The following is a 65,731-nucleotide window of genomic DNA, read 5'->3' on the forward strand; positions in this document are numbered from 1 at the left end:
TTTTTTAAAAAATTCTTTAATTCTTTAATTTTCTTTGTTTTATTTTATTCATTAATTTCTTTTATAATTTATTTTGTTTTATATTTCTTTTCATTTTAATCTTTTCTTTTACTTAGTTTCTATTTTTTTCTTTCTATTATTTCTATTTCTTTTCTAGCTTCATTAGACTTTTAAAAATATTCACTTGCATTTTTAATGACACTTAATTAATTTTAATTAATTATTTACTCAAATATATACTTAATTATTAAATAATGTCTTGGACATTACATCCCTCCCTCCTTATAAAAATTTCGTCCTCGAAATTTGTACATCAAATCGCTTTACACACATACGAGCATGTATTCTATATTAGAAACACTCATGCAAGTATGTGTTTTACTTGAGATATTTTCGTGGATGTGGTATGACATAACAATCATACCCTAATTTATTCGCTAAAATGAGGAATCGCTCCCACATTAACGATTATACATCCATGTGGCTTCCTCAACATCGTGATTTCACCATAGAATTCTCACTAACATAATGATTTTAGTGTTTACTTACAAACCATCACTTGCATTGCATCTTCATAGGTCAATTTCTATTGAATACAAAGAAGCGCATCACAAGTAAAGGGTCGCAAACACGTTCGCAACGGAGAAACACGGGAAATGTCATGGATGCCAGCTAAAATTAGAAGACATCATGACCAATTACACAACGGACTCATGTTTAACACTAGGGACGACTCAATATATCCTATATTGAGCATATCCATATTGCCAAAACGTTACATATTTCGCATTAGCGACACCTTGCAATACACAATATCACCAATACAAACCCAAATTTGCAGCGATGTTTATCCACATAGCTTTCCATCACTATGTAGTGAATATCCACTTTGAACGAGTGCAATATTCCCTAGAATCATGCACCACTTCAAAGCTCGATGATCGTTTCACACCAACTTCATATCAAATGAAGTGGCGTTCATTGTTCGCGTCCATATGACGCTACGTGCGATACAGCGTCAATAGTTGTAAACTACCATAACTAGTAGTCACAATCAATGGCGGGTATCATAACCAACTCCATGGATTCCCACATGCATAACTTAGGCGTATCCTCAAGTTTCTAAATAGATCTCTTGGATAAGCCGTCCACTTGCGGAGGGTAAGCTGCGCTAACATTCCGAATACACTTTGAGTAAATCTCGCCATCACGAGATTTCAAGCATAGTGCTTTAGCTGTGACAGTGGCCTAAGTTGCATGTCAGGACATCTTGCCATCAAGATCTCCTAGCATAACAAGCCATCAACGTTACCTCATGTCTCAGTCCCTCAACACCGGAGTGCATTAAGACTTGGGTGTTAAGTGTGTATTCCACACATACTTCACCATAGAGGCATTGCCCACAAAATAGTAGGGCATAGGCAATGGTTACCAACTCTAAGTCATGAGGAGAATAACAATACTCATGTTCCACAGTTGACAAGTAGCATAGGCTACATTCCTGTGATACACAAGGGTGCATCCCCACCCAATTGCAATGTATCTGTGCAAGCCACATACCCAATAATTTTTTTCCTGGGTAGTTTAAGCACAGGTGCAACTGTGTTTTCTTGTTCTAATGTGTTGACTACAAGTCCATTCTTGTTCATTACATAAACCAAGAATAACACCTCCTCAACCAAAGCTCACCTTTCACGAGCTTGGCGAAGAATCCCTTTTACTAAGCACTTCCAACACTTATACCAAGTGTGACGACCCGATTTATTTTTTTTTTTTTTGAAAACGTAAAATGAGTCATCACAGTGAGACAACTACGTGTCGCTCAGCCAACATACGGTACACATTCCATAACATGTACTTGATAATCAGAGTTACATCTACGCAGCGAATAACATATAATAACATTATTAACATAGCGGAAGGTACATCTATAGATGACAGTTAAATACAACAAAGAGCCATTAATATGTCTATCTATTTAAGACTTCTATATAGCTATTAAATATGTACTAAAACTTTGGCTCATAAATACAATTGTCACATGCGACACGAGCCATAAACAAAATCTACTAAAAGGCAGACAACCCATGATCCAACCATTATAATTGTCGCGTCGGGCTTCAGTCATAACATCCCAAGTACTATGCTACGACGTCTTTAATTAGATCCATTGAACCTGCAGTCAAAACATCAGAGTCTGTACGGTTGTGGGGTTAACCACATCCGTACAGGTGAAAGTATGAGTTCACCACCTCAGTAGTATAAGACTCACTGAGTATACAACATACACCAACATAAATGCATGTAGGGTTCAACAGCGTTATTCACAAATTATTAAGTTCACATAACAACACATTATCAAATATAAGTCACGCTGTTCATCACACATATATTATCACGGTTTTCACTAACAATATTCCACGCATCTCACTAGTGCTAGCATTTCAATGCTTGACTTGCCATCACCACCGCCCGTAAAGCTACGATCCGTAGGGCACACATCTCACGTGAGCTAGCACTTCAATGCTAGGCTTACCACATATCTCACTAGTACTAGCACTTCAATGCTAGGCTTACCATCAACACCGCCCGTAAAGCTACGACCCGCAGGGCACACATCTCACGTGAACTAGCACTCCAATGCTAGGCTTACCACATATCTCACTAGTACTAGCACTTCAATGCTAGGCTTACCGTCAACACCGCCCGTAAAGCTACGACCCGCAGGGCACACATCTCACCTGAACTAGCACTCCAATGCTAGGCTTACCACATATCTCACTAGTATTAGCACTTCAATGCTAGGCTTACCATCAACATCGCCCGTAAAGCTACGACCCGCAGCGTGAACTAGCACTTCAATGTTAGGCTTACCACATATCTCACTAGTGCTAGCACTTCAATACTAGGCTTACCACACATCTCAGCCAAGAGCTGCTACACTATGGCCTACCACTGTGCCAGATACTACAACACTGGACTTACCATCTATCAACTACCGGGTTCTCATAATACCAAAGTATCCACACTATATACATACCATCACATGTGTATTCCCAAACATCTTTCTTTCAACACATACCACCTTCATTTTTATCAACAATTTCATAACCATCAATACATTCCAATTTCAACAACATCCATTTATCATCACAATTCTCAATCCAAATATATCATAACTCATTCACATATATTTTTATCAACGATTCCATAACCATCAATACATTCCAATTTCAACAATATCCATTTATCATCACAATTCTCAATCCAAATATATCATAACTCATTCACATATATTTTTTACAAACAATTCCATAACCATCAATACATTCCAATTTCAACGATATCCATTTATCAACACAATTCTCAATCCAAATATATCATAACTCATTCACATATATTTTTTACAAACAATTCCATAACCATCAATACATTCCAATTTCAACAACATCCATTTATTATCACAATTCTTAATCCAAATATATCACAACCCATTCACATATATTTTTACTAACACTTCCATAACTATAAATACATTCAAATTTCAACTACATCTATTTATCATCACAATTCTCAATCCAAATATGTCATAACCCATTCATATATATTTTTACCAACACTTTCATAACTATAAATACATTACAATTTCAACATCCATTTATCATCACAACTCATTCACATATATTTTCACCAACAAATTCCATAACAATAAATACAACCAAATATTGTCAAAATGTAAATCTAAATTCCTAGGATTCCTCAGTGAGTAGAATACTCACCTGGTTGCGCGGATATCAAGCTTAGGTCTCCTAGACGCCACCTTGCAATGTATCACTGTGGAATAACACATTGCACTATTTAACACTTTAAATAATTAATAACATAATTAGCACTTGAATCGCTCAAGGTTAAACCGTTAGAAAACCCCTAATATTTTTAAGGGTCCCAATTACACATCCGTAAACCTTATTACTAATTTTAATCACAACACCTCTAACCCAAAACACTTGTTTAAGATTAGACACTAAAATTATATACAAACACTAATTAAACCTAAATAACACTAACCCAAAAATATTTATTAAGGGTTAGATATTAAAATTATTATTTAATTATTTACTTATAATATTAATTACTAACTCACAATTATTTTCACTAACATTTTTATGCTAACATAAACTCTAAAATTACATTCACTAATCTTTTTAGAATAATTACTAATTAATTTACTTAAATCATTAACACATTTAAAATAACATTAACCCATAAGAAAATCTTAGGTTAATTTCACAAATACTATTTAAACAAAATACCCATAATTATTTATTTTTACTAATATTAGAACATATTGCCATAAATACCTATTTTTAGAAAACCCATAACTAATTTGGGAGTAATCATCACAATAACTATAATTAATCCACAAATTAATAATCTAGGTTTTAAACACTAAAAACCCCAAATCAATTTAACCCATCAAATTAGGTTTTTCCAAAATTAACCCATAATTTATAAAACACTACCCCCACCACAATATTATTAACCCATAAGCATTTTATTAAGGGTTAATCACATAAAAACTCAATTAAAATTAAATACCCAAAAGTTAGGGTTCGAGGAAACTCACCAAAAATTCCACCAAATGTAAATCTAACACTTGGAGAGTGTTTAGTAAGCTCCTCACAATAAATCCTAAGAACACATAAAATCAAACTCATATATTCTTAGATTTTATCTAAAATTTCAAAGACTAAGAATTTATGAAAATACTTCAAAACAATCGGTAGAAACGTAGATCGGACTTCGTAGATCACGTTACCGAAGTCGGATTTAAATTTAGACGGTTGGATCTTCGTAGATCATGATTTTTGTATGAAAAATCATAAGAGAAAAACCCTCCCCTTCCTATTTCTTTTCTCTCGGGTCAGATGACCCTTTCCCCATTTATTTTTAATTTTTTTCTTTCTTTTAAACAGCAAAGGCCGTGTGCCTCTGCTTTTGGAAAGGCCATTTGGCCTTACCTTTAATTGAGAAGGGAGGTGCACGTGCACCTCTCTTCTTTTTCTTTTTTCTTTTTTATTTTCTTTTACTTTTTGACTTTTCTTTTGACTTTTTTTTTTCTCTCTCTCTTTCTGATTGCTCTTTTCTATTTCATTTTTTTTTTTCTAATTTCATTTTCTATTTTATTTATATTATTTCTATCGTCTTTTATTTATTTGCATTTCCCTATTTCCTTTCTCTTCTATTTCTTTTCTATGGACTTTAAAATTATTCTCTTGCATTTTAATAGCACTAAATTTCTTTAATCAATTAATTACTCAAATTTTATATTTTAATTATTAAATAATGTCCCGAACATTACACCAAGTGTCTTCCATGCTTGACACAATTAGTCACATAGACTAACCTGTCTATGTCACACTCAACCAATCACCTATCAAGGTATTCATGGAACACTTGACCATCAAGTCCATAAATATCAATGGTGTACACGACAATCCGAATGGTATCCCCAAAAAAACTCATAATGGTCATACCATATATGGATCGCTGACTTTGGCACATTTTCTCACTCACCAAAAGTCAATGGTATCTCGGAAGAAAGTCAATCTTCGAGAATACCGAAGCTCCCTAGAGTTGACTGAACAAGTTGTCAGTTTTCTTTATGGAATACACATCCTAGATCGTCGCTAGGTTTAGCACACGGTAATCTATGCGCGACTACATAGACTCGTGACTATAGCGAAAACATCTGCACTATCCGGATGTTCCCAACTCGGACTCAATATGAGCTTGGCTTAGGCATAAGCCAAACACAAGTATACACTCTTGGACGTTCATCATTGTTGAACGCCAGAGAGGAATTGCGGTGTAATCTCGGAAACGAGACCCCCAAGGTTCGGACTCTCTATACAATGGGGTAGGAACACAACTACCCACTCGTGATTATCTACGTTCACTTCTACTCTTTGATCGTCAATCCCTTCCAAATTGACACCAAAGCCTTAACAGGTTAATATTGTAGCTTAACATGGTAAGCTTTATTGTATAGTATGTTGAACATTGAAATCCTATATGCATGACATTAAAACTCAACACATTACATGTTGAAGCTAAATATGCCAACATTAGAACTCTACACGCATAACACTGCTAGCTTTACTTGCAGAGTCTTTTCTCTAATACCGATGGCACACTTGTCCACATGCTTCCTATAAGTGAAGGTGTCATCAATATGAGTGGCCATGCATAAGTCCTAATCTAAGGGTTCAATGCTCAATTTGCATAGCTTACAAGTGCAATTGAGACAAGGGCGGACAACTTAACATATCAAACTAAATAGGTTAGACACTGTAGCTCATCATGTCAAATACTAGAGCTAACAATGTTACCACCCATATAGTGCTAAGGCAATGACCTCCATGTTAAGTGTGGACAAATGCATCATCAATAGAAATGGTCACGCACACTAATTTTAAAGGTTTGGTGCCCATTATGCATGTAACAATGCATAGTAAGACATACGAATGGATAAAACTCAAATAAGCCAAATGCACACAATGCTACAACATATAGGTATAATACCTACGGCAGCATCGACATCATTTGCGGTGGTTGGACGAACTTCAGCATTGCTCAGTGTGAGTGGGCACACCATACTTGAGCAAACTGTCTCAGTTGGTAGTTGCCCGCTAAAGGTACTTGACTTTGGCGGCAACAAGTTGGCGATCACTTGTGGAATGGTTTCCTCGACCATATTTACAACGTGCCCTAGATCTATGACATACATCCGAGTGTAGCACTCCACACACTACACTTGGCAACGCTACAGCTGCTTTGAGTCAAAGCGGCCAACGAGGGACATAGCTTTACAAGGTGGCCAAGTCTACCACATCGAAAGCATACCCGTGATTCAACACGACACATACACCAAAGTGTGGCTTCCCACAATTGGTGCACTGCGTGACATCGAAGCGGCTCACAAAGGCATCTTCTTCTCCAAGGAACTTAGAGCCACAACCAATAAGTTGCTTCTTCGGCGGTGAGGAAGCATGAGCTCCCAATGACATTGACTATTTTCTATTCAAATGATTTGTGGTCGAAGGTCCATCAATGAGGAATGCCTAAAACCACTACTAACGAATAATTTCCTCGACAAAGGGGAAGGAGGTAAAGGCGCCTAAAATCACTTCCACCTCAATCACCCATTGAGGAATCCTCTTCCTCATTGAGTATCGACATTACTTGTCTAGGCAGCATGACTTGTCTGTACAATGAAATGCCATATAAAAAATACCGCGTAAAGAAGATTACATGCGTTACAATACCCATGCAATGCACTTAAGAAGCTTATTCTAAACAGTTCCCCGTCTAAGCGATATACTCTACACAATCACATTGAAGTTAACCTACAATGTGAAAGTGAGAGATAAGTTAACTACACGTAAATCAAATGATATGTATCATAAAATCCATGTAATGCATATAGAGTATTACATTTTAATTTCCTATCTTTGTTGAAGCTTTTAAGATTTCCTATCGCTCTTTTGTTATTCTTAGATTCTGACACAACCCTAAGTTTCGCTTTCCGCTTTTCCTAACCAACTCTAGAGCTAACTGCTCTGATTCCATCTGCTGTGATGACCAATTTTTTATTTTTTTTTAAAAAAACCATACATAAATGGATCTTCACAGTGACACGACTACTTGTCGCTCAGCCAACATAACGTACACATTCCATAACATGTACCTGATATTCAGAGTTACATCTAACACAGCAGAACATAAATATCAATGTGCAACGGAACACATATCATAAACGGAAATACATCTAATACATAACAGTTAATTACAACAACAAGAGCCATTTACAAGTCTATCTATTTAAGGCTTATAAAACATATTACACTAATTACATACTAAAATACAGATTCAATAAATATATAAGTCACATAGGACATAAGCCATAAATAAAATACCCAAAATGCGGACTACCCATGAGTCCGTGACTTATGACTGTGGTGATGTGCTCCAATCATAGCATCCCATACACTAGGTGGACGAGTCAATATCTATATCCCCAGAACCTGCAACCAAAGTATCAATATTTGCACGGTTGCGGGGTTTGCCGCATCCGTACATGTGAGATTATGAGCACAGGTCGCCCCACATGTGTATTTTTTTTTTTTTTTTTACTTTCTTTGACTTTTCTTTTCATTTTTTTTTATTTTATTCATTAATTTGTTTTATAATTTATTTTGTTTTATATTTCTTTTCCTTTTAATCTTATCTTTTACTTAGTTTCTATTTTTTTTTTCTATTATTTCTATTTCTTTTCTAGCTTCTTTGGACTTTTAAAAATATTCACTTGCATTTTTAATGACACTTAATTAATTTTAATTAATTATTTACTCAAATATATACTTAATTATTAAATAATGTCTTGGACATTACAAGCATGCTTATGAAAGGAAGCCAAGGAAGAAGACCTCTCCAATTTGGAAGGACTTTAAGGAAGTACTGCAACCTGGTGTGAAGAAAGCTCAGTGCATTAATTGTAAATCCATCCTTGGCATTCCTGTTTCGGGCGCCACAACTCAGTTTCACAAGCACTTGAATAGCTGTATTCCATGCATAGCAGCTAGAAAGAAGTAGAAGGTGATTACATTTGACTTTGATAGTAGCAGTGTGGGCTCCGGATCATGTTTTTCTTATGATCATAAGAAGGTACGAGAGCTTGCTTCTCATATGATACTTTACCATGAGTATCATTTTATGGTAGTGGAACATGTTTTGTTTAACAAGTTTATAAGGGCTAACACTCCTTATTGGCAAAAGATATCTCGTGCAACTGCTAAAAGTGATTGTATGTCTACCTATGAAATAGAGAATAAGAAGCTGAAAAATTTGTCGAGAAATGTTAACACAGTAAACATAACTACTGACATGTGGTCCTCAGGTCAGAGAGTGTCTTATATGGTAGTTACATGTTATTTTGTTGATTCTTAGTGGCATTTACAAAAACGTGTCTTGAACTTTTTTAATGTCCCACCCCTCATAGTGGTGTTATAATTGTTGATGTGCTTCAAAAGAGTTTCGTTGAGTGGGGAATTGAGAATAAGGTGTCTACAATAGCAATAGACAATGCAAGAAACAATGACGTGGCCATTCGAATTTTAAAAGATGATTTTGCTTTGAAAAAAACATTATCTGTTAAGGGACAACTCTTTCATGTACGTTGTTGTGCTCATATCACTAATCTATTGGTGTAAGATGGGATTAGTCAAATTGGAAATATTGTGGATTGTATTAGGGATGGTATAAAGTTTATAGTTGCATTGGAGGGTAGGTTGAAGCAATTTGCTGAAATTGCAAAGCAGTTACAATTGCCCTCTAAGAAACAAATTTTAGATGTTTCTACTATATGGAATATCACTTATATGATGTTGTCTGCTGCATTAGAGTTTAGGAAGGTGTTCCCTAGGTATGAAGATAGGAATCAAAGTTTTCGTTGGGTGCCAAGTGTTGATGATTGGGTTCAAGTTGAGAATGTTTGTCATGTTTTAGAGGTTTTTAATGAGGTGATAAAGATAGTATTAGGGAGTAATTATCCAACTGCAAATTTTTTCTTCCTGAGGTTTGGAGAATAAGAGATGTGTTGGGTAAAAAATCTAAGGATGACAATATTTATGTAAGAACAATGGCAGAAAAAATGTATTTGAAATTTGAGAAGTATTGGGGGGACTGCAATCTGCTCATGGCTGTTGGTGCTATTTTGGATCCAAGGTTTAAGATGAAACTTGTACAATTTTGTTTCCTTGAAATTTACCAAGAGCATGAAGCCACTAGAAATGTTGAAAAGGTACGTAGTGTTTTAAATGAATTGTATGGTGAGTATGTTGATGCCCACAACTTAACTGCTGTCCCAAACCGTGGGCATCAAAGTTTTTTTGATTCTGCTTCAGCTTCAAGTGATGGTTCATCTGGTGGTGTTCGAAGTAGCACTAAAAGTGGAATGGCTATGTTTAACTCTTTTGTAAGAAGTGTTAGTACCTTTCAACCTGTGAGGTTGGATCTAGAAATATATTTGGAAGAAGATGTTTATATTTGCGATGAGGGTGCTGATTTGAAGTTTGATGCTTTGGAGTGGTGGAAATCCAATCAACTTAAGTACAACATTTTATCTAAGATGGCACGGGCATCCTTGCAATTTCTATCACTACAGTGAGTTCGGAATCAACATTTAGTGCTGGTAGAAGGGTCATTGATCCCTATCATGCATCTTTAGCTACTAAAACTGTTAAGATTCTACTGTGTGGAGCTGATTGGGTTCGAGCACTATATGGACTTAGTAAATCTTCTAATGCGAATATTATAATTTGTAGGTGTGTTGCTAAATGAGTTTTAGCTTTTCCTTTAAATAAATAGTAACCAATGATCTTTTTTTTTTTTTTTTTTTTTTTTTTTTTTTTTTTTGTAGTTGGACGAACCTTCTTTGGTGGAGATTGAATTGCCTTAGTGCTAGATTGTAGAGCATTTTTTTTGTTATAGTTAATGAGATCAAATTCTAATATACTTTTGATTTATTTTGCTATTCTGTATTTTGCCTTGAAAAAAATAACTCATCTACTTTTTTTGTTTGATTATTTTAAGTAGATACTTCGTATGGAAGTGGACTGGAACTAGTCTGCAAGTGTTGTATTTGGGGGACGTTTTTGATAGTATTTTGTAGGCTCATGGTAAGTTGATTATGAAGTATTTAATGGTCATTTATACACTGGTTATACATTGATTATGTTCTGTTTGCATGCTTACTCATCTTCTAACATATTAATTTCTTCAAATTTAGAAACCAACATTTGAAGTTTGGCAAATTTTACAAGTTTTGTGCCTTCATATGTTGTTTCTAGAATTTGCCATGCATCTTTAGAAATTTCACAATTTGAAATTCTTGCTAATTCAGATGGTGAAAGTGCTTGACATAGTGCATGGAGGGCTTTATCATTGGACAGCCTTGCGCATGCTTGAACAACAGTAATTTTGTCTGTTTCTTCTGGTTTAATCCAACCAGTTTCAACAATTTTCCAGACGTCAATAGATTTTAAAAAGAAGCGCATTCGGGCTTTCCAATAGCCATAGTTTGTTCCATCAAAGGACGGAACATAATTAAGATTTTGAGACATAATAATAATAATAATAAAAAGTCAAAAGGATACACTCAAGAAATAAATCTAAAAACAGAGTGTACCAAGCTCTGATACCAATTGAAAATAATTTATTGACTTCTAATTTGAACCAAGTGTGTGTTTGTGTGTAAACAAATATCTTAAATGCGGAATTTAAATGAGGCAAGATATTTGTTACGAAATGGAACTCTTTGAAGAGAAAAAAACTACTCCAGGGCAGCCAAACCCAGGAAATCCACTATCCAAAAACAAAGCTAGTTACAAGACACTCGTACTCATATAACCCTATGCATCAGTCATACCTTTAACTCTGACGTGTAGCCCAACACGAACGTTTCCCAATTAGATCTTCCACCTGAAGGGGTTTTTGATGGATTCCTTTACCTTAGGGCTGACCCCTAAGATAGACTTCACACGAACACTTGAGCACACATTGGCACCAGCTTGAGAGCTAGCAGATCTTCGATTCTCCCAAAACACCCTCTCAAAGCACTATGGAATTCACCACCGAATTCTGTACAAAACACAGACCTAGAGCCCCCTATTTATAGGCTTTAAGAGACCTTAAAAATTGCTGAAAATCGGACTCTGTCTGTCGAGCGTCCGGACGGAAGTTAGCCTCGTCTGGACGGTTTTCTGCGATATCCTTTCAGAACCCGCATAACTCAATCTTTATCAGGTTTACGTCCAGATAGCTTGACCGAGTGTCCGGACGGTCTTCACTGAAATCCTTTCTGCGTTCGAACAGAATTCTGGAGTTATCTGAATTACAGGATATCGTCCGGATGTATTGCCGAGTCGTCCGGACGGATTGCAGAGACTGGACATCGTCTGGACGTGTTGCCTTGTCATCCGGACGTATTTCAGAAACTTTCCAAACAGTGTCGACTTCTGAGAACAGACTCTTTGTGGAATACTGATTGACCGAGCGTCCGGACGGTGTTGCTCTGACTTCCTGACGTCTTCAATGTTTATCTGTAAGACACTGCGGGGCGTCCAGAAGCTTTCAAAGGCCCGTCCGGACGGTGGCAGAGGAACCGGCTCATTTGTCTTGGTTTTTGCAATGGACACTTCATGGGTATCTTCTAGAAGCTTGTGAGCAGTAGATGTCTCTATGTATGAAGATTCCAGTTTGAAAACTGACTGTCAAATATCTGAAGATTGTAAAAACTGACTGTCCTGCAACCATTACATAAAGTGTTTTTGTTTTAACCAGAATGAAGCCAATAAAAAAACTAACAAACTCCCCCTTTGGCCATTCTGGGACAAAAACACTTGAACGGTTTAGAAATACATTTCCGGTCTAGCCACCAAAAACAATAAAAAAATACTCCCCCTTTTTGTCACACAATGACAAAGGGTAAACAGAGTGTGAAATTAAAACCGTAAGTGTTTAAGCAATACACAAAGCGGCAACAATAAAGTTAAAATTGTTCGAAAAATAAGACAAGAACAACAAAAAAATAAACACTCAATCATCATCATCATTCAGCTTGGGATGATGATATTTCAAGCCCTCTTTTATGTCTATCAGGCTCTGCTCGACACGCTCCCCGATAAGATTGACTTCCCACTGAAGAGCTGACATGGAAGTCATGAGTTGTCCAAAAGCAGCCTCAATGTCAAAAGAGGGAGGCACAGCCTGAGATGATGATGATGCGGCTATTGTGGAGAGATCTGGTGGAGGCTAAGGAACAATGCCTTGAGCCTCGTGCCGCAACTGGGCATTAGACTTCATGAGAGTCTGTATGCCAAGAGGATCTGGAATTTGTGAGCGGGGCTCTGACTCTGAAATGTTTGGCACGACCCGAAGGCAGATTTGAGTGATCAAACACCCAAAAGAGAGACTAGTGTTCTTCTCATCTCGAACCTCAAGCATAGTGTGTAAGATGTGCTTGCATAGGCAAAATGGAGTCCGCATCACTATGGCATATAGAAGGGTGGCCTTCTTGAGAGTCAGCTCACTCTGTCGAGCTTGAGGCGAAAGATCTGTCACCACAACTTTTGCTAAAAAGTGGTGCATAGGAGCGAAAGCACTGATGTTGATCTGGGAGTGGGACTTGTCTTCACGCTGTGGTCTTGTCCCAAAGAAGTCATGGAGAAAATCAATGCTGGGAGCTTCATCAAGAAACGGAGCTTCGGAGACTGGCAGAACAGGGACCCCAATCACAGAACTGATAAGCTGGGGGTCTATCAGAATAGTCTGGCCTCTGACCATAGTCTGCATGATCAGTCCACGATCATCATCCTGAGTGACGATCATATGGCCATAAAATTCCCGCACCAATCTGGGAAAGGCCTGGCAGGCACAATTGTAAAGGTACTCCTAGTTGTTCTCCAGTAGCATCTGAGCAATAGGTAGCAGGATGGGGTCTCTCAGATCTGCGCTGAGAAGATTCTGCTCAGATAGGACCTGTCGTGATTGCATACGATGCAATCAGTTAGCAACTGATTCCTCAATTCTTTGTCTGAATCGGGGAGGAGAGTTGTCGAAAGACATAATTTCTGGACACAAAATAAAATAAAAAAATCACAGACACAAATCCTTGAAAACATTAATTTCAGTTAGTCCAAAAAAAATTTGGGTATTATAACGGCTGTAAAATGGATTATCCCATAATTTAAAACATCAAGAAATACAACCTAAACAACACATAGATAACAAATATGCAAAATCTCACCTCAAATAATGACTTTTTGAGCAATAAAATATATTAAACTAAAAAAAAAACGAAAACTCAAAAACAAACTTATTTTAAGCATGAAAACTTAAAAAAATAGTAGAATAGTATAAATACCTACCTGAAGTGGAGATGAAATCCAAAGATGACACATGCACGTGAGAATTATGCATGAAAAGTACTAGAAAAACGCACAAAACGACAAAACAACACAAAAGAGGTGAAAAAGTGGGCTGTGGCACAGGGAGAAAGCTATTTAACCCTACAGGGTTCACCGTCCGGACAGAACATAAGTAACGTCCGGACGTTGTGCCATGTTAACGGTTGCGAAAACACGGTCGTTCGGACGAGAACCATAAACGTCCGGACGAAGAAACAGTATCGTCCGGACAACCAATCCGTCCAGACGTTCAGGATAACCGTCCGGACATCCCCAACCATACCGTCCGGACGCTTCACACAAAAAAAAAATATGAAAATAGAGGAAAAAGAGCAAAAAAAATATTTTCAAAATAATTTCCAGAACACGCATGTGTATAACACTGATATCTTAGTTCAATTAGCATTAAAAAAAAATCCAAGATATAATTGAGAGTTATGTTTTAATTACCACAATAATTTCCCTGCGGAAGAACATTTTTCAATAGAAAACTTAACTCAAGCAATGCGTGTTTGTGTGAAGGCTTTCTTGATAAGGTATGAAATTCACTAATATGACTTAAAACACTTGGATTTTCTAAGAGAGAAAATCATTGTTAGATCAGTCAAAAGTCAAACCTTATAATGCTAGGGCCTAGCAACCCTCATCTGATACACTCCCCCTAAGCTCCAGCACTTTTTCTTTTACTTTGTCCTTTAGTGATCGTCTATTTTCGCAATGAAATGATCACTGACTGTTTCTATAGGGACAAGTTCAAGAACAGATTTAGCATAAGCAGTGGATCTTTTTATTTATCCATGTTTATTCATTTTTGAATGCCTTTTATCACTTGGTGCTGCAACCTAGAAAGAATGCCAGAGTTTATGGGATCTAGGTTCAACTAGCAAGTTGGTCAATTTGACCATCTTGGCAAAAAAAATCTCTCCCATTAAAAAAAATCCAGAAGGTACAAGTCAGAGGAAAGACACAATTACCTTAGGGGAGCCTTGGATAGTACACATTTTTCATAGCAAGAGAAAAGCAACTATCTAGAATGGATGCCACTGGAAAACTTCGCAGATAAAAAAAAACTCTCAGTTATATAAAGGCAATTTAAAAAAATCATCAGAAATTTAGACATCAGTTAAACATACATACAATATCTGGAAGTTATAAAACAAGACAAACTCTGCATCCTTTTAACCCCTCATTTTTTTTATTAAAAAAAAAAAACAAACATACTTTCAAAAAAAATCGAGTTGACCTAGCATGTATGGTAAACAAACCTGACCTCAGGGAGAGAGGTTTGAAAGAAACAAGATAGAAAAGCAGCCACTTGACATGCTTTTACTATCATCCCTATTTAATACCTGCAGAATTTCCTCAAGACAACTCAAGAGGGAATATAGGGATAGAAAAGATGGTTCCAAAACAACATGCAAAGTATTTTAAAAGATGACAAAATAAAGAAACCTTTGCAAGTGTACCTGTCATGCTCTAGGATTTAAGAACCAAAATCGTAGGCATGTGTGACCTTTACCTACTAGGTAGGTCTGCTCCCTCTCGGGGAGTGGGTGTCCTCGTCCTTATCCTGTCCTTCGTTTTTTAGCTGTAGTGCCAGAAATCTGACCAGATCTTGCATGAAGGAACTGGCAGAAAGTGTTCCTTCACCGGATTCCCTTTTTGTAGTCTTCTTGGGGACACAAGTCTTTTTCGCTTGAGTAGGCTTCTACAGTTGCTGATGCTTTGGGACTTGATTTCTGGGCGGTGATTTAGGATGCTTGGAAGGCTTTAGTGGAGGACACCTTGGTCTGACATGACTGCTAACTCCACATTGCTGACACATGGGAGTTTTAGGAGCCTGCCATTTTTTCTTCCTTTGATCTTGCCGATGTGGGCAGTTAGGTCTGATGTGCCCTGGCTCATCACAATGATGGCATGTGAGAAGCTTTCTTCTTGGCATGAGGAAGCTTGGCAGGAGGCTGAGGGATGAAACGAACTCTCGTTTCCATTACAGTTTTTCCCTTATCCACTCTTGGGGGTGGAGAGTCGGGAATAACTGGCTTCACAAAAATGGTCTTAGAGGTAGAAGGAGTATCAGAAGTAGGAACATACCCGAGTCCGATCTTGTCAGTTGGGCACTTCTGAATGGAGAGCATGTGAGTGAGCTTCTGGTCTGAGACTCTCTCCAATTGTAGCTGTGTCTCTAATAGCCTTTCTTCCAACTCATTGATCTTTATGAGCATAGAGGTCTTTTCAGTTCTGAGGTTGTTCAGCTCTAGTACCTGCTGCTTGTATTTCTCCCTTAGCTTAAGAAACTCTACATATTGAAGTTGATAGGCTGACTGCATATCTTCTTCTTCACTATTCTTAGAGTAGTAGGACTGAGAACCCTCCTTATCTTCATATGAGGCAACGAATGCCAAGAATTTTTCTTCCTTAGGAACTTCTTCTTCTTTCTCAAACTCATCGCTGAGAGTTGTTGATGAGTGCCAAATATTGTGTATTTGGACCCCTTGATTTACATTAATTAGACCTTTAGCCTTGTTATTTTCTGATGCTTTGGTTAGTTTTTGTGTTTTTATGTTTTGTAGGTCAATAAGTGAGGAATGGCAAAAATTCATGAGGAATTGCTTGGAAAATTCGGAAGTTCTGAAGAACTCGATCGATCAAACTTAAATTCGATTGATCGAATTTTGCCTGAAGTCGATCGATCGAAATTTTCCAGAACTTACTTTTGCAGAAGCGCGCCAGAACACCCAATCAGGAGCTTCTCCACGACAAAAAGCAGTTCTCCCTCTGATTTTCGCAGCAGAACACGCTGGTTTCGTGACCTTGGTTGTCTCGAGCAAGAGAGGAACCCTAGAGGGGGTTAGAGGAGTCATTTTACATGGGTTTCTAGCCCTAATTTCCTTCTATAAAAGTCATAACCATGCCTCCTTGTTGGAGAGTTCAGAGAACAGTAGCTAGGTTTAATTTCGTTCATTTCATAGTGTATTTCAGTAGCTTTTGTTCTTAGACACTTTTTCTTTGTAAAGCTTTTCTTTTATTTCCATGTTTGTTCTTCATTTTCTTGTGGTGTTCTTAGTCATGGAAGGCTAGTAACCTCAACTAAAGTTGAGGATGAAACCTTTCCATTGATGACACTCACACTCTTGTTATACTACTTGCACATTTGATGATATATCATATTTTTTGTTCAAGTCCCATTCATTTAAATGCTTTATCTTTTGCAATGAATGTGGTTGTTAGTAGATATAGGACATTTAATGTGTTTCAACCGATGGATACATTGTTTTATCGATTTGAATGATGATATCCATTGTGATTTGTTCATTGAATTGATACATTGGATGATTTGATTTCAAATGGGTACTCTTTGTGATTTATCTTTGAGTTGGATTCATTTAATGGTTCTAAAGTTTGTGGTTAAGACACTTGAATGACATCCAAAGTTTATGTTCTTTGGGTGTTCAAGTGGAAACCAAGAGTGTGAGTTGTTGGATTTGGTTTGGTAGATTCCTTAGCCTTAGTTCCTTTTAATTTGCATATTTAGTTTCATCTCTTTTATTTAGTCTTTTACTCTTGAATCAATCCTCAAACTTTTGGAACTAGGTTAAAATGAGGTTGATTAAACAAGACACCAACATTTGACCATTTCCCTGTGGATTCGACCTCGCACTTGCACACATTATATTGCAAACGATTCGTGCGCTTGCGAGTACTCATTAAAACACACATCAAGTTTTTGGCGCCGTTGCCGGGGAAATCTGTTCAAAAATTGGTTTTTGTTTGATTGATTTTGTTTTTCTACTAGTTAGATAGATTTTTGTTTCATTTTTCTGTTGTTTAGCTTCTGTTTTGCATTCTAAGTTCTTTCTTTGTTTCTCTCGGATCTGTTCTACAGCTTCTGTAACTTACTGGGTGCCTTGAAGAATCGATCAATCGAGTTAGCATCTGCCTAATATAAAGTCGATTGATCGAAAATATATTCGATCGATCGAGTTTAGATCGATCGAAATATACTTCGATCGAACGAACTTTCTGCACAGCAACAGCTTGGAACAAGGTGAGTATCTCTGTTCCAGTACTTCTTTTAGTCCATTTTGTTCATAATTTGTTTCTGTTTAATAGTATTTTGCTGTTTGTTTAATTTTCTTTTAGTTCATTATAATTTAGTTCAAATTCGGTGTAGTTTGTGTTTCATATTACCTTCAATTTGTTTTATTTTATTCTAACAAAAAAAAAAAAAAAGAGTTTCTGTTCTGTTTTTATTCCTGTTTCTGTTCCTGCACAATTTCAAAGATTCGATCGATCTACTAAAATTTTGATCGATCGAATTTTTGATCGATCGAGTTTATATTCGATCGATCGACCTCAACTCAGAAGGCAGCTCCTGGATAAGATCATTAGCAGAAATTTTTACAAAAAATTCTTTTTGGTCCCAATTTGTAAGTATTCTTATTTTTACTTTTGCTGCTACCTTTGTGTAAATTGTATGCATTTTTGTTAGTCTTTACCTTTTTATCTTAGTTGTGTGATTTTTCTTTTGATTTAAAAAAAGAAAAAAAAGAAAAAACATTTTTGCTAGTGTGGGTCTACTTAGCTATCTAAGGGCAATGACAAGGCGAATTCTGGCAAGGACAGGTCTTGGGATTTAAGTGTGTCCAATGTGACCCCGCTCACCTGCCTGGGAACTAGCTTAGATTGTACTTTGGAGAACTTTGTTCCCCATTAGCAAATTCTTTTCTTTATTTTTGTTTGTCTTTTGGTTAAACATTTGTGTATGCTTGGTGCATGCTTGGTAGAAGATCATTGAACCTAGACTTGACATCTTTAGATCCCGAAATTGAAAGAACTCTTAGGAGAAGTCTTAGAAATTCTGTTGAGATGGGAGAGAACATGCATGTGAATGAGAATGAGAGGAATCGGGGAGAAAACGTCGATCATACTAAGACACTTAGGGATTTGTTTGCACCCGTTGCAACAAATTCTCCTTCATGTATAGTGTTACCCCCAACCAATGCCACTCACTTTGACCTCAAGCCTCATGTCATCCAACTCCTACCCGCATTCCATGGCTTGGACCTCGAAAATCCTTACGGCCATGTGAAGAAATTCAAAGACATCTGTGCCACCTTCAAATTTCAAAATTTTTCTGAAGAGTCTGTGCATCTTAGGCTTTTTCCTTTCTCACTCCATGATAGAGCCAAGGCATGGTTGGATTCAAACATGCCTGGTTCCATCACTTCTTGGGAGAACTTGCTAAACAAGTTTTACAACAAATTCTTCCCCATGTCCAAAGTCAATGAGTGTAGGAAGGAGATAAGCTCATTTACTCAAGAAGAAGATGAGAAATTTTCTGAGAGTTGGGAGAGATTTCAAGATATGCTGATTAAGTGCCCTCCACATGGATACGAGAAGTGGAGACTCGTGCAATTTTTCTATCAAGGATTAACTCAATCCAACCGTAGCATGATTGAGTCGATGAACGGAGGCGCATTTCTGAGTTTGACGGGAGATGAGGCGTATAGGACCTTAGATCAGTTATCCGACAATTCCCAACAGTGGGATTTTTCAAGCTGTCGAGATAAAGCTGCTCGCATTCAAAAGAAGGGAGGCATCTACGAGGTTAAGGAGGATATAGAATTAAAAATGAAGATAGATGCCTTTACCAAAAGGTCGAAGCCCTAGTTGTTAGCAAATCCATGAATGCTGCCAATCCATTCCATGTTGACTGCTGTTCCATCTGTGCTAGTCCCATGCACTTAGCACAAACTTGCCCATCTTTACCAGCTTTTGTCGAGTCACCAATGGAGCAAGTGACTCGACAAAAGCTAGTCCCATTCCAGGGCAGCCAAACCCAGGAAATCCACTATCCAAAAACAAAGCTAGTTACAAGACACTCGTTCTCACATAACCCTATGCAGTAGTCATACCTTTAACTTTGACGTGTAGCCCAACACGAACGCTTCTCAATCAGATCTTTCACCTGAAGGATTTTTTGATGGATTCCTTTACCTTAGGGCCGACCCCTTAGATAGACTTCACACGAACACTTGAGCACACACTGGCACCGGCTTGAGAGCTAGCAAATCTTTGATTCTCCCTAAATACCCTCTCAAAGCACTATGGAATTCACCACCGAATTCTGTACAAAACACAGACCTAGAGCCCCCTATTTATAGGCTTTAAGAGACCTTAAAAACTCCTGAAAATCAGACTCTGTCTGTCGAGCGTCCGGAAGGAAGTTAGCCTCATCTGGACGGTTTTCTGCGATATCCTTTCAGAACCCGCGTAACTCAATCTTTATCAGGTTTACGTCCAGACAGCTTGACTGAGCGTCCGGACGGTCTTCACTGAAATCCTTTCCGCATTCGAACAGAATTCTGGAGTTATCTGAATTACAAGATATCGTCCGTACGTATAGCCGAGTCGTCCGGACGGATTGCAGAGACTGGACATCGTCCGGACGTGTTGCCTTGTCGTCCAGACGTATTTCAGAAACTTTCCAAACAGTGTCGACTTCTGAGAACAAACTCTTTGTGGAATACTGATCGACCGAGCGTCCGGACGGTGTTGCTCTGACTTCCGAACGTCTTCAATGTTTATCTGTAAGACACTGCGGGGCGTCCGGATGCTTTCAGAGGCCCGTCCGGACGGTGGCAGAGGAACCGGCTCATTTGTCTTGGTTTTTGCAATGGACACTTCATGGGTATCTTCTAGAAGTTTGTGAGCAGTAGATGTCTCTATGTATGAAGATTCCAGTTTGAAAACCGACTGTCAAATATCTGAAGATTGTAAAAAATGATTGTCTTGCAACCATTACATAAAGTGTTTTTGTTTCAACTAGAATGAAGCCAATAAAAAAACTAACAGGATGTTTTGAAAATTTGGAATTCTTGAGAATCTTGTTAGCTTGAAGCTTGGATAGATCATAGATGGATACTTGGATGTGTTTGGAAAATTGAAATACTTGGAATTCTTGTATATTGCTTCTTCTTCTTTTTTCTCTTTTTATTTTTATTTTTTATTTTTTTTTTATGTTGGAATTCTTGAGAATGTGTAATCTGGAATTTGTTGTTCAATGTTGGCTTTATGAAGTGAGTTGTAACTTGCAACTTATAAGTTTTAATTCGTTATTGTAGTTTGTAGTTTTTTGTTTGTAATTTTTAATTTTTAATTTGTATTTTGTAAGTTGTAAGTTGTAATATGTAATTTGTAATTTGGAAGTTGTTGTAATTTGTAAGTTTTAAGTTGTAAGTTGTAAATTGTAAATTGTAAGTTTTAAGTTTTAAGTTTAAATATTAAGTTGTAAGTTTGAAAGCTTGTATTTTGTAACATTATGTGAAAATTATTGGACTTCTAATTAATTGTGTGTGTGAACAGTGTGCAACAAAATATTAAATGCGGAATTTAAACGAGACAAATATTTTGTTAACGAAGTGGAAACTCAACTAAGAGAAAAACCACTCCGGGGCAGCCAAACCTAGGATATCCATTATTTAGAAGACAAAGCTAGTTACAAAGCAGTAGTACTCACATATCCCTGATGCAGTGGTTGTACCTTGAACTTTGACGTGTAACCCAACACAAACGGCTCCTAACCAGGTCTCCTACCTGAAGGGGTCTTCAATGGAATCCTTTACCTTATGGCAAACTCCTAAGATAGACTTTGCAGCTGATCAAATCACACACTGGCAAAAGCTAGAAAGCTAGCAGATCTTCAATATCTCCATAAACACCATCTCTAAGTTATAAGGAATTCACTACCGAATTCTATACATAATGCATGCCTAGAGACTCTTATTTATAGGCTTTAGAAGACCTAATTCTAGTCAGAATTGGAGTCTCTGGCACGCGCGTCCGGACGGCAGACTTGGGAGTTCGGACGATCAACTGTTTCCGTGTCTGAAAAGCAATTTTGAAAACATCTCGAATTTTGGCTGGCCGTTTGGATGCTACTATCTTTCCGTCCGGATGGTGGGCCGTCCGGACGTTTTTATTGGCTATTCAGATCATTATGTTGTATCATTTTTCGTTAGCTTTCCAATGACGTCGATTTTGTCCCAATCCTATATTTGAGTAGAAAGTTATGACCAAAATACCGGAGGGTGTCCGGACGGTGTTGCCCTATCATCCGGACGGTGTTGCCCTATCGTCCGGACGGTTGCACTTCTGCTGCACACAATTTCTATAATAAGGTCTAAGTGTCCGGACCATGGAGTCTGACATCCGGATGGTTGAACTTCTTCTGCACGACTTGCCTTATCAAGGATAGCGTCCGAACGGGAATACCACATCGTCTAGACTATTGCAACTGTCTTCCCGTATCTGTGTCTCAGACAGAAACCCTATTACTTTGTCAAACACTGAATGGCGTCCGGATGGTATTGTCACGTCGTCCAGACAGATGCACTTGAACACTGGATTCTTCTCAAACTTTGAATAGTGTCTGGACGATTTGCCATTACGTTCGGACAAATGCAACCTTGAACAGTTCGAAGGTTCTAGACACTGATGGGTGTCCGAACGGAAAATTCTTGTCATCCAAACGGATGATGCTTTGATATATGAGCGTCCGGACGGAATACCACGTCGTCCGATGGATGCAAGGGAACTGAACTGACTGATTTGAATTCTGCACAGAGTCTTCTTGAAGCTCATAACTGAAGTGTAGACTTTGAATAAAACAGCATCCATGTGAAAGCAGCAACATTACATAGAAGTGATTTTGTCCAATAGTATGCTACCAGCACAAAAACTAACAAACTCCCCCTTTGACCATTCTAGGAGAAAAATCACTTGACGGGTTGAAAATACATTTCCGGTCCAAAACTAACATATACTCCCCCTTTTTGTCTCAAATGGACAAAAGGGTAAACAAAGTATAGAAAGACCACAGATATAAAATACTCCCCCTTGATGTATCAACAGGACAAGTGTAAACAGAGTATACAAAATCCACAGACAAAAATGTTTTAAAATCCAAAACAATAGGAAAATAGAGAAGAGTCTGCAAGTGGCCCAAAAGAGAGGAACAAAAATCCTCCAAGTACCAAATCTTGCTGATCCACTAAAGTCAAGTAACGGAGAGAAATCCGTATAAAAAGATGGATTTGTACTACTTCAGCTTCTAGCTCAAGAAGCCGGGAACCATGGACTGAAAAACTTTCAATCTCTTGATTTTACAGAGCCTGAAACTAGTTATCTGCAGATTGACATCGTCTAAGCAACTGGTCTGTAGGATAAATTAGGAGATTCACCACTGAACCTCTAACTGATACAGATATGAGGGAATGCTACGGAAGGCTCTGCATGAGCTAGGGGAAAAGGCTCATCTTAAACGTGAGACCTTTGAAATTTGAACATCCAACTTTAACAACAGTTAGTTTTCCAAAGGATCCATCTATCAGGTATTGTGCTGGGAGCTGCTGGATGACATATTCCTGAAAAGATTTAAATATAAATATTTTCAAAAATAACACCACAAAGAAATATTAGATCTTGTTAGTCCCAAAAAGAAAGTGGTATTAAGACAGTTATCAATTGGATGTCCAAGTATTACAAAAGCAAAGATCGCAATCCAAATGACCCAGATATATCAATATCAACCCAACACACAGACAGAATAGGATTTTTATGCACAATATCTCAAAAAAATTCCAATCACCAAATATTCCAATATTCTAAAAAGCACAAAAACTTAAAAGAACAAAGGAAGATACAACAAATACCATGGAATGAGTAGAAATGTGCAGAGAATGCCAAAATCTCGAGAGAAATCCGTGAGAAAAACACACAACATGACATGATAAAAATGTAGAGATGTGTGTATGATAGAGAAAGAGACGCAAGTCTTAAACTTGTAGAGATCCCGTCTGGACGTGTCACTTAACCGTTCGGACGGCTACTGCTAGGTCAGCGTATGGTAAGACTGCGCTCATCTAGACATAAGAATATGTCCGTCCGGATGCTTCACACTAAAAAACTGAAACTTGAGGAAAATTTGCAGAAAAATATTTTTCCCTAAAGTTAGCTTCAGAACACGCATATATAATCAACTGATAAAGCAGTCAAATAGCATTGCAAAAATATGCAAAGATATAAATGAGAGTTAAGTATTCAATAAGCACAAATTTCCCTGTAGATAGAAATTTTAAATAGATTACTCAACTCATGCAATGCGTGTGTGTGTGAAAGCTTTCTCAATAAGGTATGAAATTCACTGATATGACTTAAAGCAACCAGATTTTCTAAACAAGAGAGAAAATCAATGATAGATTAGTCAAAAGTCAAACCTTATTGTTTACAAGGACCTAGCAACCCTCATCTGATACACTCCCCCTAAGATGTAGCACCTAATTGTTTTACTTGTACCATGAAGGACAAGGCATAAAGCTAATTCAGCACAGAAGCAGTGAATATAAGCATATAGCACAGAAAACTAAAGAATTACTGCTTGATTTTTGTTAGTGCTGCAACCTAGGGAGAATGCTAGAATTTTTAGGCTCTAGGTTCAACTAGCATTTTGGTCAATTTGACCATCTTATCAAAAACATCTCTCTCATTAGAATTTCCAGAAGTAAGAAGTCAGAGAGGAAAATGATGTACCTTAGGGGAGCCTTGGATAGTGCACATTTTTATCGCATGAGGAAAGTAACTATCTATCATTAAGATGCAACAGGAAAATTTAGCAGATATTAGACATAAACTCTCAATTGTATATAAGCATATTCAATTAATGCATAATGAACTGAGATATCAGACAAAAACATATACAATATCTGAAATACTATCAAAAGAAAAAATAAAAATTTCGCATTTTCTCCCCAATTTATTTATTTATTTTTTTTTTGTTGAAAACCAATAAACAGAAAAACAACAAAGACATGCTTATGGAAAAGGAAATGACATCCAGTCCCAGCATCTGTCCTCAGGGAGAGAGATTTAGAATTACTAAGACAAAAAAGCAGCCACCTAACGTGCTTTTAATTGTCATCCCAAAAAAAAAATACCTGCAGATGTTTCGCAAGACAACAAGAGAAAATATGGGGATAGAATAAATGGTTCCTCAAACAGAATGCAAGGCATGAATAAGATACAGCATGATAAACAATGCAATGCACACATATCTGACATGCATTAGGATTTAGGAACCAAAATCCTAGGCATGGGAGACTTCACCTTTACTAGGTGAGTCCACTCCCCCTTAAAGGGTGAATGGTCTCATCATTCTTGACCCATACCTGCTTGACCCGTGGAGATAGTTTGCGGGTCATGTCCATGTTGGCCATTCTTCTTAGTATACCTTCCATCAGGCTCAACAACCCTTCATAGCCATGGTTGCTAATGGGCTTCTGCAGCTTTCTCTTGTAGCGCCTTGATTTGTTCTTCTTTGATTTGCCACTCTGATAGGCAGGAACAAACTGCTGCTGATGCCATGGAGCCTGAAGTGCCATAAGAGGTAGAGTGCCTGATGTAGCTCTTGTTGGCAGCTCCTTCCGAACCTTCGACTTCTGAGCCTAGAGCTGTGGACATTTGGGTCGGATGTGACCGGTCATGCTATAGTGATGACAGGTGAGCAAGCTTCTTTTGTTTGAATGCTTCTTGACATTCTTTGCAGAATTATAGTTAGCATTCTTACAAATAACTTTGCCCTTACCTTTTATATGTCTCCTATGCGGAGGGAAATATTTTATGAGGAAGAATCTTCAACTTCACTTTTCCTCAGAGCATCCCGCTTAATCCAAGGCCTGTGGGATTTCAACAAATAACAATTTGGCCTAATATGACCAATTTTCCCACAATTATGACAAGTAGGAACAAACTTACCTCGTATTCCTGATTCTTTGGACTTTGGCATCACATGATTATTTAAGCAAGAATTTTCTAAACAAGCTGTATCTACTATCACAGTCTTAATATCAATAGAATCTAATTCAAAATCAGAAGCATGTGAAGTAGAAGTACTCATATCATCAATAATTAAAGCAGGCTTGTTAGAAATATATGAATGAATACAAAGCATGCTTTTCAAATTATCACTTGAGAATTTTTTCAAGAGATCTTTAGATTCTTTTAATTTTTTCTCAAGTGTATCAATAATGTCAAATAGCATGGTATTCTCAGATCTCAAAGAGTCAATCAAAACATGTGATTCAGATAACTGAACAATCAAAAACTCTTTTTCTTGCTTCACCTTTTTGAGCTCTTTTGGAGAAACAATTTTATCCAATTTAGCAAAAATTTTAGTGAGCTCAATAACATAATTTACTTCAAATAATTGAGAGAAATCCATGATAAAAGGTGTAATAAAAAAAAAAGTCACAAAAGAGATAAGGATCACACTCAGGAATTAAATCCTTTAAACGGAATGTACCCGCTTTGATACCAATTGAAAATTATTGGACTTCTAATTAACTGTGTGTGTGAACAATGTGTAACAAAATATTAAATGCTGAATTTAAAGAAAACAAATATTTTGTTAACGAAGTGAAAACTCAATTAAGAGAAAAACCACTCTGGGGCAGCTAAACCTAGGATATCCACTATTCAGAAGACAAAGCTAGTTACAAAGCAGTAGCACTCACATACCCCTGATGCAGTGGTCATACCTTGAACTCTGACGTGTAACCCAACACGAATGCCTCTTAACCAGGTCCCCTACCTGAAGGGGTCTTCAATGGAATCCTTTACCTCAGGGCCAACCCCTAAGATAGACTTCACAGCTGATCAAATCACACACTGGCAAAAGCTAGAGAGCTAGCAGATCTTCAATATCTCCCTAGACACCCTCTCCAAGCTATAAGGAATTCACTATCGAATTCTGTACATAATGCATGCCTAGAGCCTCTTATTTATAAGATTTAAAAGACCTAATTCTAGTCAGAATCAGAGTCTTTGGCACGCACGTTCGGATGGTAGACTTGGGCGTCCGGACGGTCAACTGTTTCCATGTCTGAAAAGCAATTCTGAAAACTTCTCGAATTTTGGCTGGATGTCCAGACGCTACTATCTTTCCATCCAGACGGTGGGCCATCCAAACTTTTATATTGGCTGTCTGGACCATCAAGTTGCAGCATTTTTTGTTAGCTTTCAAATTACGATGATTTCGTCTCAATCCGATATTTGAGTAGGAAGTTATGATCAAAATACCGGAGGGTGTCTGGATTGTGTTGCCCTAGCTTTCGGACGGGTGCACTTCTGCTGCACACAATTTCCATAATAAGGTCTAAGCGTCCGAACCATGGAATCTGACGTCCGGACGGTTGAACTTCTTCTGTATGATTTGCCTTATCAAGGATAGCGTTCGGACGGGAATACCACATCGTCCGAGCAATTGCAGCTGTCTTCCCATATCTTTTTCTGAGACAGAAACGCTATTACTTTGTCGAACACTGAATGGCGTCGGGACGGTATTGTCACGTCGTCCGGACGGATGCACTTGAACGCTGAATTCTTCTCGAATTCTGAATAGCATTCAAATGATTTGCCATTACATCTAGACGAATGCAACATTGAACATCTCAAAGCTTCTAGACACTGACGGGCGTCCGGACGGATGATGCTTTGACGGATGAGCATCCAGACGGAATACCACGTCGTCTGGATGGATGCAAGGGAACTAAACTGACTGATTTGAATTCTGCACAGAGTCTTCTTGAAGCTCATAACTAAAGTGTAGACTCTGAATAAAACAGCATTCCTGTGAAAGCAGCAACATTACATAGAAGTGATTTTGTCCAACAGAATGTAGCCAACACAAAAACTAACATTATGAATCCTGAGAATCAATGTTTCAACTTTCAATGTTTCTGTCATGCTATATTTACATAAATTACATCTTCTACGTTGCCTTGAATGTTTAAAACTTAAAATGCTTGTTATAATGGCTTGAAAGTGCCCCCAAAAAAAAAGACCAGGCTCGAGCTTGGGCTTGGCTTGAGCTCGTTCATTTCAGAAATTGGTAATGAGTTTGAACCTTAAAAACCCTTAATGAGCCGAGCCTCGAACAGAATTTTCAGAAATTCTCGAGCTTCCGAGCCGAGTTTGAACACACTAAAAAATAATTCGAGTAGGTCCAAAAAAGCTTGAACTCGGCTCGACTCGGTTCATTTACAGCCCTATCTGTGTGATAATCTCATTACTCACACCTTAGTCAAATACAATGTAACTTAGGGTGTTTACATGTAAATCAAATGAAATACTCAACCAATACATGTAAAGCAATAATATATATATATATATATATGTGTGTGTGTGTGTGTGTGTGTGTGTGTGTGTGTGTGTGTGTGTCTAATGTTCAATATTATACAATTTACAGAAAAGCAACTTATTGCAATTGAAGTTTTGGACATCAGTTCCAACATTCTTCCACTTGTCCTTAATTCCAATTGGACACTTATTTGTAATCTTTATTCACGAAATGAAACATCTTGTGTTTCACCAAAGCAAGTAACTTGTGAACAAGATATAACAGAATTTGGTTACAATAGAATCATGCCACGTCTTTACCTTCTTGAGAGACTCTCCCTAAGAGACATCTTCTCACTTGAGATAACTTTTACGTCTCTATGAGTTGCAAAACATTCTTGGTCCAGTCTGCAGTTAACAACCCTTTTGTTACTATACCTCTCCAACTAACTGTCTTACCGACAAAAGTAACAACCTTTACTTTTTAGGCAAACCTCTATGAGCATGTCAATAATCCATTCATCTTATATATGGATTTTGACTGCTGATAATACTCATACATCATCAATGATTAGGGTCTAATCAATTCTATGTATTACCATTTTATTTCATATCTTACATACTCGTGGCTATATCCAAGTCTTTGATCTAACCTTCGACTTCTTAAATCAAAACTTGATATTCCAATTCTTGAATGCATGCATAAGTTCAACAAAGCACTTTTGCACCTAACAAGTACATGCTTCTAGATCCTTGCTAAAACATTTGTCTGAGGGTATCATTCAGATACATCTGTCATGGTGATTAAAATAAAATAATCAACCTTAGACTTAATCTTGAATAGAAGTCAAGCATGGCTTCAGGTGAAGAATTTTCTCATAGTAGATCCCTTTCTATCTGAGAAACATTCTTTACCACCATTGCTTCGAAGGTTATCATTCCTTTCTATTCAACCTTTACATATAAACTCAATTACAATATCTGAGTTTTAATGTCGTTAGGCGCCTCTGCAAGTAGTCAGACTTGGTTGGAACACCAACCAGATTTTACATAGCCTTGATTTATTTATCGACATCCAATAACCGTCAATTGTATTCTTTGGAATATGATTCATCTAATGAATCTCAACTCCCACTACAGTATGGTCAGTACTTCATATATGTAAATAGAAAAATACATAGAGTATCTGAAACATCCGTAATGTCGTCAAATAACCATTAAATTATCCCTTTTAATATCTTAGCAATATTTTAGAATCTCTATACTCTTTCTTTGGATTTACTTATATAGTCTTAATTTTTAGGAACTTGGTGTGAACCAACATTGTAACGCCCAGACCCAAAAGAGCCTAGCCTGTTAGCCCTAAAGCTTAAGAGGTGCAAGGTTACATATTTGGACGCCAGAGCACTTGTAAACTACTACCATGCATGCCATGAGAAAATAATATTTTTGGGGAAGCATAAGTTCTTAACATAAAGAGTACATAACAACACGACTTAACAAGTTAAGTGATCCATTTTTTTTTGTCTGTGCGCGATGCACTTACTAACATAACACATAGTTTGATAGAATATAAATGCAATAAAGTAACATAGTGGATCATATGATGACCCCCAAAAGCCTAAGCATTCCGGCCACCTACCCATCTGCCTCAAAACCTGAAAAGGGGTAGAAGGGGTGAGCGAAAGGCTCAGTAAGTAATATTTCCAACCGAGTTAAAACGGTTGATGTTAGGACTTTTTGAAATAAAGTAACATTAAAATTTGAAGGTGAGACTTAAGCATATAACATAAAGTAATTACTTGAGTTAAACTTCATTTTTCTGTCCTCAAAACATCTTTCTTTTCACTTGTCATTTATGGCCTTGCATACTATTACGCCCCTATGCGTGAGGTTATGCGATCCAACCTTTGAGGATCAGGCATCACCCGTGGCCTCGAGGTGCCCTGATCAACTGATTAACTTTTGGGTGCACTTAGTATGACATTAGTGATGGCCACACCTTTCCGAAACCATACTTCATTGTGGTGCACTCCATCTAGCCTGATACCGTGCTTCTTTTCTTAAGGTCAAGTGTCTTAAAACCTTCATTTACATAATTTGGTTTCACCTTACACATGCTCATTCTTTACTTAAACTTTTAATAATCATTTAACTTAGCACGTGAAAATGGTACCACTTCTTCCTGTAAAACTTTCCTTATTGGAAAAGTTTCCTAAAATAGAAACTTTCCTTAATTAGAAACTTTCCATAAATGGAAACTTTTCTTCCTTTGGAAAAATCACTAAAATAGAAGCATCCCTCATTTGAAATCATCCTTTTGATGCGGAGCGATTACACCCACTTTTGAGTGACAACTTAGTTATAAATCATTCTGATGTAATGAGCTTTTTAAATCATATGATGACATAAAAAAATAAAAAAATAAAACATATATGAAGCACTAACAAATTAAGATAAATGTCATAACAAATATATGTCATTAAAATATTTAAGGCAATAATAAAGCATTACTTTGCAGGGTAATTTAACTTTCAAAATAATCCATCATAACATGTATAGTAAAAAAAAAAAAAAGAGTTGAGAATCCTTGGAATTGAAATACATTTGGAAGGGGTAAAGAGTACCACTTACCTCGCTACTATGGTAAGGTATGCAAGGATTTGCTAAGACCTGAACAATAAAATTCATCTGGGTTAGCCTAGAGCTAGCTACTCAAATACCCTAATTAGGACTATGTCGTCTCTTACACAACCTTCTTGACCCTTCTCCCTATTAAAAGATTTTTTTTTTTAAATAATAAATTAATTAACCTTTTTTTTTTTTTTTTTTTTAAGAATCTCAAAATTATTTTTATGAGGGCTTGGGTCAAGAATGACCCATTTGGACATCCGCCTAACTTGGTTAAGAATTAAGGCCCAAAACTCACTAAATGGGTCTAAACTAGTGCTCTTCACTTAGCCTACTTGGCCCATTGGCCCAAAACATATCTAAAGCTATTCACTTAATAAATTTTGGATCAACACCCACTTAAACAAGCCATGGAAATAAATTTTTCAGATTTAATTCAAAACTTTTTTTTTTTATGTCGTATATGAGAAATATCATATTTTCTGAAAATAGTTTTAACATGACTTTGAGTGTTAATGTTTAGAAATAATTTATCACTTAAAAGAACCATACTATAAGACTTTTTGGTTATAAAAGATCATGACCCAATCTAAAATCCAAACTCATTACTCATTTTTAAAACCATTTTTCACATCATTTTACAATTATGGATATTTGGTATGAATCCTATGCCATTTCCATGAAGAATATTACTAAAGGGTCATTATGAAGTCTTCTTTATAGCAAGGTGGTGTTCATGAACTCATACATTTGGTCATTTACAAAACTCTTGGTCATCTAAGATAAGGTAGATGTGATTTAAAAAAATAAAACATAAGGTACATAGGTTTGGGTACAACACATGCTTTTATGATGTCTTTTTAACATGTGTTTTCATGATATAAAAGAAATTTGACAATATATGGGTTAAGTTACCTAATAAAAAAGTATAGTCTCATTTTCATGGTTTAAACAAATATTTATACAACATAGGCAAACTATCTCATCTAGGTTGAAGTATGATAATGCATGGTTTTAAATACCCAAATAAAATATAAATACAAGTTAAAGCATAACATAAATGGTAGCTTGAAAGAGGAGAGGATGAATTACTTATAAGGTTAAGGGAAAAATCACACTAGAGCTCAAAGGTTTCTCTAATGAAGGAGTGGAATGAGCTCTTGGAGAAGTTGAGAGGTGAGAAAAATGAAAGAATGGATGGAGTGAAATAGGAGGGGGATGGACGTGTAGATGGAGAATTGAGGGTAAGAAACAATCTTCCTTATATTGTGGAAGTCAAAAGCAGTCTTTTTCTTCGAAATGAAGAAATTTTTTTCCTATTGACTAGTCCATTCCATGTAAAGGTCACTTTTCCTTTTTTACCTAAATGGTCGTATGCATGGAGTGGTTTGTGGTTTCAATACCACTTAATTAATAAGGATCACCAATAATTAAACATAATTTGAAGATAGTTAATGCACATAATTAAAAGAAGTCATGTTACATTAAAATCACAAGGTTTTATTTCATATTGTTCTATATGGCATATGTTATAAATTAATCATTAATTTATGAAATCAAGTATTTTTCATGATCTCCTTTAGAGGGCTTGATCCAATCTTTATTAAGCTTACTAAGCCTAATGACATGGTTCCTAAGTTTAGGCTCAAAACCTTGATCAAATTCCTAAGTACAAACATGAGGGTGTTACAAACATCTTTCTAACAAATAGCACTATATAGTTTCCATAACCTTTGTTTCTTTAAAGAAATTAAGTAAAGTATCTCCTTAGAAATTAAGTAGAGTATCTCCTTTTATTACTAAAACATTTATTCTTTATTACCTACATTGTCTTTGGTGTGAACCAAAAGGTAATCAACTAGGATAGAATTCATATTTTGATGATTTATCCTAAGAGATACTTTGATTAAATCAAAAGTCCTTTATGTATCTTGAAACTCAGAGAATTTTATACATAAACTTCTCTTCTTATAACAAATCAGAATATCCAATTGGCCTTAAGAGCCCATTCCAAACTAGTCTTTAGATCCTTGATGGATGAACAAGTACGATACAACTTTGGCAATACTTATGTTTTGTTAGCTCAAAAATAAACATCAAAGTAAGATTCGATTCTAAAATACATCAAAGTAAGATTTGATTCTAAAATTAAATGTCATTCATATAAATCATAAATAATCTAAATATGACAACTTTGAATTTTTCATTCCAACTTCAAACTTTCAAGGTCTGTATTTTCTTCTTGGTTTTCTAGTTTCCTGGAACCCTTGCAATCCAATTGTAGGCATGTATTAGTACCAATTCCACACACCAGGAATTCCGGTGGATTCTTACTAAACATGTATCTCAAAACCAAAAGAAAATGTTTACCTGAATATTTGAGTGCCAGATACTTAGGACAATTTCTCATCCATTGTCCATCCTCCTTGTAATAAAAGCATATCTCTTTGGCCTTGCCTTTGGACTTGCTCTTAGCTTTATTGACACCTATGACAACAACTTTGTCATTTTCTTTGGTCTCCTTCTTCTATTCCTTACCTTTCAGTTATGAGAAAGAAGTTTCACCAACATCATACTAGACTTAGGTTTCATTATGCTATCTGCTGTTACACTCACTAATTCAGACGAAGAGCAAACATCTTTGCCTTTATGCTTACATTTGAATTCCTTAAAAGAGTGCATCATGGATCTGAGGGTTTCATCAATCATAGATTGATCATTAACCTCAACATCTAATAAACCAAGTTGTTTCAATTTGACAATCTCATTGTGTATTGAAACAACTTCGGCCATTTTGGTATTTGTGTCCTGTTAGAGAATAAAATATTATTCTCCAAACCTTACTTCCAGATATTCCAACATATCTGAAGCAACAATAAAGTTTTGCAACTTTACTGTAACGCCCCGCTTTTACAAAAAGCGTAAGTGAAAATTTTCAAATTTTCACGTGACATTACTAACTTATCAGAGGTAAATGTTGGCAACGGAATATATGTAAATGTAATATAGATTTGGGAATATATTGACACCTCAGAGCTACTACTGAAATACCTCACAATATATATATTAAGTGAGTAAGTATAATTATACAAATAGTAATAACAGTCATGCCTCACAGGGCAAGATAGTCATACAAGCCAAATATATACATATAACTGAAGGATCATAAGTAATGTCTTGAGCTAAGTAAGGTGAACTACAATAGGGTAGTCCCAAAAAGAAAGGCTATCCAGCCTTACAAAAAACTGAACCAGGAACCATCTATAAGTCGGGATAGTCCTGATATTCTTCTTCTTCATAACCTTAATCATTACATAGTATAGAGAGAAGACAACAACATAGCATACTAAAGTGAGTCCATTGTTTCCAATAATAATACGAGTGTTGATTTATTTAATTAATGCAACACAATGCAATGGCCATATAATCACATGTATATACAAAATATAATCTATGACCGCGAATCATAGACATAAGATGAACATAAACGTAATCATAAAGCAATGACAGTTTCAAGTGTAGAATTTTAGGTATTTCCCTTTTTCTACTACTCTGTTGGCCTTGACACGGTTAGCATGTTATTTGAAACCTTGGTTTTCTCACTTAACTTTTAATTATAATGTTAGGAGCCTTGGCTCCTGGAAACCTTGGTTTCCCTGGTGACATTGGTACACCAGTTTTTGTATTTATTATTCTTTTCAGGTACCTCCTCATTCACTGAGAACCTTGGAACTCATGTGAAGCCTCGCGTACCCACTGTGGATCTTGATCCAACAGCTTGTTATTAGACAGGTTATTAAAATAATAAAATATGCAAAACCACATGCGCAAACAAATAAATAAAACAGTAAACATAATATTATAGGAAAGTCAACCAGCTTCGTCCTCAGTAAGTATAGAGATACTTACTAGTTTCTGCTCCAAAAGTCTTTCTCTACAACTGTATAATTTCAATCATGTAGTAATACTAAATTAGTGAAAAGGTGCTACAAATATGTTTACTACATTTATCCTTAAAGTATTATTTTAACGATCGTTCTAACACTTCCACTTTCGGTTTTCTTAATCAAGATATTGAATGACATCTTAGATTATTGAATAATGAAACTAAAACATCCTCTTTTATTAGCCATTAATTCCAACTAGTATATTGATATATGACTCCCACTCATACCCATATATATATATTATGTACACCTTGTAGCCAAAATAATCTTTTCTACACACACACACACACATTAGCCATATACCCATATACACTCACTCACTAATTTTAATATTCTCATTCATGCAGGGAATTCCAGCATACATCTCACACACAATTCACTTCACACCTTCATTTTTATTAATCAACACACATACATTTCAGTAGCTCATTTACACACAAAATATTAAGGCAAAGTTACTATCTTGTTTATTTAAAACTTCATAGGTGTAATTCTCTCATTAGAAGAGGAGAAACAACCCATGATCCTAGGGAACAAATACTGAATTTCAGAGAGTGAAAGGGAAGATTTACTTACCGAAATTCGTACCCAACAGATTGGATAAAAGGAGGGGATTTGATTCCAAAACAGAGTGCTTAAAATGAGTTGGAAGTTGCTGGTTTTTGAGCTAGAATCAGAGAGGAATTTCAGATGTTGGTTTCTGGTATTTTGTTGGGAAACAAGAGGAGATTTAAGGCTTCATTTCTGGCTCACAAGTGCTGGTTTTCATAGGAGAGTGAGAGAGTCTTTCCCATGGAAGATTCAGCACTAAAACAGTGAAGGGAAGGGAAGCTTACGTGAGTGGTATGAGGGGGAGCTTTGGTTGATTTTTGATGTCCCATGCATGCTATATATAATAACTTTGAATGGTTGAGATCAAGCCAGCACAATTTCTTCCAATGGTCGAATCTTTGACAGCAAGAGAGAGAGATATCCATGCAAGATCATGCAATATCCAATATTAGATTTTTTTTTCCATATCTAGTGTCATAATTAGATTGTACTACCATATCTAGTTCAATTTCAACCAAACTAAGCTAACTTAGGCTAACTGGATGGGTTTCAATCATTTGGAGCCGTCCACAAGTAATGGGTTCAAAATCAAAGGTAGAAAATCACTCTCTGCTATTCACCCGTAAGCTTCGTTGCACTGGATAAAATTGCTCGATCTAAAATTAGTCAATTGATCGACATCGACCCACAATCGCTCGATCGATCAGAAAGTCGCTCGATCGATTTTACATTACTACCAAAGTCGCACGATCGACTTTAACTTTACTGATCCATTTCTCTACATGCATAAATATATAATTTTATTAGACTAATAGTAATTTTTAAGCCTTATACTTATGCAGGCACATATTTAATAACCTAAGTATGGCGTTTTTCCCGGGCATTACATTTACATAAAGCTCAGGTGCTAATGACGTCAAGATCAAATCTTTTATTACGTCATTAATGTGCAACTACTGATTGTAATTATTTACTTCACCATCAGTGGCTTTAATGCAAGATAGACATGATGAGTTTGCACTATAATGTGCTCTTCTAGTCTTATAAAGTCATAGTTTTATTATAATCATGTTTCCAATCTTTATAGGTGGATTCATAAATTATAATAACATGGCCAACAAGCATTACATAAGGATCAAATGTTGTAAAATAAAAAAAAATATCAGGACATATATTAATTTAGCAAATAAATATAATATGAAAACCCAAAGCAAAACATATAATATTCATAATGCAACACCAACCTAATTTTATAATTAAAAGAACACCCTCTGAAGGGAGCAGGGCCCACTGCCAAGGCGAGATGTCTTTAAGTACCTGATTAGGTGAGACAACTTACTCATTATCTATATCCATTGATTTGACATCTTGTCACTCACCTTTAGTCTTTAACTTTAAGATAACATAGCTATGAAGGGAGATTAATATCCTAAATTAGTCAAGTGTATACCATCAAGTTGATTTGATGTGATTGTCAAGTAACTCCACAGAAGCGTGGTCGTTCTTAATACATAACCACATCTCCTCTATTCCTAAAGAAAATCTAATCTTGTAATCCGCAAAGTAAAGACACATTTTGAAGGGAGCAAGGCCCATGGCTAAGGCAAGGCGCCCTTACTTCATCATTACATATAGATTTACGATAGAAATTGTAAGAATTAACAGTTTGATTCTTTCTCCCACTTGATATTTTAAACTTATTGGATTTCTTTAAAACAATTGTAATCATATTACATTTGCAACTTGCTTTTCTTATTGGATTACCTTCCAAATCCTATAAGCAATCCTAACTACGTTAGGTTCCTTATCTCATTAGGTAATATGCATTCTAATTTAATAGAATCTTTAATCCAATTATTTTCCAAAATAGAAGCCCTAATTTATATGACATGGTTGACCTAATCAAATTAGGAACCCTTCTTCCATAAGGAGCTTTGTCATCTCTTAGGTTCTTAAAGTTTTATCTCACATTTTCATTACGGAAAATGTTGTCAATCTTAAACCTTTCATCCAAAATGGTAACCCTAATCAAATTAGGTTACATTTTTCAAATCCTTGTTCATAACTTTCCTAAATTGTGAATATTAAAACATCTCATTCCAACTAAGTTGGGATTCTCATGTTTTAAGTCTTGTGAAAAATCACAACTTATTCGTTAGGAAATTAGCATAGCCTGAAATAACTTCAGGAAAATTAGATCCCAAAATTATTAGGTTAAGGATTTTTGGATGCATACTTTTAGGATTTATGGATTAAGATTAGGATTTGAGAAAACCCTAAATAATCCATTGGCTTGCCACCCCTTAAGGTGAAACCTTAGGTATTGCACTCTAAGAGTGGCGGCTGGCCTTCACAACTAAACGATGCCATAGTTATGAATAAGACCCATTAAACAACCTCTTTGCATGTGAAATCAAATGTCACTTTAATTTTTAAGTAATCATCATTCATGCTTAAAAATTCAAAATCAAATAGTTGTTTCTGGAATTCAAAATATTCCAGATTCATTAACGAATGAAGAATGGATCATATCTTTTTCGCTTTTCATTGAAACTTGAATCCGTTTACAAAAAACAATCCCAAAACAATTTTAGGACTCGTTTAAAACTTCCTAAAAAAATCAAAAATTACAGCAGCTGCTACTAGAATTCAGAAAGTTCCAGTTTTGTCGATGAATGAAGAACGGATCATATCTTTTTCGATTGTCATTGAAACTTAAATCCGTTTGAACCATTGCGTTGATCACAATTTTTACATGCAGTAAACACTCCAAAAATAATTTTCGGATTTGTCTAAAGCATCTTTAAAAATTTGTAATTCCACCAATCATTATTGTAAAATTACAGCAACACAATTTGGTACATAATAAGTAATAAACAAACAACAAAGTTGCTCCTATTGAGTTGAAACGTTCCAAATCAGATTCTTATAGGTTTAAAAACATGTTTTAGGATCGAGAACGATCAATCAAAAATTCTCGGAGCAGTTGAATCAAGATTTAACACAAGCAATATATAAATAAAGCCGATAAACACAAAACATGTATAAATTCTAAACTAGGTTTTCTTGAAGTTGGCGCTGATACCACTTGTTAGGGATCATGCGTTAATCAAATTAGTTGTAGTGGAATACCGATCCCATAATTTTTTCTTCAAGATAAACAAGGATAGATAATTTAAACAAACATGTTTAGAGTACCTACTTGAACATGTTTAATAATAAACTGCCATTCCTTGGCTATATGTACCAGTTGACTTTGAAGCTTTCATGTTGAATGATGAAGAACTTGTTCTTGGTATTCTTGACTCAACCTTTAGATCTTCTCTTTGATGATTGAATATAATCGTGAGTGTGGACTCACAACTTGAAGCATTAAATTGTTGTGTAACAATTGTGTTTAATACTTCATTATAGCCCTTTGTTTATAAACTTGGATTTACTTCTTCTGATAGGATTAGGAGATAAACCTTAGATGTAGTTTAGATAGCATAGGAGTCATCGGAGGAGTAGAAATCCTCCTTCTAGCTTCCAGGATTCACAGTCGTAGGGAGATAAATATCTCCCCATGCATCTAGGGATAGGTTTTTTTAACCCTATCCCATTACTACATATTTTTGAGCATGAACTTGAGTTTTATCTTTAAGGCATAATGCTCATTTCTCTATACTTAAGCATTTTGAATTAATTCCAAGAGCCCATAGCTCTTAACTGCTTAAGCTTATAGAAATTAATTCCTAAGCCCATAGCAATTAATTACTTAAGCCCTTAGAAATTAATTACTAAGCCCAATCATCTTTAAGTAATGAGCCACTTAGAAATCCTATTCCTCTGGCCATGTTTTATTAAATAAAACAATCCAACATAAATAAATATATAACCAAGGCTAATAGTATTTGGTCAATTTGCATTAGCTCAAAGAGGGACCTAAAGAGAAAAATACAATTAGCTTTAAACAAGTGTGTGAGTATTTCACTTGACCTTATTTAATCATAATTGATTCCACTAAACAAATGTGATTGCACTCTAATATGTATTTTCAAATTAATGAATCAATCCTTGCGACGTACTTATTTATTACATATTACCCCCTCCATGGAATCATTCCGTAGTCAAACCAAAGTTAATACACTGTTACTCAGTTTACTATTTCTTTTCCTTGATACTCCTGATTTAATTACATGGTATATCATTTTTGTACCTTGTGAGTTTTTCGTCTCACCTTGCACAAATTAAAAGTTTCAGTAAATTCCACCGAAACACTCAGGCTCGAGCTTTCGAATAATCAACCTCATTAAATCTACATTAAGGGAAATATTCCTTATCGCTTTGTTCTTTCTGAAAAAAGGATTTGGATTCCTTTTTGAAGAAGGTGTTCCCACAATGCTACATGCGATTACCCAATGCACAAAAGTTTTGACTAGTGATTTGATCGCATTCTTGTACATCAAAGTGACCTACACTTTACATCTGAATTCGCAATCTTCTCAGGATTTAGAGTAACTGTTATAAGTTGTCATTTAGGTACATCATTCTTAATCACAGTGTTGAAAGAATGATGACTCACGTGGTCCCGTTTCGTGCATGGCACTATCTTGCACTTACACCAACATATCAACCAGAAGCTCTTTGTACTTCTTCTAATCAAGATAGATCGTTAAAGTTGACATGTTATAGTCTAGATGGATTTCCCAGTTCCATTTATGACTACGAACAATATTTTATAAATTACAAGGACCTATGACTATGATCTTCTGTGTGAAAATCTCATTACTCACACCTTAGTCAAATACAATGTAACTTAAGGTGCTTACATATATATCATATGAATTACTCAAACATATATGTACATGTAAAGCAATAATATATATATGTCCAATGTTCAATATTATACAATTTACAGAAAAGCAACTTATGCAATTGAAGTTTTGGACATCAGTTCCAACACCCTGGGACATAAGAAACAGTATGCTTAAGACGATCAAGTGTAACGAGCCCTAGGGCATCAAGAACAAGTATATATGTGTAAGGCCATCGGGTGTGAAGAGCCCAGGGGCATCAGAAAGATCAAGTATAAGACCATCGGGTTAAAGAGCCCTGGGGCATCAAAAATAGAAACCAAAGAGAACAGACGTACATGAGCATGCATAGAATAGTTTTATGACGTTTTAAGATGTTTCCATGACTAGATATATCAATATGCCTATGAGGTTGAATGGAACATCATATATGTATACAGTTACAACTAGATTGCATTGATGAGTTGTCATGCTAGACGTATCAATATGCCTATGAGGTTGAATGGAACAGTACATATGTATATATTTACGACTAGAATGCATAAGATGTTTTAAATGCACTAAGCTTAACTGTGCTTAGATACTTATGTTTCACAAAGAAAGGTTTGGGAAATGCATGTATCTTTGTATAGCTAATTTCGATGACATATGTCCTCTGCTTAGACGTACTTGTATACTAGTATTTCCTAAAGATAGGAATGCTTGTATATGTGTATGGCTGAGCTACTAAGATAAAAGTAAAATAATGTAGATGAGCTTGTATATATGTACTTTCAAGTGATAGATTGGAATGCGTGTATATATATATATATATATATATATTCACAGCTATGTAGTATGATGTTCATGTGTTTTTGAAATATTAGTGTTTACATTATCAATTACAATATGTTTTCAAGGGACGGATTTTCATAATTAAAATGATAACTGTTATTGTAAACGAATGGTAAAATAAAATGTTGGTTTTATGCGAAAACTTAGTGAGTATTATACTGCTGAGGTAGTGAACTCATACATTCACCTATATAGTCGTGAAGTTAGCCACGACCATATAGATATTGTTCCCTTGGTTGCAGGTACCGCAGATGTAGATGATGACCCAATTGCTTTGTATTTGAGATATTATGACTGAAACATATCGCGACGGTTGTAATTATTAGACCATGGTTTGTCCATTATTTTGTGACACGAATAAATGTTAGCCATTCTTTTGAGTATGTAATTAATGTTATGCTTAAAGTAATGGAACCCCTTTTCAATTGCTAAGAACTTTTGGTAATAGAATTTAATTTAGTGATGGAGTGTCATCAAGGGGAAATTATCTAAACGATTTTAATTATTATATTGTGAAACCCCGATCATAGATGTTAAATCATTGTAAACGTGGGATATCAAACTAACTAAATTGTAAAATGGGGTCTAAATTCTAAAGCACAAAATCCTTTAAAAAAATACACGTGGGGGTTCTGGAATATGTTTCCAAATGATTAATTAAAATGCTATTTTGACTTTAATTAGATAAGTAAAAACAATGCAGAATCATCGAGCGAATGATCGCGTGGCCTAATGGATAAGGCGCTCGCCTCCGGAGCGGGAGATTGTGGGTTCGAGTCCCATCGCGATCGTTTTCAATTTTTATTTTGTCCTTGAATGACAACACGAAGTCCAATGCTCTTTCGGAATCTCACCGTAATTTAACTATCTCTGAACTCTCTCTCACACAAATCTCTTAGCTCGTTCTATTTTCTCAATTTCATAATTCTTGCAGCACACGTCATCGAAGGTCAAATTCAATAATCCTTCCGCTCCACCAATACCATCTCCTCCTTTTTCTTTCCATTTCTTGTTTGCATTGCCCATTCTATTTTTCCCAGCGCAACCAACGTTTGTGGTGTTGGTTTGGGATTGCATTGATAAAGGTTTTTGAAGAGGTATTGAATTTTTTTATTTTTATTTTTAAATAGAAGTAAGAACGTGATTGGGATGTAAAATAACTGCACAAAGAATTTTTTTAAGGAAAATTAAAAAAAAAAATGTTAAAAAGTAATTGATATGATAAAAAAAAAAAAAAAAAAGTAGAATATTTTGAAGTTGACATTTTTTATGGAAAATATTTAAGTGTTTGCTAAACAAATCCAGAGTTTTCGTTTATAGAAAAAAGTCTCATTTTAAATTTCTAAAAATGCAGTTTTAGGCTTTTTTTAGAACAAAAAAGTCAAAAAAACTTTTAAGCTTTTTTTTTTTTTTTTTTTTTTTTTACCAAATAGGTCCCTTTTTATGTACAAAAAAAATACTTTTTAAATTCCTTAACACAATCTGAAACAGGGTCTAACTATCGCTAATTTTACTGCCTAGCAACCTATGCAACATAAATTGTATAACCAAATGGTGTGACGAAGGGCTCGAAACAATTTCTTGTGTGTTGGTGTGTGTTTGTGTTGAAGGAAGCAAGACTACAAAGTATATGTAGAACTGGATCATTACACCACGGCGATATATGCTGAGACTTTGTATTTTTCATGAGAAAAAAACTTCCTCATCAATATTATTCAGGGCAACTATTTTGGCTTCAAATATGTGGATTGGCAAGCACGGAAAAAGTCCATATATTAGTAGGAATTGACCACCAGCTGACGAAGCTCACTAACACTGATGATCATCACTGAGGATAAAATGTAGTTGGAGTAAGATTACTTCCTCTTTGTGAGAGCAATTCAAAAAGACAAAAAAAAAAAAAAAAAAAATTCTGTGAGACAAACGGAGCCTTCATCAATGTTTCATCTGTCTATGCGTGTGCGTTTCCTTTCCCTAAGCATCACACAACCGAGTACTGAAGAATACTACAAACAGGAGCGCGGCGAGACAAGCAATTTGATTCAAGTAATTCTCTCTCTCTCTCTCTCTCTCTCTCTCTCTCTCTCTCTCTCTCTCTATATATATATATATATATATATATATATATGTGTATATATATATATATAGATGGTTGGGTAGGAAGAGTTTAATATGGTACAAAAACTCTTACAACTGGGAATCATCTTTTGAATAAGAAAACGGGTATTGGAGCCCAAGGTCTGTTTAACATCTGGAACTTGCAGCAAACCCAGTTATCAAGTGGCAACCCAGAAGCAAAACTTTGTACAGTCTCCCATTCTTGCCTGGATAGCAAAAGAAAAAAGACACATCCCTTAATAATGTTACTGAACACTTATTTGCAACAGCTTCTTAAAATTTTATCTGTTCATTCTCGTAAATGAGGACAAATTACCCACTTCATGAAATATGGTATCAATCAACCTCATTAATGTGTTAAAAGGCTTAACTTGATTGATGTGTTAGATAAAAATAGATCATTGACTGCAAATAAGATATATGTAACAAGAATCAAGCAGAGCAGAAAGCCAGAAATATTACCATCCGCCAGGATGCCCCACATAAACTACTAAGCTGATAAGCCCTCCTGGCATTAGGATTTTTTTTGCAGCTTCCAGTGCCGGTAATGTTGTCTCTGGCTTTGTGATTATTGCTTTGTCACCACCAGGAAGGAAACCTAAGTTGAAAGCAACAAGCCTAAAAGCACCCAGGTCATCAAATTCTCCCTTTTCTGGAAGCTTTTTTCTTTTCTTTTCTTTTTTTTTTTTTTTTTTTTCCCCCTTAATGAAATGCAGAAATATGTTTTTGGTTGGTAAGAAATACATGCATCTGATGGGCCTGGAGTTTACAACCAGATGCTCTAACTCATACTCATGGGTGGAGAAGGTGATATTTGAGTTAGAGCTGAGTTGGCTCTTAACAAAATGCAGAAATACTATATGGCCTGACTCACTACGAATCCATAAAAGACAATATAGAAGAATAATAACAATAAGCATAATACAAATATAGAACCAAAATTGAAGATTTTAACTAGTTTTATTCAGACTCGTACAATGAAAAGTATGGTAAACTACTATAGATGTTTGTGTATTTCTTCTTTCTAGTTAATAATTTTGTTAATTTGTTTCTTGATTAATGTTTCTATTTAATTATAAACAAGATGCCAGTTGATATTAAAACTCCGACCACATACCATAAATCATGTGTGCATATGCAATGTTAAATTGACCAAACGAACATGCCTCCAATAGTACATTCTGGGACACCATTTGTGAATGTTGCTAACCTGCTAGGTGATACCAAATTACCAATATTTAGACCATGTTTGGGCATTTATTCCGTCTTTCTTTAAAACTAGGGGTAATTTTACTTAATCCTCCTAAATTGTCATAACTTTTGCAATGTTCTCCCTAAAGTTAAATTTTTCTCAATTTAGTGTATCCATCTTTTAATTGTAAATTGAACTTTCGGGAGGACATTGCAAAAGTAGTAACAATTCAAGAGGGTTAAAGTAAAGTTTTTTTCCTTTAAAAATATTAATTCTCAGATGACTCCTAAGAGCTTGTAGAAGAAAAGACATTATGATGAAGCCTAAAAGTACAATAATAACCTTCTAGTAAGTCGTGTCAGAAAGGAAGAGAAAGTAAATAGTAAATAGTAAATCCTAGGAAAAGGCGGATACGGAAATGCATGCTTAGCAACACTTAAGACGAAATAACTATATCAATTTCAAATTTTTTTTTTTTTTTTTAAAGATAGCCCAAAAGAAATTTAACATGTTTTCATGGTATGGAATTAATAAATGACGTGCTAGGAGTTCTGAAACATTTTTTAAAACTTTAAATATTAATATCACCTAGCACGTAAGAAACCTCCAGAAATAGTGCCCAAGATCTTACCATTGGTACCGCATGTTCATTTGGTCAACTAAATTAGCATATGTACTCATGATGTATAGAGTGGTGGACATTTGATATCAATTGGAAATATGAATTTTTCAAAAGATAAGGCCCAAATGATCTTGGGTCAAAATACTGAGGAAAGGCACAAAGGCATATAAGTTTGTTGGGATGTGGCCATTAATAGAGCTCAATGGCAGATTAGAGTACAAAATTCCAAGATTTTTCATGAAATCAGAATTGAAGTTTCATGGAATTGTTAAGAAATGACTGACACCAAAATTAACTCAGCGGACTGAAACAGTGAAAAGAGCTACAATTACCAACTGATGGCAGAATCTTGTTTTGCTTTAGATTGTTGGAAGCTAGAACAATAGTTGCAGGATTTTAAAGGCAATATATTGAGGGAAGTTATGGTTATTTGGGTTAGATTTTTTGGTCGAAAAGGCTGAAAATATATAAGAAAATTTAGGATTACAAATAGGGTACATAAAGGGATTTGGCTAGCAAGCAAAACAAGGAGGAGAAAAGTTTTGGCTAGTGTTCTGGAAGCAGTGAACAGTACCCAAGAACAGTGAAATTTATTCTTTGGATAGTTTAGAAGCTCTTTGATGGTGTGTTTTTTTGGGAGGGTTGTTCGGGGCTTTTGGTGGGTTTTGGGGGTTTTGTTGGAATTTGGATTCTCTCCATTTCAAATGGAGAAGATTCTCTCCATTTAGTTATAAAGTAGGGGTATAGTTGTCTTTTCATATTCCATAAAAATGTGAAAAGACAACTGTGCCCCTATTTTATAACTAAATTGAGAGAGTCCTCTTCATTTGAAATGGAGAGGATCCTGTTCCAGTTTGTTGGGTTGGGGTGCTTCGGGGCGGGTTTGGGAGGTTGATTGGGGGTTTCTACTATATTTTGGGGGGTTTCTATTGTATGTTGGGCGTTTGATGGGAGTTTTACTGTACTTTGGGTTTCTTGTGGGTTTTCTTGGGTTCTCTTTTGTGGGCTAGCTGGGTTGTTTCTGTGTATACTACATGTGTACTTAGGGACGCCTTACGTTTTTTTAATAACAATTCTTACTTATCAAAAAAAAAAAGAAGCTCTTTGATGGATGAGGCGCTTAGGGTTTTTATGAGTATTATTTTTGAAAAAGAATAAGAGGAACACCAGAAAGGGTACAGAAAGGGATTTGGCTAGCAAGCAAAGCAAGGAGGAGAAAATTTTTTGGCTGGTATTCTGGAAGCAGTGAACAGTACCCAAGAACAGTAAAAAATTTATTTTTTGGATAGTTTAGAAGCTCTTCGATGAATGAGGGGCTTAGAGTTTTTATGAGGAGAATTTTTGGAAAACTATAAGAGGAACACCAGATCTAGTTTGGCTGAAATTTGAAGGAAAATTGTGAAGAAACTGAGAGGAAGGACAAATGGAAGAAGAAGAAGATAAACCTAAGCATCACACCTAGGGTTCACTGGCATTGCACCTCTATAGAGTTGCATCACAAAATTCTCATAAGCATTCTTTCTTTCTTTTTATCTTTTTTCTTTCTTTTTTTTTTTTTTTTTCATAAACTGGTTTTCTATTGAATTCAAAGTGTAACATCAATATTTATAGAAAGCTAAACTTAACCCTACTAGGGCTTGGAATTTATGGTCTTTGACCACCAAGGCCAAGTTATCAAACCCCATAAATAAAACCTAATAACATATGAAACATATAATAACACTTAAGGGCCAAAACTTTAGCTAATTCAAGAAATTGTCCCTTCCAACTTACCAACAACCATCTCACCCTTCGAGGCATAACCCATGCAACACTAAATAACTGGAAAAGAAACTCCATAATTCTTTTGCAACCTCACAATGAAGAAGGATGTGATCAATAGACTCCCCACTTTTCTTACACAAACAACATCAATCCACCATAATAACATTCCTCTATCATAAATTATCCAAAGTTTAGTTTTTTCCTAAAGGCGCCGCCCACACAAAGAATGCGACTCTCGAGGAAGCCTTAACTTTCCAAGGAAAATGGGAACTTACTAGAGTAGATAACACATGACAATAAGACTTCACTTCAAACGATTTCCTTTTAGAAGGAATCCAACAAATTTTATCCTCACCTCCTTGCCGTACTCTTGGAGAATACAACAATTTAGGGTAAAGAACAGCAATAGCACATGCATTTTTTTTCTTAATCTTGACTGGATTTTCCAAGCTCCTTAGATTCTTTAAGCACTTTTGCTCTGATTGGCATGTAGGGCTTCCATTGCTCTAACTGCTTTCACAATAAATTTCTTCTTTTGCCTTAACTTGGACAGCGCGTAGAGGTTCTAGTTATGTATCCAACCATTCCTTTATACCTGGTTGAGGAAGTTCCAGCAAAGCATCCAAAGTAATTTCAATTTGATTTACAACATGAACCACAGTACCAGGCTCCTCACCTCTTTTATATTATTTACTTCAGTGCATTAGTCATCCTTCTTTATGACTAATAGCTGAAGCTAGTAGCTCTCTGGTTCAGGAGATGAGTGCAATGCTCTAGTTATCTCATTCATCAAAGAGGGAAAGATCTCACATCTTACCAATATTTCATTTATCTTTTCTCTATTATTCACTGTATCTATGAATCTGAAAGAATTTGTTTTGGTTCCTCAAAGCCCCAAATGAATTAGATCACTTCAGACAATGATACCACATGTAAGTTATGCTTAACTGGTTTCTCATGTGGAAACATAGGATTAGCCGGAGTGGCTTCAAAGGACATAATCCTCCAGACTTAAAAATCATATACAAGGTGGTTGAGAGAGGGTGGTTGAGATCCCTACAGGCTTTTTAATATTTTGAGAAAAGCAATTGACATCTCTGGGATGTTGGACATCCCTATTGGATATATGTGTTTATGAGCAATAATGTACATTTCCCAGCAAAGAGACAAGCCTTGGCTTTAAAAACTTTATTTCAGAACACCATTACCCCTTTAAATCTTCAATATCAAGCAGTAATCTCTAAAGCCTGAGGGAAAAGGAAGAGGGCCTAGAGCGAGAAACAATAAATAAATTCTTCTCCCCAAGTTTGTTCAACAAATTCTTTTTCATAAGTATTTATTGTCGAACAAATATATTGACTTAAAGTTGAAGTATCCCAAGCTTTCTCAGAGTAGAGTGTTCAACTAAGGTTGACTAATCACTTGAAAGATTATAGTAAGTTTCAGTTAAAAGAAAAAAAGAACATATATAGTTGATCACTTCGAATAGCCTTGATGTTTCAAAACACAGAACAGTCAAAACAACAGGCATTGAGTAGTAATGAGTACCTCACGGAGGCATTCTCTGAAACAACTTTGTCCATTTCACTGTGGCATATGGGCAAGAGCTTGACAAGCTCTATCTGCATAAATTTGCAACTCATAAGCAATTGCTTATCTTTCCTCATCTTATGAACACAACTCAACAACCTTGCACCATGTTCCCAATTTCAAGAGACAAGCGCACCATAAAACCATGGTATATAAATGGATGTAGTGAAAATAAATCGAGCATTCCAACAATAATGGTAGGATCAACAGTATTTATGCATATTCTTTGGTGTGTATAATAACATATTTGACACATGAAAGTTTAACTATAGAGACAGAATGAAAACCCAAATCAATAAAATATAGAACTCTAGATAAACTAAGGGGCATTTGGAATCATTTTTGCATCTACATAAGCAAGAATAACACCTTCTTTTTTCTTCTGCGCTTCTTAGATAGACAAAAGCTCTTCTCTTTACTTTTCTACTCAATTCGTAAAAAAGTTCAAATCTGTACCAAATATAGAAAAGGCAAACACACAAAACATTGAATTCTTTTCTTGTTCTCCGATGAACTCAGCGACTACAAATTAAAAGGGAGATGAAGACCAACTTGTACTGTTGTGACACCTGTGGATGGGCAGTTTTTAATTTCTTTTCCTTTCTTTTAAAAGGTTTGGGTTTGCTTAATTACATGTTCGACTCAACTCAGGTAAAAGAATTACAGGGGTCAGGGGACAGTTCATAAGATTATCCAAAATCCAAAGACATTCAATTTTATCCAACGGAAACTAAAAGTAATTCAGTGAGTTTACTTCCCACTAAATGGCTATTAAAAAAGAATCAGAGAGAAGGTGAATATAACTAATCCGGATTGACTGGATCGATAATCAGAGAGAAGGTGAATATAACTAATCCGGATTGACTGGATCGATATATCTAGTAAATGGCTGCATCATACCTAGCAATTGACAGCATGTAGTCCCCCTAAATGTTAACCAGAGATTGAACAAGTCAGAAATCAGATCAAGATAACCAAATATAATAACAAGAAAAGTGAATCCCTTATCAACAAGCAAATTAGCAACATGTGTGGGCCTGTCACCAGTCTCTGTATCAGCATCCAAAAGCACCCAAAGTCCGGGGACTCATACCCTAAATGTGCATTTGGTGTTCCTTTTTAAGTACAAGCAATAAATTTAGGGTAATCTCACTTTATATTTAATGACTTTTGAATTACATACAACAATGGTAGTGGCAAATGTGCATGCTTAGGCAAGATTTCAGGTGCTATGGCATAAAATTTTACAGCTCTGTAACTCTTTCACTACTCCGGCTTTTAAGATTAGACAGCCATAATAATTTAGTTCCAATCAAAGTGAACTTTGATACATGTCAAAACTTAAACTGGATTGTTGCAAAAATAATTTATCTATTGTCCACAATTAGTAGGTGCTGTCTATTGTCCATAATAACTTAAACTGGAAGAATCCAAAGTAAAACATAAAAGAAGATGAAAAATAGGGGCACCTCATTCGGATTGAGTGACTGTTCCAGCAAGGAATAAGTGTTCAATAAAGCATCCTTCTGAATGTCCATTGCATAAACACACCCCCTACCTGATTCATCAGCGACCATTTTGAGCATTGCTAAGGTATCATAGCCATTGCCACAAGTGGCATCAATGACTGTATCCCCTTTCTGGACTACATGTTTCCAAACCCTGGTGTATATAGAGGCAATAGGAGGTTCGATGTCAGAATACAATTGCAATAAAATAAGAAGCATAATGTGAATATTAATGAATCAACCTAGAGATGAGATAGGGCGAAGTAGAAAATATCTAGCCCAGTCACCATTCACAAAGAAAGATCACAAAGAAAGAATTTGTCCAATGCTAATTATCTATGGGTGTTAAATTGACAGAGCCCAATTGTAAATGATTTATAATTTCAAGAAGCACATATTTCGTAAAAATAAGAAAGCAATTTAAATTCTCTTAATTAAGGGTCTGATGCAGAATTCTTTGTTATATATATGGCCATTGAATTACCAATTTTGAAAGAAGCCACATCTAGAATGTGTAGTTATTTCCTAGAGTTACACAGCAATATGGTAGAATGCATTCTCCCAGTAAGGATTATCAAATAGCTTATTAGATAGGAAGTGAGGGAAGCCTGGAAAAGTATGGCAAGCAACTCATGGGAAGTGGTATGTAGGTTTCAAGAAAAGACATTAGGACAATAAAATATGGCTTCGACCAATTGTAGATCAATTTTTTTTTTTTAATAATTAATCGAGATATCATTAAAAGTGGAAGGCGCCCCCATGTACACAGGAAGCATATGAGAGAAGCCACCTAAGTAGTAGGGATAAAAGAACAAGAAAATCATGATAACTAATTGCTATAAGAGAAACAAAAGTAGCTGTTCAAAGATATAAAGTGTTGAAAAGTAGAGATTTCAGCTCCTTCAAAATCCTTTCGCGGTTCTCAAAACACCAATCATTCCTTTCCCTCCATAGACACCACAAGGAACAAAGGCACCATCTTCCAAATAGCATTACTCTGAGTGCTGTCAGCAGTCCACCAACAAGCAAACAAATTGGCTACTCGTCTAGGCATAACCCTAGATAACCCGAATCGTTTGAAGAATACATTCCAAATGGCACAAGCTATTTCACAATGAAAAAGAAGGTGATCCACAAACTCCCCATTCCTTTTACACATACCACACCAATCAATCACAATAACGTCCTGCTTCTGGAGATTGTCCATGGTAAAGATTTTCCCTAGGGCTGCTGACCGCACAAAAAAGGCCACCTTCAACGGAACCTTAGTCCTCTAAACACTCTTCCAAGGAAAATAGACCATCAAGACAACCCAAGACACTGTAGAAGGATTTAACATCAAATAGCACTCTTTTAGAAGGGGCCCACCACAACCTATCTTCCCCTTCCTGTCTCATTCTTACTAAATACAACAACTTGCAGAACAAGGCAAAGGCATCCACCTCCCAATCTTGGGCCACTCTAGCAAAGCTCATATACTACTAAATGGCACCTCCAAAAAAATCCATGTGAGCCTCAACAAGAGCATCATTTGTGCGAGTAATACCAAATAAAACTGGAAAGGTATCTTTAAAGGCCATATCCCCACACTAAAGATCATGCCAAAATCTAACCTTAGAGCCATCACCCACTTTAAACTTGGTGTAACTACAGAACTTCCCCCAACCCCTCCTAATACTCTTCCATAAACCCTCCCCATATGCCCCAATAGGCTCACTAGAACACCACCCTCCCCATAAACTTTCATATTTAGAGTCCACCACCATTTTCCACCATGCCTCTCTCTCAAGCCCATATCGCCAAAGCCATTTACATAAGAGAGCATGATTGAACCTCAAAAGGTTCCTAATCCCCAAGCCTCCCTCAGAGATCGGCGTACACACCTTCGGCCAACTCACCAACTGATATTTGAACTCTTCACTTAGACCACCCCATAAGAAAATACATTGGAGCTTCTCAATATAGTTTGCAACACTCGAAGGGAGAGGAAAGAGGGGCATGAAATACATAGGTAAGTTGGATAGGGTGCTCTTGAGAAGGGTAACCCTACAAACCTTAGACAAATACAACATTTTTCCAACTAGTCAACCGACGTGGATCAATTGAAAGACAACAAGCTTATAAGGAGCAATCCAACATGGCTAAAATTCCAATTTATGCTTATCTAAAAGAAAAAGTGACAATAACTTTTCTTAAACCAAAACCACTTTACAAGCTCAAATGCAGGCATAGACGCATGTGAAAACACACCCACCCTAAAGGAAAACCAGGGGTTCAAATTAAATTTAAAGAATACAAAGTTGCAATTTATCATTAACAAAAAAAAAAAAAAAACCCCTCATTTTCCCCATTATTTAGAGTGTATTTATGAATTTCACTTAGTTTTCTCCCACTACAATGCTAATAATCAATCAACATGCAATTTTGCACTAAGTCAAGATAGTTTTAACCCTTTGGATCTTATAAAGCTCTCATCATGCAAAACGTTTTTTGCGGTTAAGGATGCTGCAAACATTTGTAAAAGATCTAGAACTATGTATATCTTCTTGGATTCATGAGGACTTCCTCGCGATTTTAGTTGGTAATATGATAGTGTCTTAAAATATGTTGTATATGTTATTGAATGAAGAGTTGCTTTTTATGGTTGTATTTCTCTCTCTCTCTCTCTCTCCCATAATTTTAGCTTTAGAAACAATACTTTCCCAGTACTATCAGTACTACTCTCCTACTGTGCCATGTAATTTCATATATAACCTCTTGAACTTAAACACAATGTTTATATAGGTAACGTCAAGTTAGATTGCTATCTGGGCAAATTATAAGGTCATCAGTCAACAAATATCTCTATTGCTCATTACTTTTGTAACGACCAAGGGAAAGTGCTAACTCCATTTGCGTTATCAATCCCAAATAACTAGTCAAATTGTAATTAGAGCTCCCTAAAATTACTTATAAAGCTCAGTCTCACCTAGTAAGGAACTCATGTGGGACTTATCCCACTCAATGTGAACAATCCATCTTCCGAATGTGGGACTAATTTTTTCGGGTATCACAATCTCCTCCACTCAAAATCTCTGATGTCCTCATCAAGGCCCATGTCATGCAGTGCTTCAATGCTAGATAGTGTTACTAGGCTGCTCTGATAACATTTATAGTGACCTAAGAAAAGTCTTAGCTACATGTGTACTATCATTCCAAAATAACTAGTCAAATTGCAATTGAAGCTCTTTAGAATTACGTATAAAGTCCGGTCTAACCTAGTAAGGAACCAATATAGAAGCACTCATGAGCACCTTTATGATCCACTCACTCCCCAATATAGGATTAACTTTCTGGGGTATCACAACTTTCTATCCAACAAAACAATTACATTCAAAAAATTAGGAAAGAAGAATCTTCTAACAGCACATTCTATCCAATAAAACAATCACATGCAAACCATTAGAAAAGGAAAAGTCTTCTAACAGCACATTTTTGTCACCAGCCATGACTGCAGCAGTGCAGCTAATCCTTATCCAATAAAAACAAAGAAAAAGTCATTTTTGTAAAGAATCATAATATTCAACTTAGCTAAGCCTTATCCCAACAAATAAGAGCAGGAAATTTTGTAACGAATCAAAATACCAAACCATTGTTTACACAAATAAACAAAAGACGTATTTGGAGGAATTCAATCATCAAGTACTTACGAATGAGCAACTTCTGTTGCCCTCTTCTTTCCAAATATATAGCTCACTAGAACATCCTCCACTCCTACACCGAACCATTCACATTAACATAATATAAACTTCAGCAATCAAGAAACATAACTGTACATACAAAAATGCATATATGTTACTGTAATTATGCTTCATCCACACACACACACACACACACACACACACATATATATATATATAATTTTCAAATTTCATGGAACTGAAAGTGGAAAAGGGGTACCAGAAAGAGGAGAATCGTGGGGAAGATGATTTTCAGAAGTTGAGGAGGCAGAAGTCAGTCCATTTGGCTCAATCGGCTTCGCGCAGAAACACAGGCTTCTAGGGCTACTCTGCGAAACGTTTCGTGGACAAGTAAGCGCGAGTGTCTGCTCGAGACCTTTTCGGGTTTTCGAAATCGCAAACGGACGTGAGCAAATTCTCAGCGATAGCATATCTCTCACACACGCAAACACCGAGTGCTGGAACCGTTAATTTGAAGCAAATTGGGCGCGTTTGGCAACGTTCTGTGCTGTGCGCGTGCCAGCGCCTTTTTTTTTTTTTTTCTTGTATTTATTTATTTATTTTGTATTTATTTATTTATTTTTATTTTTTTCTGATTCCTTTAAAAAAGGTAATGCAAAAAGGTAAAACTTTATATTTTTATTCAACAATTATTTTACAATCTTAATGTTGTAGAGAAATGCTAGACTTCTCAAAATTTTCTTCTAAAATTTTGTTCTCAAATGATGTGTCACAATCCAATAAGATTGTAACATATATATTTTTCGAAATGATAAATCACATAAAATTGTGGCATATCATTTGGAAACTAAATTTTGAAGAAAATTTTTGGAATTGGTAGCATTTCCCAAGATAATAAGATATGAGAATATTATTATCATTTAGTTATTGTAGTTGTCTTGGGAGGTGTCACGGTTTCTTAAACTCCCATTAATCTATATGTTATGTACTTGAGAAATTAAGCCATCAAGTACGTAATAGATAGATTTAGGTTGGTTGGGATTACAAAATGAGAAATGCTACACATTCTAATTTTTTTTTTTTCTTCCAAAATTTAGTTTTCAAATGATGTATCACAATCTCTTGTGAGGGTGATGCATGAGGCACATGGCTATCGGGTGCTTTTTATATGTTAAGGTTTTGTTTTCTTTTCCAAAGAGGATTAAGGTTTAGAGTCCTAATTGAAATGTGATTTGGTTTTAGAAAGAAAAAAAAAATGTGACAAAAATACCCATAGGGGGTGCGGCTCTACTTTAATTTTACGAAATTATCATGCTTATGTGGCTTAGATGAAATAAAAATGCTTAACATAAAGTTTTCATGCAAATGATCCATGCACGCGGCTAAATTAAAATTATAGGGCTTTTATTTAATTTTTTTTTCTAACATTAACATTATTAATAAATTTAGCAACACATTAATGACATTTAATCTCTAAGGAATTAGACGTTACACCTATATATGCTAATAGATAATCATGCAACTGTACTAGTACAGTTGTACTGCTTGTGATTTACAGTACTTACTAGCCGTTAAATTAATTGGCATATCGTCGCAATCTGAAACTCTAATTGAGAAGCTATGCAAAGTGTTTATATACATCTACTTTATGGACGTGTAAAATCCAACGTAAAAGACACCTTATCATGCCTCAAATATAATGGCCAATGTTTGTATATATCTAAGTTGTTGCTTGATACAATATTCTGAAAAAAAATATTAATTCCTCTAGCTAGAGCCTTATCATAGGCAAGCAAAATTGTCCTTTGGATTATCTACCCAGCCAGTTTTTCAGCTTAATGGGAGGGAGAAATTATTATCATCCTTAAACCATATAATAAACAAAATATAAACGTACACACTGGTTCTAACTTGAGCAAGTATGATAGAAGCTCAAGATGAGGCGTTGTTGTTGATCTTGTATCGGTAGAGAACACGCTTTTTCTTGAATGATACATTGTCAATGGTGAGCACTACTTTTCCTGGTTCATTGTTCTTGAAAGAGTTGCGAACTGGACCCTCTCGCCCACCCATTTTCCTTTCCCTTTGAACAATGATGCTGTATGATCCCTCGTGGATGGGTACAAATTCCTCCTTGTAGCTCACTTCCCAACCCAAGACAGTCAGGTCCCAGATCAAACTAGTTCCAGTCTGTTGATGCCAGAAAACACAAATCTTTCTTAGAGTTAATTGGGAAACCACTCGCTTATATATATAAGTTTTGAAGTCTTCTAAATGACTAGCCAAGTGGTTTCTGATTCTGATGCTTTGTCCAAATTGAGCCGAAGCAAGTTGTGAAGTTGATCGAGAACCACTTCTAGCAGTCTAACTATACTCACCTAGGAATAGATATCCATACATACTTTTCAAACAGAAAAGAGATGAAAAGGGATATGCTCAAAGAAAAATGAGAAGAATAAAAGGGATATGAAATCGCTAATCGCAAATAAACTATGAGAGATAGTTTAATGACTAGGGAGAAAATGGTGCGATTGGGGTATGTTTGGAATGTGTAGTGTGTTCTGTAAGGGTGTATTGCAGGGAGAGAACATTTTTTCTTTCTTTGTAGATTGAGAGACATTGGAATGAAATTTTGGAGGCTTGTCTAGCTGATTTATTTTGGAGATAGTGTTGTGTAGATTGGGGCTAGGAGCAGCTGTATATCATATATGGAAGCTTAGAATTGACATCGATCACGCAAATCAACTCAGATAAGAAGATTGTGTACTGATGCAAATAAAATGGGAGATTGATCTCAGCTTTTAGTTAAAGGTCACTTTCAAAGAACAAGAGAGAATGAAAAATTGTGCATAAACTGGGGATTTCTCCTAGTGTTCTTGGTTCATAGTAGAGGTTGGTAATGGTTTGTATTGTAAAATTTTGAACTTGAAACTTGTATAGATACAGAGTAGTTGTAAAGAGGTAATCTGCAGAATGTGGATTACGAGAGCTAGTAGTTTGGTTGTATCCCTGCATTGTGTAGGTTGTTCCGGTTGGTGATTACACTACAAAAAAAATTGTTTTTCACCACTTGCAGTTCGCCACGTGTACGGTCACTATACACGTGGCGAACTGTTGGCCGCGTGCAAGTCAATACACGCGGCAGATCCGATTGACACTAACTGCACAATTGGCCGCGTGCAAGTGGCCACGTCAATACACGCGGCAGATCCGGTTGACACTAACTGCACAATTGGCCGCGTGTATTATTATACACGTGGCAATATGTTTTTTTTTTTAAAAAAAAAAAAATTGAAAATTTTTTTTTTATTTAATTTAAACCTGTATTTAATTATTTTTTAAATAATTGATTGTATTTTAATTTAATTCTTTATTTTTAGAGGAAAAAAAATATAATAACTGAAAAAAAAAAAAAAAAAAAAAAAAAAAAAGAAAAAAAAAAAGAGGAAAACACACGTACAAGCAAGTTCAGTAGAGAGAGAGAGAGAGATACAGAGAGAGAGAGCGAGAGACAGAGAGATACAAAGAGAGAGAGAGAGATACAGAGAGAGAGAGCGAGAGACAGAGAGATACAGAGAGAGAGAGAGAGAGAGAGAGCGAGAGACAAAGAGAGATAGATAGCGAGAGAGAGAGAGAGAGAGAGAGAGAGAGAGAGAGAGAGAGAGAGAGAGACAGAGAGAGAGAGAGAGCGATACAGAGAGATAGAGAGAACACACCGTGAGAGAGAGAGAGAGAGAGAGAGAGAGAGAGAGAGATAGAGAGCGAGAGAGAGAGATACAGAGAGAGACAGAGAGAGAGCGACAGACAGAGAGCAAGAGACAGAGAGAGAGAGAGAGAGAGAGAGAGAGCGATACAGAGAGATAGAGAGAACACACCGTGAGAGAGAGAGAGAGAGAGAGAGAGCGAGAGACAGAGAGAGAGAGAGAGAGAGAGAGAGAGAGAGAGAGCGATACAGAGAAAGAGAGAGAGAGAACACGTACACCGTGAGAGAGAGAGAGAGAGAGAGCGAGAGATAAAGAGAGAGGGAGAGCGAGAGACAGAGAGAGAGAGATACAGAGAGAGAGAGAGCGATACAGAGAGAGAGAGAACACACCATGAGAGAGAGAGAGAGAGCGATACAGAGGAGAGAGAGAGAGAGAGCGAGAGACAGAGAGAGAGAGAGCGATACAGAGGAGAGAGAGAGAGAGAGAGCAAGAGACAGAGAGAGAGACATGTATTTAACGTTTTTTTTTTTTGTCATTTGAAACAGTGGCGCACGGGACAACTCCCGCGCGCTTAGCAAATTCTGGCTAAAGCCATGCGGCCAATTCTCTTATACGTGTATATACATAATAAAATTTACTTTTATTAATATATATTTAATAAAACCAATTAGCCACATGTATTTAATACACGCGGCCATATACAAAACTTAATAAAATTTGTTTTTATTAATATATATTTGATAAAAACAATTGGCCACGTGTAGAAAATACACGCGGCCAATTGGCCGCGTGTAGAAAATACACGTGGCCAACTGTGATGCGCATACCTCTAGCCACGTGTACTGTATACACGTGGCTAATTGGACGCGTGTCTACAGTAACAGGTACTATAGACACGCGGCCAATTGTAGAGTTTTTTGTAGTGTTACTAGCTGGAGTGTTTGTATTTCTTGAGTTTACTTGGTAAAATTTACTCATTCATCAAAAAATAAAAAGATATGAAATCGCAATATCAACTCAAACTTAGTGAAATTTCTCAACTTGTACCTCTAATACAGGAATCTCAATACTTTCTGTTGATCCAGCCTTGGCAATGACCTCCATGACAGCATCTTCAGTGGAGAACTCGGAATCGTTTTCCCGCTTAAGCCCACCATAATAGACCGGAATTTCCGCCGCAGAAATGTATCTGCAATGAACGTTTTATTTCCAATTAATACTTTTCAATAGACCCACCATGCACAAAGGCAAAGAGACATTGGAGAGTTCTTACTTGAGCAAGGTTTCTGCAGCTCTAGCTGGGCGGGCGAAGACAAATTTGCTCTTGGTTCTTTGGGTTAAGAAAGGCGATAGAAGAACAGTAAAGGCGTAAAACCAAAAAGGGACATTGATGAATATCTACAAACAGAGATATCTGGTTAATTAACCATCAATTGCATTGAAAGTAAATTGGGACATATGCTATTTCGATTGAAATATCTAAATAGGATTCAGCAGAAGAATTAAACCACCATGCATGATGAAAGATAGTAATGGGTGTAGAGAAAAGCTTACGTTTTTGGCAACAAATTCAGGATAGTTGTCCTGGAGGATCCCAACCAATTTATTTGTAGCAAGGCGAAGCTCCTTCTTTAAGGGACTGGGAGTATCCTTAAGATTATTGATTTGGAGGAATGAGGAGAGACCACCAGGCTTGAAATCGATCTTTTGAATCCCCCTCTCCATCAGTTGAACCCTCCACCTCAAAAACTTCTCTCGCTTCTCTTCAGTCCCAAGTATGTTGTTATACATCTCATCTTCCCCAAACAAGCCAAAGTTGTTGTAGCATACCGGGTGGCCTTGGCGGTCCACGCCATTCATGTAACCTATTGAATCAAGATGAGCATCAAAATTCTCGTTCAAGATCGAATCGATGTTGTTTTCCTTCCTCCATTGAAGGGCATTCCTTAACATTTCAAACGCTTCATTGGGATTGAACTCTCTAGCCCTCAAGAACTTCAATAGTATTTCATCAGTGGCATTATCTCCTTTACTAGGCAGTAATTGAACCCCCCACAGGGCAATGTCCTTTTCTACTTCATCAATAGTCACTTCTTCTATGAGTTTCTTCTTTTCTTCAGTTTCTCCTTTCTTTTCACTCTCTTCTAATGGTTTTTCAATATTCGCTTGCTCTTTCTTTCCCTTGAGCAAATTATTCCCATGAATCGCTTCCTCAACCGTGGCTCTCAGCTCGGCCAATGCCTTCTTCTCGTACTCTTTCAAATCAGAAAGGGAGTTGCTCTCTTCCCTGAAGGAAGAATTCTTCACAAATGTAGGAGGTGGTGAACCATCTCTTTTTTCAGCTTCAACTTTCTTCTCCGGTACTATGTCACCAGCATTCTTTGGATAATTCTCATGAGCCACCATCTTCCCGCGGATGGCGTCCTCAATCTTCGTTTTCAGCTTGGCCCATGCCTTCTTCTCAGGCACTTTCAAATGAGAGAGCAAGTTGACCTCTTCCCCGAATGAAGAATTCTTCTCAACTACAGGAGATGATGAAACGTTGCTTCTTTCACCTTCATTTTCCTGCTCTTCCAATACTGCTTCAGCTTCATTCTTTGTATTCTCATGAATCACCACCACGTCTTTTTGGTGCGCATCCTCTTTCTTTGCTTCTCCATTTCCTTCCACATCTGCCACTTCAACATCCTTGGATGGATTTTGCCCTTCTTGTTCATCAATCTCATTTTTAACTTTCTCCATTTTTTGAAGTTTTTTTTTAAAAAAATCTTTTCAGGGTTTTTATTTCCTAGTAAATTATGGGACGCCAATGAGTAAAGAAAAAGGAAGTAGTTCAAATATGGGAAAGAAAAATGTAGAGAGCGAGAGGGTGGAAGAGCAGAGACCTCACACCTTTCCTCGTTTTCCTCCTGTGTTTTCTCTGGACGTTCCTTTGTTTGGTGGGAGGAGAGAGAGAGAGAGAGAGAGAGGGGGCTCGTCAATGGTTAAATTTAAGAGTTTGAAAAAATCATCAAAATTAGTGCTACTTTAGAAACCAAAAAACTTATTGCATTTAAAAGAAAAATTAAAAATATATATATAACTAACACGATAAATATATAATTCAGAAAATTTTAATTATTATTTAAAATATATAAATGTGACTTACAATTTATTTTGTTACATCTAACGTTAACTTACTAGGATCTAGTGCAAGATTTGCTAAATCTGCTTCAATATGAGCTTATTTAAATTTAGGGAAAAATATATATTAGCCCCTCAAACTAGGGGTGAAAAGGCGGTGGCGGTTAGCGGTTATTGGCCAAAACCGCTAACCGTAACCACCTAGGCAGTTATCGAAAATCACAAACCGCCTCCGCCATCCGCCTAGGCGGTTGGCGGTTATGAAAAAACTACCGGTTGGCGGGGCAACCGTTTTTTTTTTTTTTTACATTTGGCCGTGCGGAAATCGACCCCTCCACCGCCGACGTCATCCTCTGCCTCTTCGTGGACCCAGCCACCACCACCACTTCAGACTCTGATGAGTCCTCATCCAACAACAATGACCACTCCAGATCTACCCAACCACCACGACCGCTCCAGATCTACCTTCACTCCCACGTGCTCCACCGCTAATCGTCCCTCCAGTGCCACCTAACCGTCCTCCAACTCCTCTATTGTTCCAATCTCTCTGGTTCCATCAATAGAGCTTCCATCGCCCTCGATGTCCTCCACATCACCTTGGAGCTTCTCTTCGAAGACAGGGTTAAATGACTGGAGAGGGAGACGAGAGAGAATAGAGATGAGAATCATGAGAGAGTTGAGAGAATGGAGATGAGAATCATGAGAGAGTTGAGAGGTGAGGGCACTAAGGGGCTGGCGGCATGGAGAGGGAGACGAGACAGAATGTAGATGAGTCTAGGGTTTTTTTTGGTTTTTAATGTCTAGTTTAAATTTCCAAAACGACGTGTTTTCGGTTTTGGTGTTTTTATATCTAAAAAATAATAATAAATATATATATAAAATAATAATAATAAAGGCGGTTAGCGGTTATAACCGCTAATCGCCTTTCTAAAAACCGCTAACCGCCTTTCTAGGGCGGTTAATGGTTACCGATTACTGGTTTTTAGGCCGTTTTAACGTTTTGCGGTTATACGGTTAGCGGTTAGCGGACGGTTTTTGCGGACGGTTTTTGCGGACGGTTATTTTCACCCCTACCCCAAACTACCACCCTTTTTCCGGATGGCACCCCAAACTACCAACCCTTGCACTCCGACCCCCCAAACTACCAACCTCTCATTTTTTGGCCCCCTTCGTCAGTTTAAGTAGTCAAATTGGATGGAAACAAGTCACCTGCCGTGCACGTGATATTTTTAGCCCCAAAAGCCCGAAATTGCCCCTCTGTACAAGTCAAATGGTTCTAATGGTTTAAGTCACTCCCAGGTACCTCACTCCCCACGCCCCACACTCGATCTCGTCTTCAGGTGGAATCGGTTGACCTCGTCGTGTTGGCAGCCCCCAAAGGTCGCCTCTCCACACGCCGACGACGTATTCCAAAGCAGCAGCTCGGAGGAGGACACCGGTCGACGCATTCCGGTAGTCCTCGAAGGTCGACGCATTCCGGTAGCCCCAAAAGGTCGCCACCGTTTTCGTCTCTGTTGACAGAGGCCAACGAGCTCGCCATCCTTGACAACCCAAAACAAGGTCAGGTTTTTAGGTTTTATTTTGTTTCAATTTTAGGGTTTTATTTGATTAATTTGGAACAATTCTTAGGGTTCTATTTGAGTTTGAGTTTGTGGACGAATGGGTGTTTGATGGGGTTTGTCTTTGTTGAGATTTTTGTGATGCACAGTGAGTGTTTGATGAAATGCCTAAATGGGTGGGTGTTTGATGAAATGTTTGAATGCATGAGTTATGTTGTAATATGTCTTATATTGGAGGTTTTTTCCCAGTTTTTTCTCCTTAAAAAATCCTCGTTATATATATATATATAAAGGCAAGTTTTTCAAAACAGGAGGGGGAAGGGGTCTAGATAGGAGTTTATGTTTGAATTTTCTGTCCAGGGAACCCTCTAAACCTAGCAAGCATCAAAAGAATGAATGAATCATAGTTAAAGCATCTTATTTATCATACAGAAAGTAAGCAATCTTAGCATTAGGGTAGAACTTTCTAAAAGCCCAGCACTTCTTATATATATATATATATATATATATATATATATATATATATATATATAAGTAAAGCAATTTCATTAAAAAGCGTAAGGAACACAACCCAAGTACACAAATTATATAAGAGAAAAAAAAAAAACAAATCAAGAACAAAAACTCTACAAAGTTAGAGATATTGAGAAATGCATATGCAAAGATCCACTCAAACAAAGTTCTAAGAAAACAACGTCGTAGATCTGAACTAATCTTCTCGCAATAATCAAAATTTCAAGTATTCCTTTATCTCTAAATGCACCACATTAAAAAAGAAATGATTAAATTCCAAATTATTTTAAAATCATTCACACCGACCCTTCCTTTCCAACAAGCCAAAAGATTCATTACCCGTCTAAGCATAACTCATTCTACCCCAAACATCTTAAAAACCAAATTTCACAAATCTTTCGCAACATCACATTGGAAAAAGAGATGATTAGCTGTTTCTCTACTCTTCTTACACGTACAACACCAATCTATCATTATAATGTGACGTTTGATAAGATTATCAAGAGTAAGAATTTTTCATGAAAATGTTGTCGAAGTGAAGAAAGCCACCATGATAGGGGCCTTTGTCCTCCCATAGGGAGTTCAACTAGGATTTACTTTGATGATTATTTGCAATCAATTAAAAGTCTCATTGGTTCTCTTGCATGCAATATTTTGTGTAGACATTACCAAATGTCTACAACCAGTGATTTGTCAAGTGGTCCCCCTTTATGTTACTGTGGTGTTCCTGCACGTGTTAGGAACTCTTAGACTGAGACTAATCCAACTAGAAAGTGGTATGGATGTATTAACTACAAGGTAAATCTTGAAATTAGCTTTGTGTTATATGTCGTTGTTAGTAGTTTGACATATTTGCCTTTTTTTTTTCTTTTTTTTTTTTTCATGCAGAGAGCCGGTGACTGTGATTTTTTTTAAATGGGTTGATAAAGAGATGTCCGCTTACGAAAAAGGTTAAATGGAATATATACAACAAATGGAGGAAAGGAGACATGATGATAATGACAAAGTTGAGAAAATGATTGAAAGAAAATGCAATGAACATTATACTAAACTACATCGAGAATTTGGGTTGGGTCAAAATAATGGGAGAATGTTTCGAGCTACATCGTTAGTAATCATTTTGCTCTTAATCTTTTACTTTTGTGGTTATAGTGGACCTAGAGGTACTAACTTGATGTTAAACTGAAATTATGGAAACAGATTATGGAAACAGTTCACTTGTAGTTACAGCAACATGTAATATTTTGTTGGAATGTTTTGTATCTCTCGTTGTTGTGGTGTTATTTACCAAATGGAGACAGTTCACTTGTACCTACAGCAACATCTAATATTTTGTTGAAATGTTATATATCTCTAGCTGTTGTAGTGTTATTTATCAAATGGGTTGTTGAAATGTTATGCACAACCCAACCTCTGTACATTCAAAATTGTCAAAAGTGGTCAACAAACACAACCCCACCTGTGGCCAATCAACATTGTGAAATAAACACAACAATCCCACCTATGTGCAATCAAATAAACACAACCTCAAATATCATATCTATCACTTAATTAAAAGTCCTCAAATAACATATCTATCACTTACTTAAAACCCAACATAGAGCATCAATTAAGTCATTAAACAACAAAAGCAACAACAACATTACAATGTCATCAAATTACAATGTCATCCAACAAAAGCAACAACAAAAAGCAACAACAACAAAAGCAACAATCCAACATTACATTGTCATCAAATTACATAACAATAACAACGCAACCCAACAGATTGTTTAACCAATAATAAACAAAAAACTACGGGAATGACTTAATAATTTTTCCACTCGGGCTTCTTCCTCTTTCTTTGGTTAGCTTCAAGAGCTCTAATTGCATTCTCAACTGTTGGAATAATATTACGGGCTCTTGTTGCAGGCTTTGATGAAGACCCTACTGGCTGAGAAGAACATACTTCCTAAGAGGACCCTGTTGGCTGAATAGGCCCTACAGGCTGTGAAGACTCTGATCGTCGTGGAGGTGCATACAGTCGTACAGTATTCACAGTACCTTGAATATGTAATTACAGTGTAAAGCAATGTTGTGAGTAAAAAATAAGAATAAAATTAAACACATAAATAACAAATGTTGTGAGTTCTTACAAAAGCATTTGACTGATGATGCTGAGGTTGTGACTGAGGATGCTCTACTGTCCAAGGCTGGGACTCAGTAGACTGACTTATTGCTTGCGGTCCTACTTGCGGCCCATACCACTTTACAGTGTTGACAGTACCTTGGGACTATCAAGACACATTAATTAGCAACTGAACATAATTTATCCATAAACTAGCTAAGTTAAAAAGGTAATGAAATTGGTTTGGGTCCAAGGCTGTGACTGAGTAGACTGACCCACTGCTTGCGGTCCTACTTGAGGCCCATACTACCTTACGGGGTTGACAGTACCTTGGGACTGTTAAGACACATTAGTTTGTTTACAGATAAATAAACAACACATAAATTATGGTGTTTTCAGTGCTAACCCAAGCATTGGTTCGACTCCGAGTCTGAGGTTGAGATTGAGGCTGAGACTGACTTCTACCTCTGCCTGAAACCCTTGAAGCTGTAAGCCCTGGTGGGGTTGGTGGACCCATACCCCTGCCCCTACCAATACCCATGCTACCAATACCCCTATCCCTACCCCTACTTATACCCATCCCCCTACCTCTACCTCTAGACGATGCAACAGTGGCTTGTGGGGTATCAGGGAGAATATTAGGGGGAATTGAGGGCTACAAAATGTAGTTGAGAGTTTGAGTATTAGTGTCAAATGTAGTGAAAAATTCCAAAAAAGTAGTGAGAGTATTGAAAGCTACCGGTTCAGTATCAACTGTAGATTGGGGATTCGGTTCACTATCAACTGCAGATTGTACCTAGCACATTAGAGAAACAATTGTCAAGTAAAAAATTAAGCAACATACAATTAAAAAGTCCAAAAAATGCGAAAGGTATTTACCTCACTCCTAGATTGTCCTCTGTAATTCACTGCTTCTGTTCTTATACGGGGGCATGTTCTTGCATTGTGTCCAATCACCCTGCATCTGGAACATTTCATGACAACCCCACCCTTCATTATCCTGTATTGATTCTTGGGCTCGTCTGGTCCTCTAGTCCTTACTGTTCTCGGCCTCCTAGGTTGTATTCTACTCAGTGGTGGGTCTACATGCTCGCCATTTGTTTTTGTCCACTGTTCTTCTCTAGGAATGGGATACACAACAGGTTCATATGCCTTTTTAAGCATATCCACAGTGTACCAATCAAAAACATAATCTACAGGTTCAACACCATCAATCCATATTGCACATATTGCATGTGCACATGGGATACCTGTCATATCCCATTATCTACTGATGAGAATGTAAAATG

The 65,731-nt window shown here is 36.5% G+C and overlaps 2 protein-coding genes, 1 long non-coding RNA gene and 1 other non-coding gene across 4 annotated transcripts; 1 reads left to right on the plus strand and 3 right to left on the minus strand.

Moving 5' to 3' along the window:
- Positions 1–1,719: 1,719 nt before the first annotated feature.
- On the minus strand, positions 1,720–5,006 carry LOC133876509 (uncharacterized). Its single transcript, XR_009901553.1, has 4 exons — positions 4,820–5,006; positions 4,628–4,692; positions 3,780–3,834; positions 1,720–2,197 (listed from the first exon to the last, which is right to left on the minus strand). It is a non-coding gene; the product is annotated as an uncharacterized LOC133876509 (long non-coding RNA).
- Positions 5,007–41,680: 36,674 nt separating this feature from the next.
- On the plus strand, positions 41,681–41,753 carry TRNAR-CCG (transfer RNA arginine (anticodon CCG)). Its single transcript has one exon. It is a non-coding gene; the product is annotated as a tRNA-Arg (tRNA).
- A 1,038-nt stretch (positions 41,754–42,791) lies between these two features.
- LOC133876505 (tRNA (mnm(5)s(2)U34)-methyltransferase, chloroplastic) lies at positions 42,792–53,937 on the minus strand. The gene is made up of 6 exons (XM_062314795.1): positions 53,696–53,937; positions 53,446–53,509; positions 49,718–49,910; positions 48,207–48,280; positions 43,543–43,698; positions 42,792–43,286 (listed from the first exon to the last, which is right to left on the minus strand). The coding sequence occupies exons 1-6, from the start codon at positions 53,904–53,906 to the stop codon at positions 43,163–43,165; spliced, it is 822 nt and encodes a 273-aa protein (XP_062170779.1). The 5' UTR covers positions 53,907–53,937; the 3' UTR covers positions 42,792–43,162.
- A 1,397-nt stretch (positions 53,938–55,334) lies between these two features.
- Positions 55,335–59,882, minus strand: LOC133876122 (patellin-4-like). Its single transcript, XM_062314407.1, has 4 exons — positions 58,695–59,882; positions 58,414–58,538; positions 58,188–58,329; positions 55,335–55,626 (listed from the first exon to the last, which is right to left on the minus strand). The coding sequence occupies exons 1-4, from the start codon at positions 59,880–59,882 to the stop codon at positions 55,369–55,371; spliced, it is 1,713 nt and encodes a 570-aa protein (XP_062170391.1). The 3' UTR covers positions 55,335–55,368.
- Between the last annotated feature and the right edge of the window lie 5,849 nt (positions 59,883–65,731).

This window comes from Alnus glutinosa, chromosome 8 (assembly GCF_958979055.1).
Source record: "Alnus glutinosa chromosome 8, dhAlnGlut1.1, whole genome shotgun sequence".
In the NCBI taxonomy this organism is placed as follows: domain Eukaryota; kingdom Viridiplantae; phylum Streptophyta; class Magnoliopsida; order Fagales; family Betulaceae; genus Alnus; species Alnus glutinosa.

Bases quoted from the DNA above. Each gene is read 5' to 3' on its own strand.
- LOC133876505 (XM_062314795.1), bottom strand. From the start codon at position 53,906: ATGCTATCGCTGAGAATTTGCTCACGTCCGTTTGCGATTTCGAAAACC. The intron at 49,911-53,445 runs GTAAGTACTTGA...TATATACACCAG, and splicing joins GCAACAGAAGTTGCTCATTC to GGTTTGGAAACATGTAGTCC. The intron at 43,287-43,542 runs GTAATATTTCTG...TTTGCTATCCAG, and splicing joins GTGGGGCATCCTGGCGGATG to GCAAGAATGGGAGACTGTAC.
- LOC133876122 (XM_062314407.1), bottom strand. From the start codon at position 59,882: ATGGAGAAAGTTAAAAATGAGATTGATGAACAAGAAGGGCAAAATCCA. The intron at 58,330-58,413 runs GTAAGAACTCTC...CGTTCATTGCAG, and splicing joins GCTGCAGAAACCTTGCTCAA to ATACATTTCTGCGGCGGAAA. The intron at 55,627-58,187 runs GTACAAGTTGAG...TGGCATCAACAG, and splicing joins TTGAGATTCCTGTATTAGAG to ACTGGAACTAGTTTGATCTG.